Source organism: Myotis lucifugus, unplaced genomic scaffold (assembly GCF_000147115.1).
Source record: "Myotis lucifugus unplaced genomic scaffold, Myoluc2.0 scaffold_184, whole genome shotgun sequence".
In the NCBI taxonomy this organism is placed as follows: domain Eukaryota; kingdom Metazoa; phylum Chordata; class Mammalia; order Chiroptera; family Vespertilionidae; genus Myotis; species Myotis lucifugus.
The window spans coordinates 21,757-93,692 of NW_005871232.1; the positions used below are offsets into that span (position 1 = coordinate 21,757).

The window sequence follows — 71,936 nt, forward strand, 5'->3', positions numbered from 1 at the left end:
CACATATCCGAATTATTAACCAGTCAATAATTCGCATTACGGGAGCTGGTTAATAATTAATCCGCATTATTCACCGGTTAATAATTAAACCGGTGAATAATACAGATTAATTATTAATGGGTTAATAATGCGGATTTATCATTAACCGGTTAGTAATGTGGATTAGTCATTAACCAGTTAATAATGCAGATTAATTATTGACTGGTTAATAATGCGGATTTTGTAATCAAAGAAAACACGATAATTTCAAGAGAAACATCAAAAGTGCTTTATTCTCTCTGATGCAGCTTATACGAAATAATTGTTGTTCTGTTAACTGAATACCACTCTGTAATTGCAAAAAAAAGTTGCAGCTGTTTTGTTGACATTCTGAATGCTTCTAAGTAAATACAATTTTTTTTATTTAAAAAAGTGCTTTATTCAAAGTAATGTCCATCGCTAGCACTTTTCTTCAAAATAAAGTAATGAATTAAAACTTCCCGCAAATGCTCTTTTTATTTTGGCATGGAATTCGACATTTTTAATGGTAAAAATATCTATGATGTTAACACCTTCAGAAAATTTGACATATGAAGTCTTGAAGCTTGTTGTCAATACAACAAAATAGCATACATACCAAAGCGCATACGTATCAACATATGTGGAACCCCATCTATTGAAAAAAAATCTGCATCATTAACCGGTACACCTAGTATACCTGGTATGAGATTAGACTTACACCAGATACTGTCAAGAAATTTGAGGGAAATAGGAGTTGAGTCAAGGGAGAATTCCAGAGGTGTCAGTGCCAGGAAGAAACCAAGCTAGCATCTCAGCAGTGATTAGTGGGGCTGTCAGGGATCCTGATCTGCTGCAGAGGGGTGCAGAGGCTCAGCAAGGCGGAAGGTATTTCTCTGGAGCAGTGGTTCTCAACCTTGGCTGCACATTAGAATCACCCGGGAATCTTTAAAATCCTGATTTCTGGGCCTCATTCCGGAGCATTAGCTCGCAACCCGGGGCTCCTATGAGAATAACCTGAGGATCTCTTAAAAAGTACCTACTGTTTACTTGGCTGCAGTCCAGGTCAATTAAATCAGAATATCTGCAGCTAGAGTTTTAAAAGCCTCCAGGTGATTCTAATGACATCTACATTTGAGAACCCAATATTGCTTTGGGCAGGATTGTACCCAGTCCTGAAGGAGCTACATAAAATGAAGATACTGTGTTAGATTTTGCAAACATGCCTCTGGTGCTGCTTGAGGAAAAGTGGTGAGAAGCAGCAATGTCAGCTCCCATTTTTGAGCACTCTTTAAAGCTTGTGACCTTATTCAATCCCTCATTTGTTGTCCCAGGTAGACTGCATTGCCTTTTTACACCTGAGAAAACTGAGGTTCAGAATGATTACAGTTGTAGGGGAGAAAGAAAGTTTTCCTCAACCCTTCTGTGTTCTTCAGGGTGGTCCAATAATTAAGTCTACATGAGACAGAGTAACAAGGAGATAACATTTAATGACATGTATGAATGGGAAACCCACAGACATTAGCAGGTCAGAGACCCCACATACATGAGATGTTCAGACAGGAAGTTAAAAATGAAGTCTATGTGGTGTTATGAGCTAAAGATGAGGTAAGAAGACCTGGGGGCTTCAGAGGGCAAGAAGGTCATTTGCAGGATGATTAGAGCAGATATGTAGTAATTGGAAGATTGCCCTGCCCTATAGATAGGTCATAAAAAGTTATTTCTGGTAGTAACTCTTATTATGGGCAAGACCCCAAATTTAAATTCTTTAAGATAGAGGTAAAAGTTTCTCCTGATCCCACAGGGTCTTGATTGCTTTCAGTTCAAAATCATTCTCATGCCTAAGTGGCATGTCTTGGGGAGACATGTTCAGAACCCTTTCAGTCCTTCCTATCTTCTTGGGAAGTTTCACATGCTAGAAGTTGGATTGATAGACTAAATCAATTTCAGTCTTTAAAAAAAAATTTTTATTGATCTTTAGAGAGAGAGGAAGTGAGAGGGATAGTGAGATAGAAACATCGATGAGAGAGAAACATCATCGATAGGCTGCCTCCTGCACGCTCCCCACTGGGGATTGAACCCACAACCTGGCATGTGCCCTGACCGGGAATCGAACCAGTGACCTCTTCAGTCTTGAGCATGTCTCAGTTCAGTTGAACAACTGTGTCATATTTCAGGAGGTGGTGACATGAATGGGCTTCTAAAGTTAGTCCTATGATGCAAGCATGCAGGCATTTAAGAAGAGGCTTCTCTTAAAAAAAAAAAAAAAAGAGGCCTCTCTGTAGAAAAATCATACTTAGACCACTCTTGAAAAATTTCTTAGACATTAAAGCAGTTAGCCATCACCTTACATTATTTTCTCTTGATAAGATGAACCAGTAAAGCCAGACAGAATTTCTGATAACTGGAGACATGTTTATTTAACCAAATCCATCTCAAACTGGCTTTAATGTATAATATTGCCCAGATCACATGATCCTGCAAAGCATTCGGGTTAGTTTCTGTTATATTTTTGAGAATTTTCATATAAGCACATGCTTGTTTAAGCCCAATAAGTAGGGCTCTTAAAAATTAGCAGTACCGTGCAGAAGTAGAAAATACCACACAACACGCATTAACACACAGAGAACTCCTAGCCTTTGTTTTATTTTAATATTATTATTATTTATTTTCAGTTTCAACTTTCTAAGTAGTTTTCTTCCTTTTTTAAAAAATATTTTTTAAAACCCCTCCCCCCAGGCCCTCACCACCCCATTGTCTGTGTCCACAGGTTATGCATATATGCATACAAGTTCATTGGTTGATCTCTTTCCACCCACCCTCCCCTGCCTTCCCTCTGAGGATTTAAAATTACTGCTGTGAGATGGGTTATAAGTTAAGTTCATACATTCAAATACTTAAGGCTTCTCCTTATCAATATTTGTGAAGGAATCACTTAATCTTAAGGAAGCAAGGGTGTTTTTAAAAATATATATATTTTATTGATTTTTTACAGAGAGGAAGGGAGAGGGATAGAGAGAGTCAGAAACATGCATGAGAGAGAAACATTGATCAGCTGCCTCCTGCACACTCCCTACTGGGTATGTGCCCATAACCAAGGTACATGCCCTTGACCGGAGTCGAACCTGGGACCCTTGAGTCCGCAGGCCGACGCTCTATCCACTGAGCCAAACCGGTTAGGGCCAAGGGTGTTTTTTGTTTTTAAAATATATTTATTGATTTTTTTACAGAGAGGAAGGAAGAGGGATAGAGAGTCAGAAACATCGATGAGAGAGAATCATCGATCAGCTGCCTCCTGCACACTCCCTACTGGGTTTGTGCCCGTAACCAAGGTACATACCCTTGACCGGAATCGAACCTGGGACCCTTCAGTCCCCAGGCCGACACTCTATTCAGTGAGCCAAACCGGCCAGGGCCCAAGGGTGTTTTTATTACCATTTTTATTTTGTAAAAACCTTTTCTTTTGTTTTCAGTCCTAGGAATTGGAGATGGTAAAGATAGGTGGGCTTTAAACTGTTCTGGTTTCATTCACAAAGATTGGTAAGATAAGGACACTTCTCCTTAATTACTAAAGAATTACGTTATAATTTAAATGACATCATAGGTTGATTTACCCATCCAACTACATTATCTCTAATTTGTTTCTTTCCCTCTGGGCACATAATTTTAGTTTAGGGGAGGAGGCTTTAAAAAATTCCCATCAGGCTCGTTTGGTGTGGCTCAATGGCTGAGCGTCAGCCCATAACCAGGTCACAGTTTGATTCCCAGTCAGGGCACATGCCTGGGATATGGGCTCCATCCCCAGTAGGGGGCATGGAGGAGGCAGCTGATCTATGTTTCTCTCCCATCAATGTTTCTATCTCTCTATCCCTCTCTTTTCCTCTTTCTCAAATCAATAAAATATATACCAGGCTCTGAATCTCAGGTTCCAGTTTGTCCAAATTTCTGATCATAGTTATTAAATCCTTTCTATTGTCTTTTCAAGTTTCAGCCAGGACAAATAGTGACTATTTCTGGCAGTATTCAAGAAGTCCATGGACTCAAGAGGGTGCAAAAGTTAACTTCCAGTCATTGCCTCTCAAAACCAAGAGAAAGCCAGGCCAACCCCTTAAGATAGGCAATAGCTATCGTCGGGAGAAAAAGAATCAGTAACCCATTGGTCTGGATTTGGAAAGGAAGGGATTCCCTCTCCACTGGGCCCAGGAGTTGATCCATTTACATAAACTTAGATCCTGTCTGGATTTAAGAACTTCTTATGGCTCTTAGATTGGCTTTAGACCAAGCAGTGGAAAGATATCTGAAGAGGATTGCCTGTAAGGGGTAATGCCAGTCTTAATGTCTCTTATTTTAGGTACCTTTTATCTCTTTAATCTTTCATTAGTCTTTTGCAACAAGTCTTTTCAATGACACTATTTTAGAATTTTTGAAACCTAGTGGAGGCTCTTGCATACTAATTAAAAATAGGTATCTCATTCTGTTAATTTGATTCAGAAGCCATTGCTTTTAAGTACATTTTAAAATGACCTGATTAATGAAATGTTCCTCGTAATAGACATTGTAGTTTCAGGATAATTTCATTAAGGGCTGGCAGCAGTTTGGTAGGACCCTAGCCATGGATGGAGCTTAGCCCCATTTCTGTCTGTTCGTAAGTTGGAGCTTCCAACCTGACAATTACCAAGCCCAGGTCTAGGACTTAAATTTTTAGGTTGTCTTTTAGTTAGATTTTGCCATGCTCCCCCTCACATCACCCCTTTTCGTTTTTCTTCTTAAGTGAAGGGCAGTTCTACTTCCAATGTCCTGATTTTTTTTTTTTTACATTTTCTGCAACTGAAGACAAATAGGAAGGAGTCTAATTGGACTTTAATTTTTATTATAATTTCTGTCCTCCTGTTTTATTAAGGGACTCCTAATGGCTAGCCATCAAAGCAATGTGAGCTCTCTCTGAAAGTCTTTTTTCTTTCCTTTCAATTTAGAAGTTTTTCCAATTCAAAGGATCCATCATCTGGCCTTGATGAGTAGGATCTTAATAGCAACTCAAACCAATAAGGCTTCTTATGGCTTAACTGTGGATTCAGGAGGCAGCCCCAAAAGGGAGTGCAAAAAGATGCAACCCTCGCAAGATAAAGTTAAAAGCTCCTCTGACAGCTGGGCACAGTCGGACAAAAAGACCAAGATGCCAGTCGCAAGGTCCAGGTAAAATCCTGTAGTTCTAACCTACTGGCAGCAGCTGAAGCTGACCCAGTTTCAAGCCCCAAGTGAATTTCCATGTTTCTGTCCTGGATACCGTGGCCCAGAATTCCCAGTCTATTTTACTGGCTACCAAGGTGCACCTGGTAAGTGCACCTTCCGGGATGGTGGAAGCCAGAGAGAAAATAGTCTCATGGTCACAAAGCCAAGCTCTCAGGACATATAACAACTGAAAGGAGGTAGAGAAAAACAGAATTATCAAAACCCTTGAGTACTTATATATACACCAAATAACCAAGAGTCACTAAACCCAGGAAGGTCCTTCCACAAATATTTTCTCCTGCTAATCTAAATTTAGAAAGGGGGGAAAAAGGACTTTTACCATTCTGCTTCCACTGACCTCTGCAGGTAGAGATCCAGGAGTCTGACTTGGCAAGAATTTTTACCTTTGTTGGCTCATGTTGGAGGTCCCAGGATCTTTCTACTGCAGCAGCTTAAGGGTGAGCAGTGACCAAATGGTGAGGTGTGTTGCTCACAGCACCAACTGTGTGGTGGAGCAAATTTCCTCTACCCTTCTCGGTTCTTTCTGTTGGTCTAATAGTCAAATCAACATTCAACAGATTAATAAGAGAAAACAACCAAATTTGATTGCATACATACATATGGGAACCCAATATAACACGAATCAAAGAATTCACGTACAGTGGGGCCTTGACTTACGAGTGTCCCGACTAACGAGTTTTTCGAGATACAGCTGTCTCTCAGCCGATTTTTTGCTTTGAGTTGCGAGCTAAAATTCGGGTTACGAGCCAGCTTCAGATACCCCACCGCTAGTTGGCACAGCGAACGTCACAGTGAACGCCACAACATCAGCCCAGCATCACGTGTCTCACTTGTTCACTTTTTAATTTGACATACGAGTAATTTGAGTTACGAGCTCCGTCACGGAATGAATTAAACTTGTAAGTCAAGGCCCCACTGTACATGAGAGTTTCAGAGACAGAAAGTTAAAATGTATGTGACATTCTGAGCTAAGGATGAGGCTTCAGAGCTAAGGATGAAGATGCTGTGGGGCTTCAGAGAATAGGAAGGTCATTTGCAGGATGACAAGAGTAGATGTTCAGTATTTAGAAATTTGCTCTGTCCTATAGATGGGTCTTGAAAAGTCATTTCTGGTGATAATACTTATTATGGGCAAGGCCCCTAATGTAAATTCTTTAAGGGAGAAGTAAAAGTTTCCCATGAGCCTGCAGGGTCTCCATTGCCTTCAGCTCAAAATAATTTACAAGCCAAAGTTGCACATCTTGGGCAGCTTGTTCTGAACCCCTTCACAGTTTACACAGGATCACACAGTTCATAGGGGAAGAGTTCCTCCTTCTGAGAGGATTAATGTTCTTTATATGGACAGTCCTGGGAACCTTTAGGATTATATTGTAAACACGTTCCCCAAACCTGCAGAATGGAAAAGAGACCCCCAAGTTACCACAATCTATGGCCCCAGGGAACCACATTAAAATTCGTACGTTGTGTTCTCAGAATAGTTTTTCATTTAGATTATGGTTATTTTTGGTATAATTCTAATGAGGTTGCTTATCTGGTTTCCCAGTTGTCAGATTAGAAGCAGAAAATTAGCACCGGGAGAAGAGTTGCTCACGGTAGGGGCATTAACATGGCAAAATGTTGGAGCCAGAGCCTCACAGTAGAGGAAAATAGTTTCCTTCTCTGTGAGATGAGTGGGCTGAACTGGTTAATCTCTGAAGGCCCTGCCAAATCTAAAATGTGATGTGTTTAAGATAAAAGCTATAAAAAGCTCCAGAAAAACATAAGAACGAAAACCCTAGAAATCTGGACCCAGTGGTAGGGAAGTAATCCTAGAGAATTTGTAGCTCATAGACAGTGCAATACTTGAAGCTTTTGAAAATGACATTGAGTCATCAAGAAAACATTAAATTTTGTTGCAGAATACAAAAAGCACATACATTACTTTTGAAAGATTTCATTCAAAAATGCTTGCTGCTTAAACATGCACTGTTTGGAAAATTTGGTTAGTGGGACATCTTCCCTGATATATTTATTGTTTTATGGGGTTTTTGTTTCTTGACAGAATAATTCTGGTAGTTGTGACAGTATCTTTTTAAAAAATATATATTTTTATGGATTCTAGAGAGGAAAGGAGAGAGAGAGAGAGAGAGAGAGAGAGAGAGAGAGAGAGAGAGAGAGAGAGAAACATCAGTGATAAGAGAGAATCATTGATTGACTGCCTCCTGTATGCTTCCTATTGGGGATCAAGCTTGCAACCTGGGCATGTGTCTTGACCGGGAATCAAACCTTGACGTCCTGGTTCATAGGTCCACGCTCAACCACTGAGCCAAACCAGCCAGGCTGTGACAGTATCTTGCATCTATCTTTTGCTTTATACTAATTCAAAACATTTTTTTCCATCTCAGTTTCCAGTGAGTACTTTGACAAGATTTCTAGTTCTTCTTATAATGTATCTTTAGTATGCAGCCTTCTTGTGCTTCTCACAGGGTCTCATGGTGAGCTGTTAATGAGGCTGTTAGACTGATGGCTTCGTGAGGGCAAGGACTGGGTCTTCTTCATTTGGTTCCTTTAAGTCTCTATACATGTGTGTTACATCAGTGAGTCAGCGAATGAGTGAACTGCAAAAGAATAAAGTCCCTCACTCGTCCTGCTTCTAAATCCTGTAGATTCGTCTTTGACAAGGCAGTGCCTCTTCGTTACCTTCCTTTTCATTCCCATCACCACTACTCTGTTCACTGCTCTCCACAACCACCACTGACAAATAAATTGTCACGTGCTGGTAGAAAATTTAGAAAATACGTAAGTGAATACACATAAAAAGGGGGGAAAAGATCACCACTATCTAGAAATAACCAACATAGACATTTTAGAGTATATCCTTCCAGTCTTTTTTTCTGAGACATTTCTTATATAACCCAGATCTCAGCTGCCACCCACCCTCCTCTCTGAGCTTTCCCAGAAGAATCTATTTACATATAAGTATTTACAAGCAACTTATAAAATATTGAAAATTTTGTTTGGCAATGGAGTTTGGGGTTTCTTTTTTAATCTTCCTCTCCCTTTGGTGGACTCTCATCTTGCTAGCTCCCGTCGTCTTCCTCCTAGGTCTTCTCTAGGCTTCCTCCTAGTTCTTCCCTAGACTTCTAATATCTGATGGCTTTTATTACTTAAACCTTTGTGCTCATATCATTGTTCTCCTTAGAAGATAGAGGTAGTGGAGATGGTAGAGGGAGGTGATCATTTTTTTCTTACATATAAATGTCTTTCAAAAGTGGTTTATACTTAGTGTTTTTTTCCGATTTAAAAATTTGGTGAAATACACATAATATATTTACAATCATAACTATTTGCAAGTACAGTTCAGTAGTGTTAAATATATTTACATTGTTGTGTAACCAATCTCTAGAACTTTTTTTATCTTGCAGAACTGATAATCTATACCCATGAAACAACTACTCCCCAGTCTACTCTCCCCACAGCCTTTGGTGACCATCATTCTATTTTCTTTCTCTATAATTAGACTACTCTAGGTACCTTGTATAAGTGGAGATTATACATCAGTTTTGCCTTTTCCCACTTAGCATAATGTCCTCAAGGTTCATCCGTGTGTCAGAAAGTCCTTTCCTTTTAAGGCTGAATAGTTTTCCATTGTATAGTCCACCACATCTTACTTATCCACTCATCTTTCGATGGATACTTGGTCACTTCCACCTTTTGGCTATTGTGAATAATGCTGCAGTGAGCATGGGTGTATACATTTCTCTTTGAGACTTTGCTTTCTGTCTTTTGGTGTATATATCCAGAAATGGAATTGCTGGGCCATATGCTAATTCTGTTTTTAATTTTTTGAGCAACCACCATTTTCTTTTCTACAGCAGCCGTATCATTTTATATCCCCAATGTAGACAGAATTTATATCTTTCTGTTTTTCAACTTAAAATTATGTTGGGAGCAATTGCCACACCATTAAGTCATTTTTCAAAATTATGACTTTGTGACTTCCGGCTTAATTGTCTGCCATAATTTATTTAGTAATTTCTCTAGATTTTGATATTCAGGTTGTTTTTGACTGTTATTAAGAATATGATGAAAATACTTATTTGCTACTCTGATTATTTTCTCAGAATAATTTTTTATATGTGGAAATTATAAGCTTGTATATATTTAATATTTATGGCACATATTGCCACTTTTTTCAGGAAGATTATACAGATTTATGTTCCTATACCAAGTGTATGTGAGAGTATCTGTTTCATTGCATTCTTGCCAACATTGGATAGTAGCATTAAAATTTTTTTTTGAAACTTTGACAGTTTCAGAAACAAAATTAGCATCCCATTTTGGTTTGTATTTTTGATTAGAGATGTCCAACTTCATATTGACTGGTCTTGTATTTCTCCTTTTATGAATTGTCTTTTGTATTCATCTTTATTTACTTCAATTTAGAAATAAATTGTATTTGATTATAAGAATACTACGCTTGCTGTAGCCGGTTTGGCTCAGTGGATAGAGCGTCGGCCTGCGGACTGAAGGGTCCCAGGTTCGATTCCAGTCAGGGGCATGTACCTGGGTTGCGGGCACATCCCCAGTAGGGGGCGTGCAGGAGGTAGCTGATCTATGTTTCTCTCTCATTGATGATTCTAACTCTCTATCCCTCTCCCTTCCTCTCTGTAAAAAATCATAAAATATATTTTAAAAAAGAATACTACGCTTAATTTGAGATGTATTAAAAAGTATTAAAAATTAAAATTCTTAATTTTATCATGTAGAGATAAGTACCATTAAAATGGTGGATATTCAAAGAATCTTTTTGACTATATTAGAACATCTGGTTCTGGAATGCATTTTTACCCCTAATCTTTCAGTTTCCTTCTTTATTATTGGTCTGTTTACATTGTCTACTTGTTTTGGGGTCAGTTTGGGAAATTTTGATTTTCCCATAGACATTTCAAGGCAGCTGACTTATACACACTACCTGAAATTAATCGCACACACTCACACTCATACATTTTTGAGTCCCTTTCCTCATATTGTCTTATTCTAAATATGCAAATGTCTGTCTTCTCTAGACTTCTGTACTTCTCTATACTTTAATAAAAAGCCAGGGGATTGTCAAGGGCTTGGAAAAAAAAAAGGAGACATATGTAATACTCTTTGTAATAATTTAAGCAATAAAAAAATTAAAAAAAAAATAAATAAAAAATAAAAAAAGCTAATCATAGAAACAGTGTACAGTGGTGGTTGCCAGAGGGTAAGCGGGGTGGAGAGATGGTGTTTAAAGGGCACAAACTTCCAGTTATAAGTATGTGTGGGGATCTAATGTGCACCAAGGTGACCATAGTTAATAATACTGTATAATATACTTGAAAGTTGCTAAGAGAGTAGACCTTAAAAGTTCTCACCACAAAAAAATAAATGGTAATTATGTGAGGCGATGTAGGCATGAACTATCACTATGGTGGCAATCATTCTGTAATATATAAGAGTGTCAAATAAACATGTTGCACACCTTAAAAAAAAAAAAAAAAAAAAAAAATTAGTGTTTGCCCAGTGAATCTGTTTATCCTTCAACTCTCTGATTTTAACAGACTATTTATTTTAAGCTATATCTTGTTGAATATTTTTAAAGATAATCTGAGGGTCCTCGTAAATAGTTACTCACTTAGGTGACTTTATAAGATGTTGTCTTTGTTATTCATGAGGGGTGGGTGTTTTTGTGGAAAGCAGGGAGTGGCTGCTACTGGAATTTTGGCCACACGTCATTTTCAGTGACATTTTCTTATACTGCTCTGAACTGAACTTTCTGATTCTGGTTTCCTTCCCGTTGATCTATTTTGCCTATTTCTATCCTGCTGGTTTCCCCCATTTGATTTCCCCCATTTCCCTGTTGAAAGTCTCCTTATTGTTTTGAGAATAAGCTTAAGACACATTTGGTGGCATTTAGAGTTTTCTACCCAGAGTTGTGTCTTCTGTTTTCTCTCATGAAGCCCTTACACAAATTATTATTCCAGCTGAATTGATCTTTTTATTCCCTCTACTCCCTCCCCAAACCTGCCTTGAGGTTATTTTTTGTTGTTGTTTTTATTTTTCGATTATCATTTACATGCCCTGTTATTTTATGTTAGTTTCAGGTATAGAGCATAGTGGTTAGACAATCGTATACTTTACAAAGTGGTCCCCTGATATTTCAAGTGCCTTATAGTTTATGTTCGAACTTTGTTCAACTTTTATTCCCACTTGGATATTCTTTTCCATCTACTCAAATGCTACTGGTCATCCTTGCTCAACTCGGATCAACTCCAGTGAGCCTTCCTTATATCATAGACGTGGGTTTTTCTTCCTGTGTGAGGGAAGGCAGAGACAGGGATGAGGAAGGCACCATGGCTAGATATGGTGGTCAGCATTCCGGTTACTGGCATGTTCATAGTGTTCACTGTATTATTTTTAAAGATAAATAAAGTAAATAGAGGGCCATGCATGGAACAATGTTGATAATGTGCTATAAACCAATAATTATCATTATTTCCATCTGGTACAGCAATAGCCAAAGAAGAAAAAGAAAAAGAAATCTCCTGTTTACAGACTTGATCTCTTTATCTCCTCCATTAGACATTGAAGTCCTAGGACCAGGAGCTTGGTGCTGTCTCATTATTAATCCCCATTGTACCCAGCCTGACACTTAAGAACAAAATTTGTTGTGGTTTTTGATTTAAAGAATGGTTTCGCATTCTGTTTCATTTCTTCCTTTCAACAGAGTCATCCATGACTTGATGGGTCATAGATGCCTCAGAAAATGAGGAGTTTGAGTTTAATCCCATGGTATCTGTAGCCTATGCTGAAAATGGATTTGGAGGTTCCCCAGGTAGATACTAAAGAAGCAGAGAAAGGAGCTCTGACCAGATATTTCACATTTGAAGAAAGAACTATCCTGGCCGGGGAGCTCAGTTGGTTAAAGTGTCATCCTGATACACAAGGTTGCTGGTTCGATCTCTGGTCAGGCCACATATAAGAAGCATCAATAAGTGAAGCAACGAGTTGATGTCTCTCTCTCTCAAATCAATAAAAAAAATTTGAAGAACCAAAACTCCTGTCAAATACTGGAATAATTTTTACCTTTGTGAGAAATTGTTAGGAAAGTTCAAGAACCAGGAGGACTATCAAGCTTCCACTTATGGAAATTGTAATGGTATCTGGAATGAAAGAAGAAACTGGAAGGGAATATAAGCAGTTAACTTTAAACATTTTTCTCTTTGGGCTCCTTAGACATAGAATAAATACAAAATGTACATCTTTGTTCTTTGTATAATTTTAGGGATTATGACATACTCTAATTTAGGCCGGCCTTATCTCACATTGTACTTCTTTTTCCTCTTCCCCCTTCAGTGCATGTGAACAAAAACGTATGCACATACTCTCGGACAACTCACCTTTCTTGAGCATTTGCTGAATCCCCTACCCCTGAATCTCTCCTTGGCATTTTAAATTTAATCCTATTGAATTCTATTGAGTATTCAGTATGTGACTTAAATACCTATTATTTATATAGCCTGCTTTTAACTTCCTAGTTGAAATTCATTATCCTCCAGTCTAACTCTACTCTTTTACTAGTAGGTATTATGTATAAAGTGCTCACATGCGCGCACGCACGCACACATTCACACTCATACATTTTGAGTCCCTTTCTTCATATTGCCTTATTCTAAATATGCAAATGTCTGTCTTCTCTAGACTTAAACCTTCTTGTGGACAGGTTCTTGGTGATATTTTTCTTTGTGTTACACCTGGGAACCATAATAGTTTCTGGCCTGTGGTAATTGCTCACTAAAGAGAATGGCTTTGAAGAAAGTTCTCTGCCACCCCTCCTTGCAAGTGAAATATCATTAGGATTCAAATATGTAGACTAGATTAAAGGAGCTATTTTATTAGTATAAATTTATTAGCTCAAATTTGACATTTGATTATTATAAGGTCATCCAAATGGACAATGAGCTGATTTAATAAACTTCTAGTGAAATTTTTGTTTATGGAAAATAGTTCCAGTTTCATCAACCTAAGCATCTAATTTAATTTTCTGTCTCTTTCACTCCGTGTCTCTCCCTCCCTCCCTCCCTCTCCCTCTCTCTCTCTTTCTCACATATACTCACACACACTGTCTTTTCATGGTATCAAGAAAATCTCGATTCACATGGATCAGTAGTTGCAAATGCCAGTGTTTTTAAATAGCTTTTTCTCCAATTTAGCTGATACAGGTGCTGAAACGAGTAGGAAATACCTGTTTCAAATGAACATTGCAGCAAGTAACAAGTGCGTGCAGTTATTACTTGTTAAGTGTTCATTTTAAAGAGTCAATTAATAGGTTCTTGAGCCATTTTAATTTGTCACCATTTGGCAGGATATACCACATGAGTGTATCTTGTCATTTAATTGAGCGGAAAACACACGTATGTTGTAGCATTGTATTTGCTTGTACGGTTTTATGTGAGTAGACTTATGTAGGTCTGAATTGAAAGTGAACAAAAGAAACCTGCAATCTTAATCAGTGTTACATTCCCAAGAAGTTCACATATGTTCTCAAAGAAGCTTTACTATGAAGGCTTCAGAAAGAAACAGAGTCAACCAGGCAGCACAAATAATTTTTATTTTTCTGGGGGGTGTCTCCTTTGTGTTAAATTTGATAGAGAATACAAATGAGTGTGGGCGATGCTTTATATTACGGTTTTAAAAACGATTCATATATTTTAACAGTGACATTTGAGTCAAATGTTTGCAGAGCCCTGGAAGCACAGTTGACTACCCTATGACCAGGATAAAAGGACTCTTGACATCAGAAATGTTCACTGTGGCCCTGGCTGGTGTGGCTCAGTTGGTTGGGTGTCGTCCTGTGTACTGAGAAGTTGCCAGTTCGATTCCTGGTCAGGGCACATGCCTGGGTTACTGCTCCATTCCTTGTGGGGAGGACAGCTGATTGATGTTGCACTCTCACATCAGTGCTTCTCTCTTTCTGTCCCTCTCCCTTCTTCTCTCTCTAAAAAATCAATTAAAAATATTTTAAAAAAAGAAATGTTCATTGTGTCTGACTCTTTCGTTTTCTGGATGGGAATTGTGATGATGTGTGTGAAAGTCTCCAGCACAATATCTAGTGTGTGTACTAAATATTTTCTTGACATAATGACTCAATAAATGAGAAAGAATAGTAACTGTTAATAGTTATTAAATATTTACTATATGCCAGATGCTCTGTTAAGTGCTCATAATAAACCCAAGCTTGTACTGTTATTATTCCCATTTTAAAGACAAGAAAATGGAGGCATACAGAGATTAAGTTACATGTTTAAGGTTGTCCAGTTTTTACGTGGCATAAATTTGAATTTTGGCTCTGTGACCATGACACTATGACAACAGTTGCATTTAGCAAGTACTGTGCTTTCTCTAGTGATTTATTTTTTGTTGTGAAGTGTAGCCGATCTTAGGCAGCCATGCAAGGCTGATCTTTCTGTCTGATTTATCATTTTCATGGAACTACAGTGATTCTTAATTATCTATTAACCTTCAGCAGTACATTCAGTACATTTGCCAACAGCATTTAAAGAAACAGATCCTGTCTGGGCACTTGGATTTATAAAGTGGGTTTGATGTTCCCAGTGAGCCTTTCCACATGTTTTTTCAGTTCAGGCAGATGTACTGATGTTCGGTATGTGGGGCATCCCTCCTGACAGTTTTATCGTGGGCAGAACAGATGGAAATAGCATCGAAAACCAAAGCCCTTGGTTATTTTTTTCGACTTTACATTTCAATGATTGTTGATTTTATAGCCTGGGAGGACTAGTTTTGGAAGACCAAATAGAAAAAATAAATCACAAAAGGAAGAGGCAAAGCAATGGCTGTAAGAATTGCTGGGTCTTTATGCTGCTTGTTAAGAGCTTTTTGTTGTTTAGCAATACCAAGTACAGCTTCGGAAGAAGGAAATGGTATTTGTTCCGAATGATCATTATTTACTTCTGTTTCAGTAGCCATTTCGCTGGCAGCTATGCTGAGAAGCTTCATAAGAAAGACCCGCGTCTCTGGAGGAGCAGGATAAGTTAGTGCCTAATTGTAACATGACAGTATATCATGGAGTTACTTAACCAGTGCTACAGGCTCTCAGTGATGGGAGTAAGTAGCTGGGGCACAGGGATGAAGAATTTTACAGTCGAGGCAACACCTGAGCAAGGTCTTGAAGAATGAATAGGAGTTTGCCAGGTTAGGATGTTAAGGACTACAAGTGTAGACTCTTTTTGGCCTATTACTGGGTTTCCTTGCATTTTTCATCTACCTCTTCTCTCTTTATGTTGATGTCAAAGGAGAAAAGCAACTGACAATGCCAAGCTGGAATAAACTATTTTATTTTCTATTAGTTTTTGATAAGGTCTTTTAAAAAAAGGTTAACTCAGTTTGTTTTGCTTTAAACAAGTATAGATAGAGCCTTTAGTTCTATCTCATACTAGTACACTGATATCACAGTTAGCTAATACGTAGTAATAGAATGTGGACGTGGAGATCAGGAGCAATCATTTTCTTTCAGGCTTTATGTCTGCACCCAATCCAATTCCTGATGCCCAGGTGATCTGCTTTCACAAGACGGGTGCAGTTATTTGTAGATACTCATGTGTAGTCTTCCCTGCAAGAATGTGAGATCTTCCCTGTTGTCTTGTGGCCATGATCGTGGATTTCCCAGAAGAGTTCCGCTTAAAACATTTTGCTTTGTTGATCCCTTAAGAATATCTAGGAGCTTGATCTGTTTGAGGTTTGTAATACTGCAAACTTATATACAAGGTGACTAGCTTCGGTTATGAGATCAAGTGTCAGAGGTCTGTAGAACGATGACAAAGCATGTACGTGGAGACATGCACCTGAATTACCCAGGTAATTGCTGTAATCTCAGGCTGCCTGTGTGCTGTCAACCACAGGCTGATGGCAGTCTTTCCTGTGCCAGGCCTCTATCCACTAGATGGTGCTAATATTTGCTGTTGCAGATCCAGCCCAGGGTAATTTTGCAATAAAAGGTGAATTACTTGCCCTAGCCGGTTTGGCTCAGTGGATAGAGCATCGGCCTGTGGACTGAAGGGTTCCAGGTTTGATTCCGGTCAAGGGCACATGCCTGGGTTACGGGCTAGGTCCCTGGTAGGGCGCATGCAGGAGGCAGCCGATCAATGACTCTCATCATTGATGTTTCTATCTCTCTCACTCCCTCTCCCTTCCTCTCTGAAAGCAATAAAAAAATATATTTTTTGAAAAAGGTGAATTATTTATTCAATAAATATTATGAAGTACCCATGAACCAAACTCCCCAGGGGTTGTAAGTGGTGGGTTCCGAAGAGAACCAGGGTGTGGTCCCTGCCCTTGGGAGGGTACCCTCATTGCTGTACACAAATAGTGAGGCATCAAGTGGAAGAGGCCTTAAGAGAGAGGCAATCTAATGCAGTTGTGAACATGTTAATGCTGGAGCCAGAGTACTGGGTTGGAATCCCAGCTTGTCCACTGCCAGTGTACCAGCTACATTGCTTAACCTCTCTGTGCTGGAAAATGTGAGGAATAATAGTACCTCCCTCAGAGGGGATTACGTGAGCTAAATATGCAAAGCACTTAGCTCTGCAGCTGGTATATATATTGGCTTTGTATCCCCCTCCCCAACTGCTGGCACAGATGCCCAGTAAAGGCAGTGAAGGTGGGGTGCTTCACCTGCATTACTTACTGGTGGATCCTAGGTGTGCCAGGTGCATAGTAGGCACTCCTCCTGAATAAACATGTTGAATCCTAAGTGTAGGTTTGAGGATGGACTTTGTGAATCTAGCCGAGTGGTTAAAGTGTGGAGCTACTAACAGGGACTCATAAGCTTTCTAATTTAATCAGTTTCTTTTAGATTTCTGTCCTGCTCATTCTAAAGACGCAGATTTTGCATTAAAGAATGCCATTTTTAGGGGAGGTGGGTAGGTGGGTGGAGGTGGAAGAGGATATAGGGGGGATAAGTGGTGATGGAAAATAATTAAATTAAATTAATAAGAAATAATGCCATTTTTATAAGAAGGTCTTCCTGAGAAAACGCAATAGTGCAGAAGGTGGTTTTCCCCAGGTGTTCTGCTAAAGAGAAGGAGAGCTCCTACGGTGACCTCTCACCCCCTGCGGGCACCTGATGGGGGGCCTCCTGGGGACTGTTATAGCCACTCCTCTTGCCTGCTTCTCCCTTGCTCTTTCTGTCTACATTGAACAACATCTTGAAGGCAAATGTCAAGACTAGGAATAAGAAGAGCTTAATTTGTCACATCTGAGTACAGCTGTGTGTGGAACTGCAATTTGCATTTTAATGTCCTGCTTATTCCAGAAAAGTGGCATTTTACAGATTTCCTGTATTATTCATGAATTTCAAGGCTTTGTAGTTTAAAAATAAAGTTCAGGTAATGACCAAGAATAAGAGAAGTTAAACTCTGTCAGGGTTTCTCCCTCTTGCCTTGTCTCATCACTTTTCCATCTGCCTAAGCACTTCTTAGCCTATTTCTGTGTTATGTGCCCCAATGTCAGGAACAGACAGATGCCTCATTAGCTTCAAAGTTCCCAAGAGAACATGTGACCTGCAGAGACAAACAGGACAGGTATCTGGGAGCAGGGAGGTATCACAAGCGCTTTCCTGCTGCTGGAGTGGATGAGCCATCCTTAGCCGAGGCTTGCCCCTGGGCAGGTGGCATTTCCTTAATGTCCCCATGCTGGTTATCCACCTGTGGAATGTGTGCGCAAATGCTGGGCAAAGGTCAGGTGTTAACCCATCTGCTCTTCTAAATTATGTATTTTTTTAAAATGAAAACACAGATTATTCAGCTCAGAGACAAACCTGGGCATAATGTGCTGGGGAAGTTTGCTCCCCAGAAAGGCCTGGAATGTGCAGTAGTTAAGATGGAATCCAGGTGGTGTGAAAGCACCTTGCAGAATAGCTCCATCCGTGTGGTCATGTGAATTTAGGTGAGAAGGGACACTCCAGGGGCAGGTACATTCCTGGGCTGCTTAGACTGCTCTTGGGCAATCCTGGGAGGTGGTGCCATGGGGCTGGAGGGCTTGATGGGCCGCTGCATTCTGTGCTCGATCTTTGACACCAGCCATAATGGTGCAGTTTGAGGAGCAGTCAGAAATGTTGGGGGGAAATCAACCCAATTTTAAGGACTCCGTAAAGAATAAGAATAAGATTCATGGTGTTATTTAAAATATGTCTGTCACACAATGGAGATTGGAAGTGGATGGCTGGAATCAATGCGGGTTCTTGGCTGAAGTGGCTGTTGCCACAGATGGGAAGTAGGGGAGTAGGGAGGGAATTCGGTTGTTCAGATATTTATTTAGTGCCTATGTATCAGGTACTAAGTCACGTACTATATAGAGGGGAGTGTGTGTGTGTGTGTGTGTGTGTGTGTGTGTGTGTGTGAGAGAGAGAGAGAGAGAGAGAGAGAGAGAGAGAGAGAGAGACAGACACTGTACCAAGGTTTTTACAAACTTTCTGATTTAAACACTGACAAGGTCCTGTATTGGTGGACTTGTTATCTTGTGATGCAAATGAGGACCAGAGGCTCCAAGAGATCCTGAGACCTTGAGCATCAGAGAAAAAACAACATATTTAGTATGTAATACAGGGGCTATTAATAGATCTTTTCAAAGTCCTTTGTGATGAATTTTAAGATAATGAATTTCAGGGGGTAGATGGTTATATTTCCTGAGATGGTTGGCAACATAATGAGATAGTTTCATATGACAGATAATGTATAAAATTCTATACTGTTTTACATCATCTATTTAACAGGACTTGTCTTGGCGAGAATGTAATTAATCTCTTTCTTTGTGGAATTGGATTGTACCTGTCAGGAACTACATTTTCTAAAATCTTGCTTGAAGTTACAGAATAAAAACAATTATTATACAATGACCTTTCTTCTAAGGGCAGACCTGGTTGGAAAAATTCACGATGAAGCATCATGGCATAATGGAAAGCGAGAGGGGAAATAAGAGAAAACTCAGGATGAGGTGAGTTAGTGGATGCTCCAAAGTCATGATTATTGCAGCAGATGACAAGGAGAGGCAAACATGTACCACTCAAATGATGGGGTCAAGAAAATACTGATTAAATGTTAACGTCCAGTGAAAATCCAGGCTATTTCCCATAGTATTATGGGGGGGGGGGAGGATACATAGTCTAAAAACCCATCTAATGCAAAATAATAGAGATGCTGTCTAAAATTTAAACACTATAAATCATTTTAATTGCATGACTGATCTGGCAAGAAAGTAAGAGGAACCTGCTAACTTAAACTGGAGAGAAAGCAAGCAGTCAGAGAGGCAAACCAGTGTGGAAGCTGGTGGCCTGCCTAGAGGATGGCTGCTGATATCTGGTGACGTAGCATCCTGGCTATAAAGGCTGTATTCGGGAGGCGGGGAGCAAGCAATTCAAGGGTTTTATATTTGGGGCAGAAAGTTGAAACTGTCACCCAAATCTAGGACCCTAGAAAGGGGTGGGGGGACTTGCAGATGAGTTAGCAGGGAAATCTGCCTTCTTAACCCTGACACTGGGGCGTGCAAAGAATCCCTTGAAAATATTTAACCATAAGCAGGCATTCAGGGGGTTTTGAGGTTGGGTTCATATTACTCCTGAGACCCAGGGAAAGCAAACCAAACCAACCAAACCACAATTCGGTTTAAAATGAGCCTAGATGCACAGTGCTGCCTCGCCTTGGAAGCTGATGCAAATGGTCTGTGGAGAAACACACCCTTGATACAGGCCCAAGAGAATATCCACAGTTAAAGTTCTGGTAAGCCTGGGTTCGCAGTCACCAAATCATAAAACTGTTCAGGAAACCAGGCACGGCTAGCAAAAACTACACACAGCCCCATGGATCTACAGGCTTTAGATAGAATTCTAAAATACTGAACACAAGATACCATGTTGACTGTGTTCAAAGAAATAAAAGATGGAATCAAAAGTAGGAGCAAGGAACAAAAGTGTTCAAAAATAACCAGGCAGATTTGTGGGAAGGATCTAAAAGGGTTCTGGGATGGGCGTTAGATGATAGTAGAAGCCTCATATGAAGTCTTGGGGAGCCTTAGGGACATGGCATGGGGCAAGGGGATCTTGTTTTGGAGGATCCTGGTTGAGTCTAATTGGCCCTTTAAGGGCATTGTCATCGCTTTTTCAGAGTGCCTTTTCTTTGGAAGGATACAGGCCATCTCATTTTCTGAGACACAGGAAAGGTGATGGGGCATGGCTCTAGGGGACTCATTGTGCAAGGAAGTCGGGAATTCCAAAGACTTTTTTTTTAAATTAAAAATATTTTTATTGATTTCAGAGAGGAAGGGAGAGGGAGAGAGAGAAACATCAATGATGGGAGAGAATCATCAATCAACTGCCTCTTGCATGCCTCCCACTGGGGATCAAGGCCACAAACCTGGGCATGTGCCCTGACCGGGAATTGAACCATGACCTCCCTGGTTCATAGGTTGATGCTCAACCACTGAGCCACACCTGCTTGGCTCCAAAGACTTTTTGAGAGATATAGCTTTATCGTTGCCACCATACCACCACCACCATCATCATCATCATCATCATCATTTTCATCATCATCATCATCATCATCTCCATTAACACATACTGTGCTCCATGCATTGTTGTGAGCACATAGTATGGATTATTTAACCTTATTAAACAAGATTTTACTTTGTTTAACCTTCTCATTATATATATGCTATCATTCACCCTATGTTACAAATGAGGTAATGAGTTCCTAGGGAGGTTAAATGGCTTACTCAAGCTCCAAGTAGCAATTGGGTGTGAACCCAGTCAGCCTGACTTACCAGCTCACATTCTGGAACTTTGGTGGCTCTGGAAGTTGCTCAGTGCCCTCTTGGAGAAGCATCCCAGCCAGTGTGGTTTCCTGAGGAGTCTGGGCATCGGGTGCATTGTTTCTTGTCTGTGGCCATGGAATTGGAGGTGCTGTGGACGCAGCTAGGGCAGGAGCCCCTCCCCCGCCCCTCCGCCCCAGGATGAGGGATGGAACATGCTTGCCTGTATTTGTGAAGTCCCATTAATGACAGGAATCATCTTCCCAATGGGGCCCGAGGTCTATGCCTGGCCTGGAGTACAGCCTGATGCAACCCAAGAAGAGGAAGGAGTGAGAAAGCCAAAGTCTGAAGCCAAAGGAGAAAGTACTCAGAGCGAGGAGCAGGGCTGGGAGAGTAGTGTTTGAGTGAGGTCCAGATAAAACTACAACCTTAAATTACGCCTTGACTGCTGCCTGTACTCACCGAAGCCACAGACACAGTTATGCCGGGAACAACATAGTGGTCAAAGAACAGCAGAGAGGGCTTTCCCACCTAAAACCTGTTTTTTGGTGCAGAAGATCTTACACGGACGATGTTGATCCCTCTTCCTCTGTCTGCCCTGACTCTTCTCTCTTCTGGCACTCTCTGCTCCAAAGGGTTGGAAGGAGGGAGAGAGCTGACCTGTGCTGAAATTCTTTCTTAAAATCTGCCAGAGGCACACACATTTCCTCAGTGAGTACACGTGGAGGCTATGCAAGAAAACAGCAGCATGAGGTGGTGAATTTAAATCCTCCCTCCCACTGGCCCTTCACCAGTGTCCACAGCCAGAATCAGGGCAGCTACTCTCTCTCTTTCGAGTGGCTGATCCCCCAGGGCAGCACGCTGTGTAGAAAGTTAGGGGTACCTGATCTTCTCTCTGATAGGCGGGATGACGCCTGCTGAGAGGACACCAGGAACAAGGCACAAGGCCGAGGTCAGGGTGTCTGAGGCTTGAGGGAGAATGTTTCAAAGACTGGACGGATATTGGAATCAAAACTTGAGTTTGAAAATCAAGTTCAGAATTGAGTCAGGAGAGGCAGGTAGAAGATGACCACATGGACAATGGATGTCCAGGTGTGGAGCCGTGTTTGGATCGTGGAGGAAACAGGAAAGCCCAATGCCAGGGGCAGTGGGTGTGGACAGGTGGGAAGTGGCCTGGGTTAAGTGCAGAGGCAGAGAGCGGGAATCCAGGGTATGTTGCTGTGTGAGACCCCAGTTCAGTTAAAGGAGCCATGTTTGAGCAGCGCAACAGTGAGACTTTCTTCCAATTTATTACAGTCTCTGTTTTAGGGTTATCAAGAGCCTCAGCACGTCCAGTGGTCTACCCTGTCAGCTGAAATGGCTGGCATGGGGAGAGTCATTGTCCTTATCCTTTGAGATCTGTGCTTCAGCTAGTTAGAGTCAAGCTCAGGGGAAATGGAGGAGGAAAAGACAGTAGGGAATTGTACCCTTGGAAATGTCCGTAAAGGAATTTTCAACCTTGACTGAAGAGCAAGAGATGAAGAGGCATGTGTGATTTGAGGTGGTGTGTGGGGAGGTGACATTGTTACTTGTTGACACCAATTGCATTCTCTTGTACTGATTCTATCAGCATCTCACTTCCCATAAGATATAGGGATTCAGGAGCCAACTCCTGTTTCTCACAATTGTGGTATAACTCCCTGTGCACAACCACTGGTTGCCTCACCAAATCCATTCTTTCATTTTTCTTTCTTAACGAGGCTTTAGGATGGCAAAGCTTCCGGTTGAAATGCTTGCCTCCCAGCCTCTCTTGGTCCTGTGGTGGTCAGATTACATTGTCCTGGTGAATGAGACTAAGGTGAAAGTTCTTTCCGGCAAGTTCCTGGAAAAGTCCTTAAAATGGACAGATTTGGTTGGCTTTATCTTTCGCCTTTTGGCCTTTTCTCCTGTCTCCTTGCCTGGAACATGGATGGCCCGCTTCCTTTTGTAGGAACCATCATAAGACCACTGAAGGTCTGTTAAGAATGGTGATTTAGAAGGGGAGGGCTCCCTAATGGGGTTGTAGAGGCACTGTACCTGTTTGGGAATTCTGACCTCCAGAGGAAAACAAATTCATGTTTGGTTAAGTCACTTTGGTAAGGCCATTTATATTCTGCCAGAAGCATTCGTATCGGGTACACCCTCACTTACTCTATAAAATAATAATTGTCCTTATTTGGCAGGCCATAGGGAATTCTGGCCAGACCTCAGCTAAACTACACCCTTAAATAATTGGATTTTCTTTCCTTTATGTCTCTTACATGGATGGCTATTATTCAGATTAATAACACTGAGGCTGTGCAACTTCTGAAATCATCAAAGAAGATTCTATTATAGTCAGTAGACTTTTCTTATGTAAATTAAAATCTACCTAGTATATTTTAGAAAGTTTTTTTCACAATAAGAAACAAGCAATCACTTTAGAATTCAATTTTTAAAAAAATCTTATTCCCTAAATATTCTGGTTAATCAGCATTTTTTTACCATAAAATTTAATTTAATTCTGCTTATGTGTTGATTTTAAAATTAAAAAACAAAGTTATTTTCTTTGAACCAATGTAAAGTGTAAGGTGTGAAGTTTATAAAATTACTTATATGACTAAATCAAATTTAGGTCATCAGTTTAAGAGAAAGAAAAAGTAGTTAAGCTTCACACCTTTTCTAAGGTTAATAGAATTTATCCAGTTAATTAAAGGATATAAAGATTTCCAACTTTCTGCTTTTTCAGGTAAACATCCTGAACCAGAGCTGACCAGCTTACACATGTGTGAGTGTGTATTTGAATTAAAGCATTTCAAAATAAATGTTAATGTAAAGAGAAAGTAGAATGAGCAATGTCCATCCAACAGATCTGAGTAATGCTAAGTAATAAGTTAGCCAGACCTTTATAATTAAAATACTCATCAATTTAAGATTTTAAAGGCATGAAATAACCAAAGGAACACATTAGAAGGAATTAAGAACAGGTAGAAGCTGTTGTCCCAAATTCTCAGGTCCAGTGTGGTAGCCAGTGGCCTCAGGTGACTGCTGTGTACTTGAAATGTGGTTAGTGAGAATTGTGCTGTCTGTGTAAAATATACATTAGATTTCAAGGACGTTATACAGGGAAAAGACTATAAAATATCTTGTTAAAATTCTTATATTGGTTATATATGGAAATTATAATATTTAGGATGTATGAGTTAATATATTATTAAAATTAAGTTCAACTGTTTCTTTTTACCTTTTTTAAAATTATAAACTTTAAATTACATATGTCCTCACATTATATTCCTTTTGCATAGTGCTGGTCTAAAACAAGTAATTGAAACAGACTCAGAAAGAAAGGGGAAAGCTAGTGAATAGAGACCATTGTTCTTGTAAATGAGGAAAAAGGATTCTTGAAAAATCTGCTTCCTAGAATGCTGCCGCCCCAGGGAGCATTACCAAATGTAAGTCAGGCCCGGACTCTTCCCTGCTCTGCCCGCCAAGGCGTCTCATCTCACCTAGAGTAAAACCCAGGGCTGCACAAGGGCCTGCCAGGCGCCCCAAGGTTTGGTTCCTGACCGCTTTGCAAATCTGTCCCTTACATTTCTCCTCACTCATCCGTGTGCTAGCCACTCTGGCCCTTTGGCTGGTTTGAACGTGCCCATGTGCCGCTTTCAGGGCCTTGCATGTAGGACTTGCTTTCTCTGGACCCTCATGTGGCTCGCTCTCTCACTTCTCTCTGGACTCTGCTCAGATCGGCCTCATCTTGCCCTCCTTACTTTCTGTCCCTGTACCCGTTTTAATTCATCTGCACAGCACCTTACACTGCTGCCTGCAAAATCACGTATAATTTGTCTCCTTGCTTTCATCACCATTATATCTTCATTGTTTAGAAAAGTAGTAGAACATAGTAGGCCCTCAATAAATATTTATAAAACATAAGAATGAATGAAAATGTTTAAGTGAAGCAACCAAAATAGGAAAAGAAAAAGAATTTGGGAGGAAAAACACCAAAATATTAATAAGCTATATCCCTGAGCGATGAGAGTATGAGTGATTTTAATTTATTTCTGCTACCTACTCAAGTGCATCCCCTCTTCTTCCTTGTTAACAGAACCTTACTTCATTCAGACACTCCCTCTACTACACACGGTCATGTTTCACTAACTCACTCATGGATGCCTCATATTTCTGTGATTGGTTTAGGAGTAGGTATGTGATGTATTTCTTGCTGGTGAGCTGTGAACAGAGGCTGCCAAGAGGGCCAGCTGGGAAAGGCTTTATTGCTTAAAAAGATATGCTGATAAAGAAACAGTTTGTCAGAGCTCTACGGGTTGTAGTTTATGTGAGATACTTGAAATGTCCATGGAGCTGCTAAGTCTGAACATTGAGGATGGCAGAGTGAAATAAAAATGGAAGGAGACCAGTCCCCGATGATGTTGTTGGGCTGACAAATGAACTCTCTCAGAGCTGTCCTACTTTGTAACTTCCTGTTTGGGGAGATGATAAATCATTCTCATTGCCAAGGCCATTTTGAGCTGGGCTTTCTGAATTTTTCCCCCAGATAATGTAACTGATACTATGTTATAACAAAATTCAGGTGAAACAGCCTCCAAATTATAAACCCGTTGGACAAAAGTACAGAAGCCATAATAAGCGATACTATTATAGAATCGTATTTCCCAAAGGAATAGGCTAGGGACACAATTAGCACAAAATGAATGCTTGGTGCTTAAGGGAAGAACAACTCCAAAAAAGAAGAAATACCTTGATTTATCAATGTAATTATATGAACTTGAATTATAAGTGTAACACAGAAAAGTAGAAAAACTACTTCCCTTTTCGTGTAGTCTGTGCTGATTCAGACGTATTTGTAGTCCTGAATTCAATTCCATCGTCACATTATAAGATTACCCATAGATTCTATTGGAAACAGGGAAGATTCCTGGAACAATTATTATTTTTGCTGCCCATAATTGTCTGGTGACCCGATTTTCATCCGGGAAACTGTCTCTACCCTATTCTTACTCCATGTGTTTTGGATGGAGAGGATGTCACCCTAGTCTGGGGTATCGGGTAGAAAGGTCATTTTTTCCCTGGCCTGTATGATTGGTTCAGGATGGATGTGTGAACCAATCAGAGCCAATAAAATGCAATAAGACTTTTTTCTGGGTCTGTTGAAAGAGAGAAAACACGTTTGAATCAGATTGAACTTTGCAAAATATCTCTGGAGCTGTAGGCAGCTTTATTACCATACACCGAACTTGATAATGAAGCCATGTTGATGAATATAGAGTTGAGAGTTGGAGGGAACCTAGATTCTGATGACATTCTGAGCCCCCGGATCAAAGCATTCCTGAAGTGTAACCTCAATTTTTTTATTCACATGATATTACATCTGCCTTTATGCTTACTCTTGTTTGAGCTCAGGCGTGTGTCATCTCCAAAGGAAACGACCTGATTGAATAGAAGATGTGAAATGATCATAAATGTCAATGTAAATAGTTGTCATATGTTAGTGGAAAGGAATCTATAAAAAAGCACATTTGTATTTGCTATAATGTAGAACTTTTAAATATTTGGTGTTGGAGGAGTTCACTGAGATGTGACCACCACTTGACCCGAGGGCTAGACCCCAGTAATCAGAGACTCCCACCCCCACCCTTGTCTTTAAAATGTGTGCTCTGTTTGTCTTCCCCACTCCCAGAAACTGCTCCAAGGACATAGTCTTGAGATAATAATATGGTGATGAGACTGTCTGTGTGATTAAACCCAGCTAGGGCCCCCTGTGTGGGTAACTGAACCCAGTTAAGGCCTCTGTATAAACTTTTTAAGATTCTGGCAGGTGGGTGTGGAAATCAACTCATCTTGCAGGCACCCAAGACCAGCCTTGTGAGTAAGTTCCCTTGCTTATTAAACTCATCGCCTACCTATTGTTAGTGGGCTGCCTTTTTCTTCCCTCTCTCCCTGCTTCCTGAGTATGGGACGATTTCAGATTACACCCAGGAAGCTCCCGAGGAGGTCGCGAATACTTGGGACTCTCAGCAGTGTTGCTGGTTGCTTCAAGCAGCTCTGACTTCTCTGTCAATGTATGAGTTTAACCAAAAGCAGGGGATGCTCTAAATGGGAATTTCTATATTGAATTAGAATCAGGGCTTCTAAGTTTTTTCAACTACTCTTTCTTTAAAAAAATTAATAATTAATTAGTTTACTTTTTACAGTACAGTGGTTAGACATTTATGTAACTTACAAAGTAGTTCCCCCCAGTGAGTCTAGTACCCACCTGGTACCATACAGAACCATTACAATATTATTGACTATATTCCCTATGCTGTTTTTTGCATCCCTCATGACTATTTTGTAATTGCCAATTTGTACTTTTTAGTACCTTCGCCTTTTCACCCAATCTGGCAACCATCAGTTTGTTCTTTGTATCTATGGGTTTGTTTCCGTTTTGTTTGTTCTTTTATTTTGTTTTTTAGATTCCACATATAAGTAAAATCATATGGTATTTGTCTTTCTCTGTCTGACTTATTTCACTTAGCATAATACTGTCTAAGTCCATCCATGTTGCAAATATGCATCCCTATGTTCATTGCAGCATTATTTACAAAGGCCAAGGTATTATCAATGAATAAAATAAAAAAAATCCTTTATAGACTGAAATGAAAAAGAGATCAAAAGAGAAAAGAAATGAAAAGAAAATATCATGCAAGAAGATGACTTTCAGAGTAAATTAAAATATAAAACAAATTTTTAAAAAAGCTTTTCAGTGGGTATTAGAAATCATTATATGTATTAAAAATCAATATTTTGGAAGACATTGCAATTGAACGCTGATGACAAAATCACCATATTCTAATTAAATAACCTCCTAAATTCAGACAGCACTAAAACAAATTCATAAAAACAAAACCCCTTATCATAGCACCATAATTTTTATTCTTATCTACTTAATACTTTAAAAAAGCAATTTGGCATCAGGTATTTGGCTGGTTATTTATTCTCTTCTTTCATTCTAATCCTTTATTCTCATATCTTTTCATTATTTTCCTTAAAAAATGGCACTATTCTACTAGTTTGAAATAACATGCAGTAGTAGTAGCATATATAGGCCATTAGTTATAGAGTCCATTGACTTAGATGTCTTCCTTTTCTTCTAGGAAACCCAACATGTAACTAGGAGAGTTGGAAATTATTCTTCTCTTCCTTTCCCTTTAGCCATTAAAAAGCCATTACAACCTGGTCAGTGTGGCTCAGTGGTTGAGTGTCGACCCATGAACCAGGAGGGCACATGCCCAGGTTGTGGGCTAGATCCCTAGTAGGAGGCATGCATGAGGCAGCTGATTGATGATTCTTTTTCATCATTGCTATTTCTCCCTCTCCCTTCTTCTCTCTGAAATCAATAAAAACATAAAATAAAGAAAAACACCACCACTTGAGTCTAGAGGCTACTTCTATTCTTTTCTTCCCCTAGTCCCTTTTTATATATCTTTATACTAAAGCAAAACTCTTCCAGAATTAAAAATTATAGCTGATAAAACTTACTTTCTACCTGTATGGGAAAAAATTATATTCCTTTTATACATGTGTCTACCCAGAAACTCAATCTGCTCTCTGTAAGTTTAATGAAATATGGCATATATTTTTTCCTTTTATCCCACAATGACTATGCTAAAAGAACAAGAAGAACAAAAATAATTCTGCCTCATGTTTTCATAGCATTTGAATAATACTAGCCAACATTTACTGAGCACACAGCATGCCAGGCTTATATGCAGCATTGGATTCAGTCTTTACAACCCTATATGGTAGGTATTATCACTGTTTTACAAATGAGAAAATTAAGGATCCGAGAGGTTAACTTACTCTCTCAATATCAAAACTGGGTTTCAAACATGGGTTTTCCTGACTCCAGGGCCTCCTCTTAACCAGTACACACTTTTCTACTTAATCATTTACAAAACACGTCCACAGACATGCTCTAGTATAATCCTATTTTTTCCATGTATTTTGAGGATATATTGTTAAGTGAAAAACACAATGTGCAAAATAGTGTATATAGTATGTTGTATTATGTTTAAGAAGTGGGAGATAAGAACATTTATTCCCATTTGCTTGCATTTGTATGAAGAAAAGCTGGAAGAGTACCCACAATTCTAATTAAAGTGATACATTTAAGTAGTGGGGGTAAGGAGGATGAAAACAGAATTTGAAGTAAGACTTGTCAATATATATCTTCTTATATTTTAAAATTTGAAGTATGTGAAAATATTGCTTATTCAATGAATTAAATTCACATTACAAAATTTAAAAAGATAAATGATCAACCTGGATGCATGAAGAGAATGGAATAGGAAGGAGAAGAGTAGATGTGGAGGGCCAATTTAGAGGCTATTGTGGAAATCCATGGAGGGATGATGATTCTAGAGTGGTGGCAATGGAGACAAGTGGATAGGTTTTAGACCATTGAGGAGGTGAAATGGAGAGGGCTGGGTTAATACTGGGAGGGGACTGATGAATGAGAAGGAAGAGTCAAAAGATGACTCCAGGTTTCTGGCCCACACCTGTAGAGGAATTTACTGAGTTGGGGGAAGAGGAGGAGGCTCAGTTTGTGGAAATGATGATATGTTTGGACTTGTTGAGATGGTGCCAGACCCATAGAGAGTGTTTAATGAAAGTCTGTTGAATGAACGAGTGAATAAAATGCTTTAGCGATATCAGAGTGGAGATGTGAAGAAGGCAGGTGGATTTTTGGGTCTGGAGTTTCATGGGAAAGTATCGGCTGGGAATTCAAATTTTGGGATTATCAGCCAACAGAGGTTTCTGAAGCACTGGTAATGGGTGAAAACAACTAGGGAATATAGAGTTAGGAGAAAAGTGGGGTTGGGACCCAGCCTTGAGGAATTCCAAAACATGAAGGCCACATAGTGAAGGATAAGGTAGCAAAGAAGACTGGGCAACAGACAGAGGGTTGAAAACCTGGGAGAGTGCGGCGATACTGAACCAAGGAAAACGTTTAAAAAAGGAGGCGGTGAGTGCAGAGCTATCGAGTGTGAAGATGGAGAAATGTCTGCCGAAGCTAGAGCAGTTGTCAGTGATCCCAACAAAATCTGTCTAGGCCTCTGGGGGTGGACAGTGGCTTGCAGTGGATTGAGGACCACTTATTTCAGAGAATGCCCCACCGTCTTCTCAGTCATCTGGTTTGAAAACCTATGAGCTTCTTCATCTCCTCCGTTGTCTTTGTCCTTTTCCCTCATCCTTGCTAAACCATTTCCAAGTTATGTCCATTCTGTTTCAACAGTATCTTTTGCTCCTGTCATCTTTTCTCCACTCATACTGTCACTTCATTAATTCAGGTCCAGACAGCTCTCATGCCAGTAAATTCCACAAACACCTGCTCTGTGCTGTGCTGCTCTGCTCTGCCGTGTGTAGGGCATTGCCCCCTCTTTTCTCACTGCCTTTCTCAGATGCTTTGTATCACAGCCCTGTTCCTCTCTTATTGGATCAACTCAAGTTGCAGCCTTATTTGCCATTTCCTTTCTGTAAAATGGGGTTCTGAAGGCAGGAAGTCAGCTCTGTGTTTTGAGTATCTGTCAGGTAGTGGGTTGAGTGCAAGCCTACATACATGTTCTCATGAGATAGGCATTCTTTCCCCCTTTCTTACATGCAAGGCAGCGAAAACTCGGAGAGGCTGTGTTTTTCAGAGTACTTTAGCTGGTAAAAAGGATGGAGCTGGAATTCAGACCTAACCTGCCTGATGCAGACTTGAAGTTGTTTTCATTTTATCTTGGTGTTGAATATCGTCTAGCCACAGTGTGGAGGTGGTACTTCTCTGTGCAGCCTGAGATAAAGAAACGTGGGAAACCATGCCACAGATGTTTAGAGTGAAGAGTGATTCAAAAAAGGCTGGGTAGTCTTTTTCAGAGAGAAGATAAATCAAGAATTAACAGAAACGAGAGAAAAACAACACAAGATTTGAATTAGCTAAAATAGAGGTGGCCTTGCCCTGACTGGTTTGACTCAGTGAATAGAGCGTTGGCCTGTGGACTGAGGGGTCCCGGGTTCGATTCTGGTCAAGGGCATGTACCTTGGTTGTGGGCACATCCCTGGTGGGAGGTGTGTGGGAGGCGGCTGACCGATGTTTCTCTCTAATCGATGTTTCTAGCTCTCTATCTGTCTCCCTTCCTCTCTGTAAAAAAAATCAATAAAACATATTAAAAAAATAAATAAGATAGAGGTGGCCTTTTAGAGTTAGTTGCTTGGAATGATGGGGTGGAAGCCAGATTATTGGGAGGAGAAGGAGAAGGAAGTAGGTGGGTAGTAAATCAAAGCAGCTGAGGTAGACGATGTGTTTAATAAATTTGGGGTGAAAAGGGATGAGCACTATGGAGGACTGAATGGACCATAGTCATCCCTTGATATCCAAGGGGGATTAGTTCCAGGACCCAAGGGATACCAAAATCCACGGATGCTCAAGTCCCTTATGTAAAATGGCATATTATTTGTGTATAACCGATGCAGTCCTCCTATACTTTGTCACCTTTAGATTACTTATAATACCTAATACAATGTAAATGCTATGTAAATAGTTGTTATACTGTATTTTTAGGGAATAATGATGGGAAAAAAGTCTGTACATGTTCAGTACAGACACAGCCATCACAGGCCTCACTAATAGTACACATAAGCAACAACTACCTTTTTTTAGAATATTATTTTTGATCCTCAGTTGGTTGAGGGCTGACAGTACAATATGTACACACAGTATACACATATGCATCCATCCATACATTTATATCTATAGGTGGAACAGAATAAAAGTTAGAAAGAGAGAGACAGAGAGGAAGAGAAAAAATTGAGAAGTCAGTGCCTAGAGGTAGGAAGAAGCATAGGCCCAAAGCCAGTGCTCTTTAACTATACCATTGTAGAGGGAAAGTTGGGGTTCTATTGAATAAAGGAAACTTCTGCTTGAAATAGTGGGGATCTTCAACCTGAAGACACACGCCAATCTCAAGTTCTAATAGAAGCTCAGGCCCAAACACTTGTTCTGGAAGGTAGAGATGAAAGGGCTTTGAGGTCATAATCACAATGCAGATCTGTACTGCAACTTGCTCCCAACCCCAGCCTCTGCTCGCTGCTCCTCTCCCCTGCTTTCTTTTTCTTCATTGCACTTATAATTATCTGGCTTGTTTTCAAACTTTGGGTTATAATCCATTATTGGGTCATGAAATCAATGTAGTGTATTAAGACCAGCATTTAAAAAATCTGAAGTAGGCCCTGGCTGGTATGGCTCAGCTGATTGGGCATCGGTCAGTGCACCAAGAGCTTGCTGGTTCAATTCCAGATCAGGGCACATGCCCGGGGTGCCAGGTTGCCAGATTGCCAGCTCAATCCCTGATAAGGGGCATGCAGGAGGCAGTGTAGAGATGCTTCACTCTCATATTAATGTTTCCTTCTCCCTTCCTCTCTCCAAAAAAATAAAATAAATATTTTTAAAAATCTGAAGTATAATAGCATACAGTAGAAGAGAGTGAATTGCAAGTTACAATGGTAAGTATGGTATTGTGAAACTTTTGTTTCAATCTCATATATAAATATATGCATATCTATATTCTTATACCTACATATATGTATACACATATATGTATGCTTTCATTTCTTATTTATGTACATACATAGAAGTATTTGTACTGAGTGACTATGAAAATATATTTTTTATTATGAGAAATATTTATTCTTATTGTCAGAAAGTTTTGCAAAACCCTGTTGTATATTATGCATTTAAAAAAAATCTTCAACTTAAGACATGAAAACCATGCTCATTTCGTTTGCATTTAGCACAGTCCTAGGAAACAGAACTGGTATCTGAGATAATGTAGACATGAATCATGATGATTTTGTTAGGCCAAACTGGAAGCACATTATTAAGATGAAATATATCAAGTATAAGTCAAGTCCTTGTACAAACAGTGTAAAATCTTTGTAACTGAATGAGGAGGGCTGCTCTGATGGCAGTATGTGGGATAAAGAACTACAGCAATCAATCCTAAATACAAAGCCGTAGGTCTCCATACCTCTCAAAAGAAAATCATGGATGGTAGCCCAGGACTCTGTATGTTCCCAAAGCTTCTTGGTGATTCCTATAATCTGACAGCTTTGGGAGCCACCGAATGAGGCTGGAGATTCACCTACTGTGAGGGAGGAGGTCTCATGGGGGAGGTATTTTAATGTGCAAACATTTTTGAAGCCTAACACTCCAAACACCACTGTATTTCAGAACAATTCTACCCAATTTCTTTTACCCCCTAAATTATTATTATATAGCAACAAAATTCAAGAGAAGTCATTTAATTAAGAACCATTTCCTATCATTTCTATGCAGTCAGAATAGAAGATAGGCAGTAGAGGTAATTTGCTCTCTAATCCCTCTCTCTATAGATTATAACTCCCTAATACTCTTTTTTTTCTCCAAACCCCTACTTTAATGGAACTCCTAATGTGAGTTACATACATTCCTCAATTATATAATACTTTGGTATATAATACCTTTGTCTGTGAGATTTACTGTATTTTAGCATTTGTATGCATTTTAAAGTTAAATTCTTAAGGCTTGATAGACACCTCACTTTCTAATTAACAGTGAGCATAAAATGTTAGTGTGACAAATATTAACCATGCATAATAAGGAATATTCATAATCAATGTAGGTTGCCTCCCCCACCTCTCCCTCAAAGGTAAGATTTATGCTATACAAGACTTGGGAGAATGAATGTATAATTTGTACATCACTTCCCTGAATACCAGTATTACTTTATACTAGTATAGTAATTATGGGATTTTAAATGCCAGTGAGTTCTGTTCCCTTTGTGTGAATTTATGAATGTAATAAAACACTTTCAGAAAGCTAATCAAATAAAACAATCTACTATTTAATTATCAGCTTTTTACAGATTTTGTGAACCAGATAATCTTTGTTGCCAAAATCACTTAAGTGACTTAGGAATCACAGAATCCTCTTAAATCTTTTATTTTGTTTTTAGAATTAAAGTGGCGTTACTATGATTATTTTGACACTTTATATGCTCATTGTAAAGAAAATATGCTGTTATTATAAAGTACAAAGAAAAAATTTTAAAGTATTCAAATCTCTACAACTCAGATAAAATTGCTATTAATATTTTGGTAGATATTCTTCTAGACATCTCATGATACTGCCCCCCTGTCAGACAAACACCTAGTTTTGCATAAAAAGATTAATATATGAAACTATTATATGTATTTTTTGTGCTAAACATTGTTTCCTATCCACTTTTTTTTTGTTTTCATATCAATAAATAGATATGTAGACCATAGATTACATGCCATACATATATATGAAGTCTCACAACTGGGTAGCAACTGAGGTAAAAATAAAACTGGCTTATTTTTCTCCTTTTTCAAAAATAAATCCCAAACTATTAGAGAAATTAAGAAAACAATCCCATTTGAAATTTCATCAAAAAGAATAAAATACCTAGGACTAAATTTAACCAAGGAAATAAAATACTCTGAAAACTATAAGACATTGATTAAAGAAATTGAAGAAGAGAGAAATAAATGGACTTGAAGAATTAAGATTGTTAAAATGTCTATACTACCCAAAGCAATCTACAGATTTAATGCAATTCCTATTAAAATATTAATGGCATTTTTCACAGAACTAGAGCAAATAATTCTAAAATTGAATGAAACTACAAAGACCCCAAATAGTCACAGCAATTTTAAAAAGAAGAATCAAGTTGGAGGAATCATCCTCCCTGATTTCAAACTATGCTACAAAGTGACAGTAATCAAAACAATATGGTACTGGCACCAAAACAGACACACAGATAGAAACAGAATGGAGAGCCCAGAAATAAACCCACACTTATATGGTCAATTAATCTACAACAAAGAAGACAAGACTATACAATGGGGAAAAGACAGTCTCTTCAGTAAATGGTGTTGGGAAAACTGGACAGATACATGCAAAAAATAAAATAAAATAAATAAACCTAGACTACTTTCTTTCTTTCTTCTTTTTAAAAAAAATATTTTATTGATTTTTTACAGAGAAGAAGGGAGAGGGATAGAGCGTTAGAAACATCGATGAGAGAGAAACATTGATCAGCTGCCTCCTGCACACCTCCTACTGGGGATGTGCTCACAACCAAGGTACATGCCCTTGACCGGAATCAAACCTGGGACCTTTCAGTCCACAGGCTGATGCTCTAGCCACTGAGCAAAACCGGTTAGGGCTACTTTCTTTCAACAGATAGAAAAATAAACTCAAAATGGATTAAAGACTTAAATATAAGGCCTGAAACCATAAAACCTCTAAACGAAAACATAGGCAGTAAACTCTTTGACATCAGTCTTAGCAGTATTTTTTGGCTATATCTCCTTAGGCAAAGGCAACAAAAGAAAAATAAACAAATGGGACTACATCAAACTAAAAAGTTTTTGCACAGTGAAGGAAACCATCAACAGGACAAAAAGGCAACAACTGAAGGCAGAAGATATTTGCAAATGATATCTAATCAGAGGTTAATATCCATAATATATAAAGAACTCATATAAAAATAATAATAAAGAACTCATACAACTCAACATCAAAAAATAATCCCATTGCCCTAGCTGGTTTGGCTCAGTGGATAGAGCTCAGCTTGTGGATTGAAGAGTCCTGGGTTTGATTCCCGGTCAGGCCACATGCCAGGTTGCGGGCTCAATCCCCAGTGTGGAATGTGCAGGAGGCAGCCGTAGTCAATGATTCCCTCTCATTATTGATGTTTCTATCTCTCTCTCCCTCTCCCATTCTGAAATCAATAAAAAATAATAACCCCATTAATAAATGGGCAAAAGAGGAGCTCCAGTCGCGCAATCGGTTAGCGCGCGGTACTTATAAATGGGCAAAAGAACTGAATAGACATTTCTCCAAAGAAGACATACAGATGGCCAACAGACAAATGAAAAGATGCTCAACATCACTAATCATCAGGAAAATGCAAATCCAAACCACAATGAGATATCATTTCACAATAGTCAAAATGGCTATTATCAAAAAGACAATAAATAATAAGCATTGGCAAGGAAGTAAAGAAAAGTGAACCCTCATGCACTTTTGGTGGGATTATAAACTAGCGTAGCCACTAGTGACAGGAAACAGTGTGGTGATTCCTCAAAAAATTAAAAATAGAACTACCATATGAAACAAGAATTGCACTTTTGGGTATTTATCTGAAAAACAAAACAAAACAATAATTTGAAAAGACATATGCTCTCCTATGTTCACCTCAGAATTGCTTGCAACAGCCAAGTTACGTATATATAAATATACATATATGTGTGTGTGTGTGTGTATACATACAGTTGTGAGAGTTCATGAATATACAGTCTTTTACTACTAATTCAATGACTCATCCTATATAAATAAAAGGCTAATATGCAAATCGACCAAACAGTGGAACAACTGGTTGCTATGACACGCACTGACCACCAGGGGGGCAGATGCTCAATGCAGGAGCTGCCCCCTGGTGGCCAGTGTGCTTCCACAGGGGGAGCGCCGCTCAGCCAGAAGCTGGGCTCAAAGCTGGTGAGCACAGCGGCAGTGGCGGCAGCACTAAGGACCCCTCAGGGGATGTCTGCTTGCTGGCTTAGGCCCACTCCCCTGTGAGAGGGCACAGGCCGGGCTGAGGGACCCCCCTCCCCCCCCCCCAACTCCAGTGCACAAATGTCAGGCTTCTAGTCTTCTTACAATAAACTAGATGCCTGGTGCACGAAATTCATGCACTGGGGGAGGGGGGTTTTTCCTCAGCCCAGCCTGCACCCTCTCCAATCTAGGACCCCTCAGGGGATGTCTGACTGCCAGTTTAGGCCCGATCCCACAGGAGATCTCACAATCCAGGACTGCTGGCTCCCAACCGTTTGCCTGCCTGCCTGCCTGATTGCCCCTAACCACTTCTGCCTGCCAGCCTGATCACTCCCTAACCACTCCCTGCCTGATCGCCCCCAACTGCCCTCCCTGCCGGCCTGGTCACCCCTAACTGCCCTCCCCTGCTGGTCTGGTTCCCCCCAACTGCCCTCCCCTGCCAGCTCGGTCACCCCTAACTGCCCTTCCCTGCTGGCCCGGTTGCCCCTAACTACCCTCCCCTGCCGGCCTGATTGTCCCTAACTACCCTCCCCTGCTGGCCTGGTCACCTCTAACTACCCTCCCCTGCCGGCCTGATCGCCCACAACTGCCCTCCCCTGCCGGCCGTCTTGTGGCTGTGGGCGCTGCCATCTTTGAGGGCATGGCAGCCAATTAGCATATTCCCTCCTTATTGGCTGTGGGTGCCGCCATCTTTGAGGGTGTGGCAGTCAATTAGCATATTCTCTCCTTATTGGCTGTGGGCGCCACCATCTTTGCAGCCTGCTGCTCAGTCGTTTGGTTGTCCCTCACTAACCCCCTGCCGGCCTGGTCGCCTCATGCAGCCTGCTGTTCAGTCATTTGGTCGTCCCTCACTAACCCCCCTGCCGGCCTGGTCACCCCATGCAGCCTGTTCGGTCGTTCGTTTGATTATGATGGTCGCTTAGGCTTTTATATATATAGATTTCCTTATATATTCGAATCTATTTCTGGGATCTATCCTGTTCTATTGATCTATCTGTCTGTTTTTGAATGATTTTTATTGAGATTTTATTTCTGTGGTTTTACACTATTTATAGAATAAATATTTTTTCATTTTAATTCATTTTCAGGTTTTCTATTTTTTCATATTTACTTGATCAACTTAAAAATCATTTGGTCAAGTTAACAAAAGTCCTGCTTTTCAACCAAGTTGTATAATTTTAGATTCATTGAGAGGAAATTGGCACTTTTATAATACTGGGTTTTCTTATTTTAAAAAAGTCGTGCCTCCGCCCCCCCCCATTCAAGCATTCTCTCAGGTTTTTTGGTAGCATTTTATGTTTGCTTATTTAGGCCATGGCCATTTTGATAGATTTTGCTGTGAATGGAATGATTTCCTTCTATAATATTTGTAAATTGTTAATTAAAAAACTACTGACTTTTGTTTATTTATTTCCAGACAATTTAATGAACACTTTTTTTTTTCTAATCATCTTTTGGTTGATTTTAGCTAACAAAAGTCTCACCAAGTGGTACCCAGGAAGCAAATGAAGTAAATATAACTTCCTTACTGAAGGGCATGACTTGAGACGATTAGAGAGTGGGGCATAAAATAGGAGAGTTAATGGAATTTAATTTGTACATTTAGGAAAGACCAAATATGGGCCAATCTTACATCATTGAAATGTAATATGTCAGACTAAGTAATATGTCAGACTAAGTATATTAGAATGAATAAGCATGCTGTCCTTGTTAGATTATTTAATATTCTTAGATGTCTTTGGTACTCAAAGAATCTCTCAGGGTTAATTAACTTTGTGAATTCTGTATCATTTATGTGAACTGCAGAAAGGCTGGATTTAATTAAGTCTGTAGATACTGGTTCCTGTTTGAGTAAGTGAAGGATGGAAAGGAAAACTGGAGTTACCAGGTTGTGATTTCTAGGCTTGCTCATTTTTTTTGATATAACCTCACAAATGAAATATAACTTAATTTCTTGTTGTGCTTAATCCTACTTCCTCTTTCCAAAATGCGCCTAACTTCCCACCATCCCTAGGTAAGTAGGTGAAAGATGGTCTGGTCGGATAATGCCATCTTGTGGCTACCTGGGGAACTGTATAAATTAATCTCTTCCTGGTGAACCTCCAGTCTGGATTGGTATCCTGGAAGCCAGATTCAGGCTTGGGAACAAGCAGTTTTTGCCTGAAGCAACAGGCAAAGAGAGAAGATAAGATAAGTCTACATCCTGACAAAGGCTGCCTTGTGGAAGCTGGGAAATAAGGAAGGAGCCAGAAAGGCTATATCCCCAGGAGTTGATAGACAGCAAGGACCAGGTCCAAAGAGAGACGTCTGCAAAGGAGTTCCAACTGGAGAGAGAGAGCTTCAGAACCAAAGCAAAGAAAGGGAACCTTTTCTTTTTCTTCTCCCTTACTGGACTGTCTGCATTCAGTCTTTGGGCAGAGATCAGCTTAATCGTGGATTTCCAGTCATTTCTAACACCTTTCTTCAGGGGTTTCCTCATTTACTCTTTTAAAAAATATATTTTCTTAAAATTTTCCCCATTGTTTAAAACTCAGGTAATATCAGATAGTTCCACAGAAGGCACAGTCTACTTCACATTTTCCTTCTCTTGCTCTCTCTTTCCTCTTTCCCCTCTCACTGCTACCTCCTTTCCCTTTCCCCCTTCCTTTTCAGCTCTTATTCTCACACTCCAGGAAAACCTCTCTCTTTCCCATCATCCTATTTGAGAGCCAAGACATAATCTTAATTACCGCTGATAAACCTAGGGATAATGCCTGTGGGTCAGCTTTACCAAGGAAAAGGGGAGGCAGAGGTTGTGAAATGAAGAACGGATGCTACTAACACCTGGATCCTTGGAAGGGATGAGGCGTTCCTTCAACATCACCACCAGGCTCAGGCCTCCCGTTCAACCCTCCATGGTTTCCCCACGTGCTATGGGCCTGCTTCCAAGATTTTATTCACTGCTGTATCCCCGACCTTTAAAATAGCACCTGGCATATAGAAGGAGCTCTATGAATATTTATTGAAGGAATGGATAAGCCAGTCTGTTTCATTTCTTTTTACTATATATTTCAATTTTGCCCTGTAAGTGTTGCAATGATGCTCATTTTCATTCTGAGAGGATGAGTTTTGACTTTTGTAGGAGAGTTTAAACTTATGTAACATGTGAGGATATTTCTAGCACAAATATAATTATTTTTAAAATTTCAACCTACCAACTGACAGACATTCCGAAAATAACCTGTTGGGAAGTTGGGGGACTCTATCTTTTATATACATAAATGAAGTGAAAAAGCAAACCAGCAAAATGACCAGCTTTCACCTGTCTTGACTTCTTAAGTGCTCTTTGCATCTTTCCCAAAATAGAAGCCAAGACTGTTAAATACAGCGGAGAAAACAAATCCAGAAAGATGAACATGATTAAGCATTTGGCAAATGTCTCACTCTATATGTTTTCTGTTTGCTGATAAATCCTTGATAATAGAGACAGATAAATATATTTATTCTCTGTGTAGAATTAAGCCCAGAAAAAAATGTTGGGTTTACCTAATATTTTTCAGAATTGTGCTCTTTCTCATGAGCCTTCTCAAGAGAGGAGAGATGGGGCAGGCTGTTTTTGTTTTATAGATTGTTCCTCTGACATTACTCTTATGTGAGAATTTTCTGGGGGTAGAAGAGTGATCACTTGCTACTTTGCATCCCCAAACCTTAGGATTGTATAAAGATCTCACACATCTCTGTAATCTTAAAGAATTTCTTTCGCTACAGTGCAAAGGAGCAGTTAAAATGAGTTAAAAGCTAGCCTGAAATAAGACAGCCGAGCAGTGGGTGTAAAACATCAGAGTGTGGTAGACCTTGCTTAATTCGTGAGGATGTGTCACAACATCCTACATCAGGCTTGACATTTTGTTCCTGGCAGATTTTGTGGGAGTGGTCATGGCGGGGAGGGTGGATGTTTAATCTTTAGTTCATTGACTACATGGAGGACAAGAAGCTACAAAGTATGAAAAGGAGCATGGAGTAGCAATTACAGGCAGAGGGCTCATAGACGGAATCTTGGCAGTGCCTGTTGCTTATCTGTGGCCTGGAATAAAATAGGCAACATCTCTAACATCTCAGAGCCTTAGTTTACCTTTCTGCAAAATGCCTATCTAGAAAGGCTGTGGTGAGGAATGGAGCTGCTAGGTCTAAGGCGTAGCATCTAGCTTATGGTAGTTCCTAGTCCAGGACATGTGGTCACTGTGGTCACAGGATCTCTCTCCACTTCTTTCCTAGGTACCTCGGGATCACAAGGCCGCTCACGTACCCTGTGCGGCAGAATGGGAAATGCATGGCCAAGATGATCCTCTCCGTCTGGCTTCTCTCCGCCTCCATCACTTTACCCCCGCTCTTTGGATGGGCACAGAACGTCAACGACGACAAGGTATGCCTGATCAGCCAGGATTTCGGCTACACGATTTACTCTACCGCAGTGGCATTTTACATCCCCATGTCGGTCATGCTCTTCATGTACTACCAGATTTACAAGGCCGCCCGCAAGAGCGCCGCCAAACACAAGTTCCCCGGCTTCCCGCGCCACCCGGAGCCCGACAGCATCATCTCCCTGAACGGCATGGTGAAGCTGCAGAAGGAGGTGGAGGAGTGCGCCAACCTTTCGAGACTCCTCAAACACGAGAGGAAAAACATCTCCATCTTTAAGAGGGAGCAGAAAGCAGCCACCACCCTGGGGATCATCGTCGGGGCCTTCACCGTGTGCTGGCTGCCCTTCTTCCTCCTCTCGACCGCCAGGCCCTTCATCTGCGGCACCTCCTGCAGCTGCATCCCGCTGTGGGTGGAGAGGACATTTCTGTGGCTGGGCTATGCAAACTCTCTCATTAACCCTTTTATATATGCCTTCTTCAACCGGGACCTGCGGACCACCTATCGCAGCCTGCTCCAGTGCCAGTACCGGAATATCAACCGCAAGCTCTCGGCTGCGGGCATGCACGAGGCCCTGAAGCTGGCGGAGAGGCCCGACAGAGCCGAGTTTGTGCTGTAAGGTCATTTATCACTATTTTCCTTTGTCTCCCCAGCCCTTTTATGGAGCTTCTTTATATATATACTAGTGGCCTGGCGCATGAAATTCGTGCACATTAAAAGGGAATTAATTAGGGGAAATATTTTAATATTGCTATTTGCCCTTTCTCTATAATAGAAGTGTCAGAGATGAAAGAAAATTAGTAAAATGTATATGAAAATCTTCCTCCTGTCAGAGTCTGGGTTATGCCGCGGGACCCAGAATCAAGTCCCTGCCCATCCACATGCACCTCGAAATCGTGCGAGACCCAGACCTGGCCAACCCTACCCCCATTGGGCAAGATCCAGACCCAGCCGGCCCCACCCCCATCAAGCCCCGACGGGCAGGGGGCGCAGCTTCAGGTCCCCCGTCAAGCCCTGCAGGGCTGGGCGCACAGCCTCGGGTCCCCTGGCCAGGTGCAGGGGCGGGGCGCATGGCCTGAGGTCCTCCATCACCCCTGCAGGGCGGGGGGGCACGGCCTGAGATTCCCCGTCAAAACCCATAGGGCTGGGGGCATGGCCACAGGTCCCCCAACCTGGCGCAGGGTGGCGGGTGCGGCCTGAGGTCACCTGGCCTGGCGCAGGGGCGGGGGCATGGCCTGAGGTCCCCGGACCCGGAGCCAGGGTGGCGGGTGCAGCCTGAGGTCCTGGCCCAGAGCCAGGGCAGGGGACGCAGCCTGAGGTCCCCCATCAAGCCCCATCGGGTGAGGGGCATGGCCTGAGGTCCCCCGTCAAGCCCCACTTGGTGGGGGGTACAGCCTCAGGTCCCCCTCCCCAGCCCAGTGCCACGCAGCCACAGGTCCCTGCTGATCGCTCATTACGGCTTGTTACAGGAACCCCGCCTCTGCTGTGGACGCAGCCATCTTGTGATGGCATGATGGAGTGAGGGTTAATGTGCATATTACCTCTTTATTACATAGGATATTTGATAGTAGTACAGATATCTACCATTTCCCCCCACCCCCACCCCTATTTACCCCACCCAGATCTTTACTACCCTATTGCCCGTGTCCATGAGCTAAGCATGTAAATATATAAATTCTTCGGTTTATCTCTTCTCGTCTCCTCAACCCCACATCGAGGTATGTCAGTCTGTTCCATGCCTCCATGCTCCGGGTCTTATTTTGTTGGTCAATTCATTTTGTTCATTAGATTACACAAATAAGTGAGGTAATGTGATACTTGTCTTTCTCAGTTTGGCTTATTTCACTTAGCATAATATTTTCCAGATCCATCCATGCTGGGGCTTCTTGAAGTGTATCTCAGAAAGCTTCCTGAATCAGTAGCTAGCTTATTTTCTAAGCTAAGCAGATCAGATACGAATTCAGAATTCTATAAATTCCAGTCCTCTACCAACAGAATTCTGAAAATCGAAGATAGGAACTTAGTTGGTTTGGAAGACGAGACTGATTTGCTGATGAACTGCAATTGATATGCTTGATGACAAGGACGGTGCTGTTTCTCTTCCTGTCTCCATTAATACCATCCAAATCATGTCCTTACATCTTCAGAAATTATAACATTATCATTTTCATTGCTCTTACTCTTACATCCAGTACAATTTTTTTGATGACCTCATCCTTTACTGATGAATAAAGGAAGCAGGTTCACACAGGCTAAAAGCTAGTTTTAGGAAGTGTGGCCGGTCATAAGAATTGAGAACTGATAGCGGGTGGTTGAGTTTGTCTAGAGCAGCGGTTGCCAACCTTTCGGACCTCATGGACCACCCGTTGGCGACCGCTGGTCTAGGGGGGGCGTTAGTGACTTTGCAGGAAGCAATTGCATAGGGAGCTGGGATCTGAAAAGGATTGCAAAGGGCCAATGGTGCTAAGCAAATGGACCTTTCCCGTGTAACCCACATGTTAATGAATTTGTCACTGTAAAGAAGGTAAGAGACACTATTGTAATTAGAGTTGTCAGCAGGTCAAATGAAGATTTTGCTTTAAAGTAGAGGTAGAGGAGACATCTTCATGTTTGAGAGTTGAGGGGAAAGACACTGGAATGAGGAGATGGAAGGTGTTGGTGACAGAGATCCTGCGAGAGGAGGACGTGTTGTTCCTCACTAAACTTGGCAAGAAGGAACAGACCAGAGAACTGTGGGCCACTGGAGCTAAGAGGGACCTTCCCAGTCATCTTGTCCGTGCTCTTCATGTGACGGATGTCTCACAGTGAGCCTGTGGCACCACTAGGTGTAACCCACATCGCCTGAATCTTACTTCTATCTGCTTTTCATGTATTAGACTCTTTTGTGTGTAATGAAGGTGGCTATCTCGGGGGAGCAGCCCTGCTCAAGGTGCCCTCATGGTTTACAATAGGAACCAGAGACTCCAAACCTGGGATGCTTCCCCAGACGACTGAAAACTTCTATCTAGGAAATCATCCTGTTATCTTTCTTCACTAGAATGCAGCAGACAGAAAATCCCCTAGTCGAGATGAGGGAAACCAGACATCATAATTTCTTGTCCTGGGCACTCAAAGTTATAAGCCTATAAACATGCTAATTTCTTGAACCTGGATGTAGCTTCACAGGTATTTATTTTCCCATCTATTACATATCATCCTTTGTACATGTGAAATTATTCACAATAAAAAAGTTAAACACATTTTTTTTAAAGAATACAATTTTGAGTTCTAGAATATGACCAACCTATATCCCCAGGGATCTCTCCAGGACTCTAAGATTCTTATTGAATTGACCACTAGTGTCTGCTCACCAGATTCTAAATTCCTTCAGGGAAGGAGCTATGTCATAGTCAGATCTAGTATAGTACCTGATACATAATACATAATCAATAAAAGTAATGGTGGCTAACAATTATTGAACACCTGTCACATGCTATCCACCATTCTACCTGTAAAGTAGGTTCTTCTAGCATCCCCAGTTTTCAGAAGAATAACTGAGGCTCAGGGACACAAAGGAACTTACCAAAGGCCACATATCCTCTAACTGGTAGATATGGGATGAATCACCCCATTGCACAGGCTATTAGCTGTTATGCAACACTTTTTGTCAAATGATTTCAGTCTGCAGTCAGTGAAGAGCTGTTGAGTATTTTTGAGCTGGGGATTGTAGCCATCAGCTCTCTAAGAAGACCATTGGGAAAACCTGTTCATAAAAGTAAGCTAAATTGGGAAGATACTTTCTTAACAGAGTCTTTGTAGTTTTTCAGATGGAGAAAGTAAGGATATAATGGAGTCTTAGGGCTTGGGCTAGGACTCCGTGGTTGGCAAACTGCAGCTCGAGAGCCACATGCGGCTCTTTGGCCCCTTGAGTGTGGCTCTTCCTAAGCCTTAGGAGTACCCTAATTAAGTTAATAACAATATACCTACCTATATAGTTTAAGTTTAAAAAATTTGGCTCTCAAAAGAAATTTCAATCGTTGTACTGTTGATATTTGGCTCTGTTGACTAATGAGTTTGCCGACCACTGGGCTAGGTGATGTTAAGGTGGGAAACTGGTGAGGACTGGGCAGAGTTTATGACATAATAGCTTTGGATTGGTGGGTGTAGCTAAGCGAGGGCCTTGAAGCCAGTATTAATGAGCAAACTATTAGTCTTGATAAGTAAGCTGTATAGATTAATCAGAAGCCTTATCTTTTGGAAGCAGCTCCTTTCTGGGACAAGTAGCTGGATATTTTGCCTCCCCCCAGGATTGTTTAGTGCAGGAACAGGAAAGCCAGTTCTCAGGAGTAACATGCAGAGACCTGTGTTTGAGGAAAGTCTCTGGCAGCAGTGCGAAAGGCTGGTGGCAGAGGGTCCAGTTAAGTAGCCAGTGTAGAAACTAGGAAAAAGCAAAGGCGGTCCTAAACTAGAAAACACCATTGTGTTTGTATGCCTCCCACACAGCCAAAGAACCTGGGAATAGCAATGATTTTAGCTAATGATTCCCACATAACTCAGCCCACAAAATGCTACTTTTTCAAATGTCACACAATAGGTTTTCCAGTTTAAAATAACAGTTTCCCACATTTATTGAAGACTCACTCTCAGGCATGATGCTGAGACTCTGTGAATTATATCACTTAATCCTTAAAACGATATAAGAGATTGGTTTTCTTCATCTCTGTTCTGCAGATGACGAAACAATGTCGATTTCTCTTATCGATGTTTCTGTGTCTCTCTTCCTCTTCCTTCTTCTTTATTTAAAATAAAGAAAAGCATTTTTTAAAGAAGTATATTAAAAATTCCATAGCAGGCAGCTTTTTAATCTGTGCCAATGTGAGCATGCTCTTTTTTAAATTCTTGTTTATAATTGTGCCATGCACTGAGGAGGACATGGGAAATCCATGCTTTCTTTCCTGTCTTAGTACATATGTTTCTATTGGACAGACTGTATATAAACACACACACACACGTTTTTGTAATAAGAACAAAGGAAAGATGGAGACAGGAAAAGCTACAGGATTCAAAGGAGGGGATAATAACTCAGAGTTGACCCAACCCTTATCAGGGAAGACTTCCTGAAGGCTATGGGCTGGAGTATGTCTGTGAAGGTTGTCAAAGCATTTATAACTCAAGGAGAGTAGAAATGGCTTTCCAGGTGAAGGGGACATTTCGTGTAGAGTGGGACCTTATGCAAAGGACGGTCTGGCTGAAGGTAAGTATTAGTGTGGGGAAAGATTTGGAGATCACAGTGGAAAGCTAGAATAAAATTAAATTCTGAGGTGTCTTCCATTCCAGGCCCAAGAACTTTGGATTTTATTGTAGACAAGTGGTTCTCAACCAGGGGTAATTTTGCTCCCAGGGGACATTTGAAAATTTCTGGAGACATTTTTGGTTGTTATACCTAGATAAGGGGAATACCTACTGATATCTCTCTGGTGGGAAGATGCCAAGGATGCTGCTAACCATCCTGTAATACGCAGGCAGGCCCCCTACAAACACTTTCTCAGCCCCAAATGTCTGCAGTGCTGAAGTTGAGAAACCCTAGTGTGGACAGTAGTCATCCATTGATGGGATCTCTGCAAGCAGGAGACCGGAATCATCAAAGCAGTGAAGACTGACTCAGTGACACCATATGGGATGAATCGGAAGGTAGAGACTGACAGTAAAGCGTCTTTTCAATGGCTTGTTTTCTCTAGAAATATCCAAGGGCCTACCATGTACAAGGCCCGGTGCCAGGCATGGCAGGCAATGGAAAGATGAATATGTGACAGTTCTTGCCTCTAGAATCTCATGGTTCAGTGAGTGGATGTGGTGTGGTGGTAGATTAAAAGACTGGTGACCAGAATACCCCACCCAATCCATGCTCTGCACTGTTGGATTCACGTAAACACCGGGCAGATAACCCCAAACAACTAGTAACTAACTCTACTTGAGTCTCTGGAAGGATGAAGTGGTGTCCAATCCATAGCTCACAGCAAACGTTGTTAGAACCCTTCCTTTCCCTACCCATCTCATTAGCGCTCACACTTCTTGGGCCAGCCTAGAGACTCAGGGCTCCTCCTGCTGGTCTCTGCAGCCTTTCCTCCCTCTCTGGCTGATTGGGTTCTAAGTCTCTTTTACTTTCCCCCCTAATTCCTCCTCCTTGGCTCTATTTTTCCTCCTACATAATAGTTTTCTTTTCCTGTGTAAACAATCTATTAGCCTATGTGTTGTTACTTTAAAATATTTGCCCATTCTTCCACATTTTCTCTGTCAGCATAAGAAGAGGCTCAGGAGTCCAGCAGGCATTTGCGAATCTTCCTTGGGGTAGGGAGGGAAGAGAGGGAAAGGCATGAACACTTCACTGGTAACTTTAATTCGCTATTCTATCATCTTTGTGCCCTTTTCACAAGTATTCAAATACTGGTACTATAGAACGAAATGTGATATAAGGAGATATTTTTTCTCTCGCTTTAATTTGTTGACTTTATGGATTTTTTCGAATCACTATAAATAACACCTTTTGATGGCTTTCGTTCTTTGACACTGTTATTGTGAGTGATATTGAAAAGCAGTTTCTAAAGTCATTCCATAGAAAAGAATTTCATGAGATTGTTTTGAAGTAGCTCTTCCTTTCCGTCTCCCTTCTTCTGCTTGGTGACGTATTGTCTTTCCAAAGAGACTCTCTCATCCGGGTCAGTGGCCGTGGCTGGTCATAGTGGAGTGACCCTGGGATCCTGCAGTGAGTTCACGGCGCTGCTCCAGGGTTTGTGCTCAAGCTTTGGAGCTCAGGGTGATCCCACCAGTGATTAGAAATGGAAAACGCAGTGGGGCCCAGTGGAAACTGGGAAGAAGCACCAAGGCCCCTGACACCCTGGATAACTGTCGTGGGGCGTTGCTTTAAAGACAAAACAAACCAAAAAGTTTGCTATTTCCTGGGTATTTCCCGCCCCCCAGCCCCCACCCCCACCCCCGCCATAGTAGTGTTTTCCTCACCATTACCTAGCTGGAATTCAGCACTTTATTTTTATGAAATCCTCAGTTAGTAGTAATAATAGCTTGTTTGCGTCATGCCTTGCAGTTGCCTACATTTTAACTCGGCAAAACTCTTTAAAGTAGGAAAGGTAGGCAATTGGCCTCTCTTGCTTTCTCTAAAACGACTTTCTAATAGCTAGTAAATACCCATAGCACAAAGTAAAATCAGGCTGTGGGTACAGAAGAAAAATAAGCCTTGGGCGGGGGTGGGGGGGCGGGGGCGCGTATCTTAGACGAAAATACCCATGGTGGGAATTATGAAGGAGGTGACCATCCGGGTGGGTTTTGAATGAGAGTAAGATTTTAACAAGAAGGGATGGCAGGGGTGGAGGTGGGTTGGGGCTGTTGGAAGCAGAGGGGAGAGTATGGACTGAGGTGCACAGATGTGGATGGGGCGTGTCTTCAGTGGTGCCTGGAAGCTGGGTGGATTGGGGTCAGCATGGAGGGCCAGGTGGGCAGGATGGGAGGGTAGATGAAGGTTTTTGGTAGGAGTGAGACCAGGACTGTAGTGTAAACGGGTTCACTGTGGGAGAAGGAGGTCTTTGTCAGGAGGGCCCACACAGGAGGGTGGTGTTGAGACTAGGAAAGAGGCCAAGGATGTGTGGACATTTGGAAGTTGACTAGCAGGTGGATGGGAGGGACAGGAGATTCCGAGGTGGTCCTGTGGCTTGGGGCCTGGAGGGACAGTCCTGAGCTGCTGAGAGCTGCAGAGGAAGCGCAGTCTCCCCTCCTGAGAAGAGGCAGCGCCCCGGCTGGGCTGGGAGTACCTGTGGAGGACCAGCAGGGACACGGCCTGTGCCCAGTGCCTGCTCCAAGGTACTCCGGAGCCCGGAGCCAGGGTCTGAGCTGAAGTGTGGCCCCAGTCTTCTCCTCAGGTGCCGTTGTGTGAAGTGAGGGGCAAAGCGAGGGACGGTGTCTTGTGGAGAAACTGATCCTGTCCCTGGGAAAACCCATTTGGAGTCCTGGAAGCCAAGTGAGGGGGGCACTTTCAGTGGGACGGGGAGGCAGAGTCTGGGAGCACACTGCCGGCCCTGGAACCTCATAGACCTGGCTCTCAAGTACAAGGATATAGCTTGGTAAAGTGAGTCCTGTGAAGGTGCAGACGGAGAGGGGTGTGGATCTAGAGGGAAGGTGGCACTACACCAAGGAGGAGGCATTTCCTTGGCCATGGACTTTTCCTTGTCCACGACTCACGCCACTTCTGTGAATCTGGGAGGAAGGCAATGAGGGAGGCGAGGTGGGGTTCCTTGGTCTCTGCACGCATGGCTTACTATACCGCACCCTGCTATAGTGAGGACTTCTCATCAGTAGTCATCATTATTCCTTTCAAGATGGGCAAGCGCAGTCATATTTTGCAAGGATTTTTGCGAGTAGAGCCATTTTTGGCTACGGCTGTATTATAAAAGTGAATTTCTAAATGGGTTATCTGGGGCTGATTTGCAGCTATATTAAGGCCCTGGCAACTTAGAATAGTTAGGAAATTTATTAAAAGAGCTGCAGCACGTTTTCCCTTTAGAGATGCTCATCACCCCTTAGAAGCCACAAATGCTTCCAATTACTGAATGCTGTAAAAATTAAATCCACCCACCGCAAAAGGAAAACATTTATGGTTCTGCTAAGTCATTTTCTTGTCTTCTCTCTCTCTCTTCCCTTATAGACAAAAGTCTGACTGCTGTAGAAAAAAAAGCCATGATTCATGATCAAAAGCAAAATCATGGAGACGAACAAAACAAGGCAAGACAGAGGTGGAAACAGAACGAAAGCATGTGCTGAGACTCTGAAACGCTGCTTCCGGGTTTTCTTGGGCTGGTTCAAACGTGACAAGCAGGGCGATCTGGTGTACACGCGTATCATGAGGGAGCTGGTGACCTCTCCTTGTTTGTTCCCTGTGGATCAGTGCTACTGTGTGCAAATGAAAATAGTTCTCAGTTTAAGACAGGCAGACCAGCTCGGCAGTAAGCTCCCGAACTGAGCTGAGCTCCAGAAAGGAAACAGTTTCTGGTGCTTTACGAATGTCCAAGTCCATGCAAGTCCGAGCCTAGGCATTGCGGTGGATATTCAGGAATCCGTTCACGAGAGAGAGAGTTAATTTTGTTGTAGGACAGATGGGTGTTTTTCCAAGCTAACTGCAGTAAGCATAGTGTTGACTATGTTGCATGTCCCGTGTTAGAAAACAGAATCCCGTCATCAGCTCATACAAATGATTTCCCAGAGCAGTGTCTGTTTTAAGCTTCTGTCAAACCGTTTGGCTTTTCCGCAGGGTCCCTGTGACTTGCCCACGGCGCACTTTCTTTGTTAACTGGCTTACTGTTACGGTATAACTCAGGAACAGATCTCAGGATGGAGAGCGTCAGAAAACCCGAATAAAGCTTTTTCTTGTGCTCACACTTCCTCCGAGGGGTTCTGAGAGGTGAGGGGACTCCTTCCATGAGGACTTGTTACCTATCTGCACTGGATGTTAACCTGGGTGTTGGCACTGAACCTGAACTTTGGACTCTCATTACACGCTGGTGCCATGGGCCCAAGGCTGGCCCATAGCTGTGCTTTTTGGGCAGAAGTGACGAAATAATGGGGTTTCCGTGAAAGGTTGTGATGCATCTGGAAATGGAGCATCGATATGTTAATTCTCGTTGAGCTGCCTTGTGTTAAAACTGGATTGTGTGAGTCGGGGGTCACCTGGGACACTCACTATTGGTAAAGGCTCCAATTTGTTTTGTGTTCTCTGTATCTTAAATCGAATGTGTGCCTGGCCGATTCTGTTTTCCTCCCTACAGTGGTAAGCATTATGGGCAGACAGCAGAACAGAAAAGGTCCCTTTGTGGGGAGTCTGTTTTTGTAATGGAACTGTAATATTAGGTGCGAAGGAGATAGGAAGACAGTAGATCAGAAGAGTCCCTCGAAGGAGAAGAAATAAATATAGACCTTCATTTGGTAAAAGAGAACTGCAAGAGAATATTATTTTCCTACCATAAATGTAGCTGTTTCCTCCCAGAATAATGTGGAATTCCAGCGTGGATTATGGATTTCTTCCAACTCTCATTGACATTGCTTCTTGCCAGACACAGGGAAGGGCCTGCCTTTCCTGAAAGGGGAGGTGGGGCCTGTCCTTTCAGACCAAGCTGTACAAATTCCTGAGCCGCACATTTGCTCAAGTGACTGTATATACTTATATTCATAATTTAAATGATTAATTCCGGTCAGGTAAATGTTAAATTTGAAAATGTTTTATTACGTTACATCAAATAAAGTTTATTTGTAGCTGTAATAAAGCCACTTAAGTAATGATTTTTAATTGAAGGTCTGATGTCATAAATGTTGCTCTGTGTCAAACAGCAGACGGGCAAGCTTCCTATATTTGCTAAATCCTCACAGGTAATTAAGTCAGTTCTGTGGTTAATTGCATTTCACTGTGAGGATTCATCCATTTGGTAAGTTTTTTTTTTTAAGTGATTGTTCATTTCTAGATTTGATTAATGAACGTTTATTGGGCTTTTGCTACCTTCAGCACTGTGGACGGGGAGGGCACAGAGATGCGTGAAGCAGATAGGAGTCAGGCATTTCTCAGGTTGTCACATGTTGTATAGTAAGTTCCATAGCAGGTTGCAGAGAGTGACATGTTTTTCCTGCCCATGAGACAGCATTCTGGTTAATTGGATTGATTTAGGTCTTCAAGTGTGTTTGCTTCATGTGTTTAATTAGTTATTAAGCAGGGCTCTTTATCCTGCCTGACTTGAACACCTGATGATGGAACTCTCTGCTTCATTCTGGTGACAGGGGCTGGCACTGTCCACTCTGCTTTCTGTGGGTGGCAGCCAAATGAAAGGTGGAAACAGAGAATGAGAAAAATGTCAAACAGTTTATACTATTTCACCCATGGCCTAGGTTTTGCCAAAGGCGCTGCTTTCGTTTTCACTAAGCATTGGGAAGAATCACTGAAATAAACATGTTACATATATGTTATGACTGTTCAGCAAGCATGATTGTTATGACTAATGTCTGTCTCACTCTCGGGTGTCAGCTGTCATCTTCTGGAAAGACCGAGTATTGGGAAACCACGCTTGGGAAGTAGAAGACCTGTAAGAGAGAACTTCAGGACGGTTGCCTTACTCTCTAGTTTTATTTTGTAAATATTAAACAGGAAGCACTCACAGAGTTCCTAGGTTTCCTGAAACTCTCGTAATTCTTAAAGCATTTACCATGGTGTCATGTGCTTGAGATGCTTGTATATGGTTTTGATGATTATATTTTCATGCAATTTTATTAGCTTCATTGTTTGCAGGGATGAGATCAACAATAAGAATAGAAAATGCAGGCAGCTTTTCAAATCGTTTATGCTAATATAATAATTGTCTGAATTGCCATCTGTAGATAGTGGGACTTTCCTGTCAGCATTTTGATTGTCAAGTGAGTTCACAATTTAATGGATATAAATGTTTACAAGTCCTGCATTTTAAACAGGCCACGCCCCTTCCCATCTCAGGACCTTCATACATGCTTTCCCTTCCTATTCTCAGTTATTTCTTTAATGTTTGTCTTCATCACTGTTTTGTAATTCTTCAGGGGCAGGGACCATGTCTGTGCTCCTCACCAGTATGCCCAGCACCTAGCACCATGCTTGGAACATATACACTGAGTGGCCAGATTATTATGACCAACTGACGTTTGTAGGCAAATTAGCTATAATTTTGTGCTGAAGTTGCTCGAGGGCCAGACCATTATAAATAGGGAAGCAGGTTGTTTACCACGACAGTAGAAGTGATTTTTTTCTGAAGATATGGGTAAACAATGCGATTTAACAGCCTTTGAACTTGGGATATATATATATATATATATATATATATATACACACACACACACACACACACAGTATAGTAGGCATATAATAACTATTTTTAATAGGAAGGGAGGAAGGAAAAAAAGGAGGGAAGGAAGGAAGGACAGGAAAGGAGGAATGAGTTGACCTGACACCCTTTTTACAATTTCCAGGGAGGAACTTGAGACTGGAGTGATCAGGTGACATGCGCAGTGAGTGGGAGAGAGGAGCTGGGATTAAGCGCTCCTGTGTGCACCTAGGGCAGGCCTTCCCCTCCACGGTGCTGCTGCTTTTGCACGAGTTTCTCATATCAAGAGAGCAACCCTTTCGTAATTTTCTGCACCAGTGGAGCCGAGCCATGTATGTGTTATGGCCCATATGTTGAAACTTGTTTATCTACAGCTAGCCAGATGGTCCCTAGCAGCACACACAGAAGCCACTTGGGAACGTTCAGAGGGTCAGCGCGTTTTGAAAGCCCTGGGAGTGATGCGGATTGTGATGTCATCCCTTACTTACAGCAAGCGCTGTGAGTCAAGAAAGGGAGACCTTGTTAGAGAATATGTGTGAAACATGCAGACCTTGGGCGCCAACTCGGGATCTAGTTCCTGAGACAGAGGCTTCTTTAATTGGATCTTTCTTGAAACTTGCTTGTCTGCACTTTCTCTGGAGAAGGAAAGTAATTTCTTAAAGTACTTTGCTTCTCAAGTTCCTGCTGGCTAAATGAAAATCAAAAAAGAACCCTGCTTAGGCAGAGCAAGCAGCAGAGATACGATGTGACCATCAGTAAAAATGTAAAAGCGATATTTACTGTCTCATTGAGGCAGAAAATGAGAGAGGCTGACCACTATCAGAAACAGACTTGCAGGTAAAAGTTACGTTGGGTATTGGGCATTTTTAGTAAAAGCTGAGTTTCAGGAATTAAGACATCTTGTGACAAGTATCACATGATCTCACTCATATGTAGAATCTAATGAACAAAATAAACTGTTGAAGAAAATAGATCCAGAGATACAGAAACATGGAACAGACTGTTGAATCTCAGAGGGAAGGCAGGGGTGGGTGGGTGAGTGAGAAGAGATCAACCAAGGAACTTCTGTGCATATATGCATAACCCATGGACACGGATAATAGGGTGGTGAAGGCCTGGGGTGGGAGGTGGGGGCGGCTAGAAGGGGTCATTGGGTGGAAAAAGGGGACATATGCAATATTTTCAACAATAAAGATTAACAGAAAAAGGTATCTTGTAACTATGGCTCCCTGAACAGAGACACATGAAATCTTTTATTCTGTTCAAACTATAGAATTTATGCTCAGACATTATGGAGCAAGAGGAAGATAATGGAACGAGAAATATGTAAGATAATTATAAAGAAATGAAAGCCTACTTCATGATTCTTCCTCCAAGAATTTTATTGATTCTCCATTCACTCATTCATTCAAACAGATATCTATTAATATACCAGAGACTGTAAAACACTAGAATCCAGTGTTAAGACAGGAATGCTCTCCATTCTCATGAAGCTAAAAGTCTAGCAAGGAATCTGAATATTGCACAAATGATTATAATAAAATACCATGTGTATTATGCTAAGGCAAGCACAAGGAGGTTAATAAAGAAATGCATACTTCAGTATACTGACAGGAACATAAATATTTAAATCTCAGTGGAAGAGAGAGTGATAATCCAAAATAGCACACGGCAAGAAATATCTAGAGTTTAATCTTTGATGTGTGTTATGTAATATTTTGGTGCCAAATTACTTTTCTTAATTACATCTTGATTAGGCTATTATTAAAATGCTCTTTATTCTTCAAGCTCACACAGTCTCACAGTGGGAGAGATGATACAGAGCAACAGTGAGAGGCAGCAGAAAGTCAGCTATAAATATAAAATGTTGTCCTGGATAATTTACAAAGCAAACAATCCACCTGTAAAAAAGTGAGTTAGAACTGTATCCATGGAGAATTACAGAGCTAGAGCATCTCATAGGTGACCTAGTAATACAACCCCCTTTATTTAGCAGGTGAAAGATGCTAAATTAGAACCACATTGTGTTTGAATTTGTTTATAGGAGAGTGGTAGCGAGCAGCACTTTGCAAACTATCTTTGGCGAAGAATTTTTAAAAATCTGTCCCATAGCTATGTATTTGAAAACTACAATACAAATGAATTACAGGAAAAGTGGAAGATATACAAAGTAGAAGCCCAGTTTTTTTCTTATTAGGTTCAAAATTACATTTCAGTAAATGTGGTCAGAATGTGTAGAGAAAGAAGAGAAGCCTGATCATTGTCCAGGGAAAGTGCGCTGTTACTTAATTAGGGATAACCTTGCAGTTTCCCACTGAGAAAGGACTTTGGCATAATCATTACATATGCAGGGCACTGAGTGTGCAAGGCTCGTGCTGTGATGAGCAGGATATGGGGGCGGGTAGTAATAGGGAGGATGAGGACTGTAAGGCACAGCTTGTCTCTGAGAACTACCGGTACACATGGAACAGTAATGGTGCTGCGTAATGGTAATGGTTCAGAACAGTAATGGTTCTGAACCCGAAGTCATGGATCAGAGCTTTTAAGCCATTGGGCTTTACGCCATGTTTCTGCTCTTCAATGATCTATAATTAAATGGAGTCCAGACTGCTGACCCGAAGGCACTGAAAGGTACTTAACTTTTAGAATGACTATATTAACTAAATTGTCCTAAGGCAGTGAGACTAAGTTTTGACAAAATGTCAGAGTTTGAAGATGAAAGGTTGCGATATTCTATCAAGTAACCACACCACCTTAATCTTAAGCCCTGTTCTCTTTGAATCTCACTCTGACTAGGAATTATCTCAGGAACTTGTTAAATGTGACAATTTCCAGAGATTCTGATTCATTCTGTCCTGGGTGAAGGGCAGTGGAGGGTGAAAAGGGCTTTCCATGAACCTACCTGATGATTCTGGTGCAGATGACCTGGCTCCCAAACGTTGAGAATGTCTGTTCCCAAACATGCTGACAAAATGAACTATCCAGCTGATTCTGTGCTATTAGTGTGGAAAGCATAATTCATGTGAAATAATATCTAAAGCATTTGTAGATGGCGTAGACTCTTGTCAGAGAAACACACAATGTGCTACTCGGCGCTTAATATTGCTACCGAAAATCCAACCAGTGTGTGGAAGAAAAGAATCTGCAAATCATCTTCTGTAGTTTTCAACTATATTTAAAGACACGTGGATGGTTAGCTTTTAAGTGCAGAGCTGGCTAATTCCTACATTATTGAGTAGCTACTGGCATTAACTAATTAATATTGGTGCTAATACAGGGTTAGCTGAGGATGAATGCACCATTTTTCTGTCCCCATGGTCAAGCAGCTGATCAAATGTTTGTCAACAAAACAAAGAGTAGATCTTCGTGAAATACATGTCGAGTATTAGCCAGATGTTGACCTTGGCCGAGGTTCATGCTTTCACCATTGTATGTGTGAGTATGTATGTTTATGGCAGTGGTTAATACAGCTCACATTAATCGAGTGTTTATTACTCATTAGCCATTCTGGTAATCCTCAACAACAACCCTAAAATGTGGTGGTTATCGCCCTTTTGTGGGTGAGGGTACGGAGGCTTACAGAGCTCAAGGGCATTCACTTGGAAGAAGTAAAACAGAGCTCTCCAGCTGGTGTGTACTTGGCCTTACATGCTCCCTTTCCACTGGTTTCATGGGCCTGGAAATATGCACCTGAACTCTGAGGGGAATCACTCTTGGTTCTCCAAATACTTCCTCTTACACTGAATACTCCAAAGCAGCTGCTTAAGTTAAATCCTAGATAACGTTGAAGAGAGTGAAGGTTCCTGCTTCCTACCCCTATTCTTGGAAAATCCCTTTATTTCCAGGTACCTGGGATCTCATTGCTTTCTCCTGTTCATGCATTACTGTTGCGGCCTGCCTGTGATGGTTAATTTTGTCAGTGTGACTGGATCAGGGGATATTTGATTCAACATTTTTCTGGGTGTGTCTGTGAGGGTGTTCTAGATGAGATTCATATTTGAACCCATAGACTGAGTAAAGCAGATTGCCCTCCCCAATGTGGGTGGGCCTCATCCAACTATTGAGGGTCTGAACAGAACAAAAGGGTGGAGGGAGAATTCACTCTCTGCCTGACAGCGCAGATGGGACGTCGATCAATCTTCTCCTGCCTGTGGACTGGGACCATCAGACCTCTGGTTCTCAGGCCTTTGCACTGGGACTGAGCTACACCCCTGGATATTATGGGTCTCAAGCTTGCAGATGGAAGATTGTGGGACTTTTCAGCCTCTGATATCACGTAAGTAATTCTTTATAATATATATACATATATATATTCCTTATAAAACATAAACCAATAGAACATTGATTTATGTGTATATAGATCCTACATATAATATATATGATAACCTATGGGTTCTGTTTCTCTGGAGAACGCTGGCTGATAGATTGTCCTAAATGCTATTGCCCTGTAATGTGTACCTTTCTATATTCTCCTCATTAAAACTTACTTGTTCTATGTTCCGTTCTTCCATCTTTTGCTGTCTCTTGACTGTCATCCAGTTAATCAGATACACTAATCTGTTATTCAGGGGCAATGTCCTCTTCTTGCAAGGTACGTAGTTTTATCAGGGCAACAACTTCTTGGATTGATGTCTGAAGCTGAGGGATTGTTGACAGAAATCTCAGACAAGATGACACGTTTGTGGTGGTGACAGAAGCTCAAATCAGACCTTGTGTGACTCCTTCATTAACTAGGATTCCTTGAACCCTACAGCTGTTTAGTTACTTAAAGGTCCCCGAGGGGCCTCTGCAGCTGAAAACATGCTGTTGGCCAAATCCATCTACAGATCTCTCTCCTGGCCACATTGGAGCCCATAACTGAGGGAATCCTTAGCTTTTAAAAGCAAACACGAATGAGGGTAATTCAGGAACAGTTGATATTTGTCAGGGAGACTTGGCTGTTGGTCCTGACCCTGATGTTTGTGGAGATCTTCCATGAGGCAGCTGTGGCTGCTCTTCCGGCCTGAGAGAGCAGTTCCGGTGGAGAATGTTGGCTGTGATCCTCATTATTCCATCAACTTCCTCGCCAATGGCTCTGTATGGAATGTTAGAAGTGAACATAAAATGAACACCTGGAACTACTTCTGGGTTCATGAATCAAAGATTACTCTTTATACTGCTTATTCTCTTGGCTCTTAGAAATTTAATTTAGCAAGCTTTTAAGTTACCTGCAAAAAATGAAAGATATAGTTAATTAAATCAATTAAGGGAAAATTTGGCTCAATTCCCATTTATCCATTTGGATCATGCAAAGCACAGATTTTTTTTTTAAAAAAAGTGAAAACCATCTCTTAAATATAACATGAATTGTAGGGGGGCATGTAGTTCTATGACAATACTATCTAATGTATACTTACATAAAATGTTCCATTTCCATTCCACCACAGCAAATATCAAAAAGGACACTATTTAATTTATGGTGAGGACAGTTGAGAAAAAGACCTATTTTCTTGAGAAGAAAACATAATCAGAGTTTTCAATAATCTTATTAGACAAGTTTGAACTTCTGAAGGAATAAAGCAGAGCTTTTTACATTTGATATTTCAAAGAAGATGAAAAGAAGGATGTGTAATAAACACCCATTCATCTATTATGTTGTCATATTTATTTTAAGTCTTTATTAAGAAAAGACAATAGTTAATATACAAGTAAGGACCCCCTTTGTACCCTTTATTACAGCTGTGTGACCTTGGGCAAGTTCCCTAATCTCTGTTTCTGTGCATCAGTTACTTCATCTACAAAACTGGGATAATATTATCCAGTATTATGGGGTTGTCGAAAGGATTAAACGAATAACAACGTAAAGAACTGAGAACCGAGCCTGGTGCACTGATGTTCAGTTGATGTTTCCTGTGATTGCTCCTTCTCAATCCCATTCTTCCTCCACAGGCAGGCCCTTCCCTGATATTATAGTACATCCTTCTAATCAATGTGTGCCTCTAATATACCATAGTTGTGTCTTTCAAAATCGACCTAACTATACATTTTACAGGTATTGTCATTCTGTGAGTACCATCCTGCTACAACCTGCTTTTTTTTCTTCTTCTTAGTGCTAGGTTTTTGAGCTCTTCATATTGAGAGATATAGATCAAGATCATCCATTTTAATTCCACTGTAATATTTGGTTAGCTGAATATACTGTGGCTTATTCATTCGTTTTCCCTCTCATGGATATTTAGTTGATGGCTAGTCTTTCGTAACCCTGTGTATATTAGTGAGAGTTTCTTCTGGACGGGGCTTCCCAACACTTTTCACTTGGGTCACCCTACCCGTTGTCATTGTGTCTCTAAACCAAGGTTGCCCTGAGGGCTGAAGAGGCCAGTATCTTGTGATACAACCACAATCCATTTACCCATGTCATGCAGGCCCATTGGGAAGCTCTGTCCCAGAGTACTGGTCTTCAAATTAGGGTATGCACCTTGCACCAATCCCACCCCTCCACCATACACAGAGATAATCAAGCACACAGACCCCACTTACACATGAACATCTATACCCATACATTCGTGTTTGTGTATGTACACACATGCGGGCACACATGGACGTTCCCTGTATGGATGGTTGTTAAAGCAATCGATTCCCAGATCCTAAACTTGACCTGCTTGAAGGCCACATGCACGTTCCCGCCTCCTCATTCACCATTTCCTTATCCCAGTTTACAAAAGAAAGGTCTCTTACCTACCATCCAGGATCTTCATATAGTATTGAGCTCCCAAGGGACAATTCAAAATATTCGGGTCCACATAGTATTCTTTCATTGAAGGTCTATACATTTGCAATAGAGCTTCATGCCTTTCCTTGCACACATTTCTGTTAAAGGCAAAAACTTAGGTGTAATTTAAAATCCAGTTAAAATACAGATGTCCAGTTAAATTTCAGATAATAACAAGTAATTTTCTATTATTTATAATATAAGTATGTCCTCAAGTAATATGTCTCAATATGTGCCAGGGGAACATATATTTAAAAATTATTTGTTGTTTACTAAAATCCCAATTTAACTGGGCGTCCTCTCTGTGTGGGAGTGAGTGAGTGTTTGCTAACTTTGGCAAACCCGGTGGAGTTAGAGACAGTTTTGTGATCCATGAAGGCATGTTCTGAATTTAGAGATATTGTAGAGTGGGTGGAAGGACACATTTTGTTTAATGATTTCTCATCTTCCTTCTCCTTATTGGCAGAGGGAGACTCCCGTGAGAGTAAATTAAGTCAGAAATATAAAGGGCACTGTATCCTATTTTATTGGCACAGTGAACTCACGGCAACTCCTTGGTCTTTATCCATCTGTGTCAGACTAAGAATATTCGGGAATTGTAGACAGCATGCTGGGAAACACCTGTCTGTGAGAAAGCACAGCCTGCATTTCTCACTCTGAGCAGGAGAAAGTTTGGAGAGTAGGCTTATTCCCCAAGGCTCAGTCTTGGCTCACCAGCATTATTGGCACGATGTAAGGGGGAAAGAGGTAAACAATTCCATGTTTATTTCCTAGAGATCAACAATATACCTCTGAGTAAAAGAAACTTACGTTGGAAATATTAGTGTTTTATATCTTATTGAACATTTATTCAGATTTGTAGAAGAAACATTTCATTACCATTGTAAAAAGATGACTGGATATTATAAATTCATATATACTCCTCATTTGGACTCAGAGTTCCTGCTCGTGTCATCCATTAATCAATTTTTAGCTTGTTTGTTTCCATCATGTATTTATTAGATTTATACAACTTAGGTGTATTTAGTGGTATTTATTATTAAAAAATGCACTTACTCCTTAATATACTGTTGGTAAGCTTCACACTATTTCTGGCCTCATTCTTTTTATTTTGTTGTTAATTTACAAGGCCTGTTTCATTTTAGCAATTAGCAATATTCATATTTGGATACATGAACTAAATGAAAAAACATTTCCCATTCATTTTATTAAAAGATGCATTTCCAATAAAATTTTACATTTTTATATTTAATAATTATCAAAATTTGGAACATATTTAGTTTTTGATCAATAGTAATATAGTGGTAATTAATATAATACTAATTAAATATAATAAGACAGTAATATTTAAATTACTATTTAAAATAGTAATTTAATGATAATTTTTAAAATAAAAAATTTCTATAACCCTCAGAATCTTAAAAGCACAAGAAAAATATATTGCAATTTGTTATTACATATACATTTCTATAACAGAATATGATAGGGTGATTAATAAAGGACATTCAAGCATAAAAATATATTAAGATAAACTATAGAAGTGACATGGGATGGAAATACAAGTTTAGAAAAAGGTAAAATTTTCAATGTTATAAAAGAGCTGTTTGTGTATTTTTAAAAATAGGTATTATTGCTTATCTTATGCGACTTTTTAATAGATTTAAAATAATGGCATACGGTTATTGTTTAAATGTCAGTATTTATAACTATTGCAAAATTACATCTTTTGCAGCTAGAGGTCTGGGACCTCATTTATAATTTAAAACTTTACATGTCTATTTAAAAATTTGCAAGTGGCTGCATAATTTTTAAAAAGTATTTGGTAGAGCAGATGTGCAAAAAATGTAGATGTCCAACAGCTCTATGGTGTGCCTAAAGAGGGATTGCTGTGGAGGAAGTGTGTATATACTTAACTAGATTCTGCCAGATTCTAAGTGGTTGCCCTATATTACACTCCCACTAATAGTGTATGAGAATTCCCGTATTTTGACATTTTCTCAAACACTTAGTATTGTCAACTTTTAAGGTTTGCCAGTTGGAGGTATAAAATGCTCTCACTTTATGGTATTAAATTTGCACTTCTCTGGTGATTGGTGAGGTTGAACTTTACATGTGTTGTTTAGATTTTTGTATTTCCTTCTCTGCTGATTGCCTTCTCATATCTTTGCTCATTTTTCATTCTTTTTGTTGTTGTTAATCCTTACCCCAGATATTTTTTTTCTGTAGAGAGAGTGGAAGGAAGGGCGGGGAGACACCGAGGGAGAGGGAGGAAGGGAGAGGGATAGATAGATAGATAGATAGACAGACAGCTAGATAAACATCCATGTGAGAGAGACACATTGATTGCCTCCTGCACATGTCCCAACCAGGGCTGGGATTGAACCTGCAACCCAGGTATATGCCCTTGACCAGGAATCGAACCCACAGCCCTTTGGTGCATTGGTGGATGCTCTAACCACCAATTGAGCAGCACTGGCCAGGTCTCTTTGCCCATTTTTCAGTTGTTAATGTACATATTTGTAAAGCAGGGAACTAATTTTTGCAGCATGTTGACTCTTGTCGCTTATTTTGCAGAAAACACCTTTAAACTTCCTTTACTCTTCCTATTTCTCCACCTACTCCTTCATTAGCCAAAAATGCTTCTGTCAACAAAGTATTCATTTTCTTGATCTGTTACTAGAGGGTGTCCTCTACAGAAGTTAACTGCTGATTTTCCTTCCCATATAGAGCATCAAACCACATGGACATGTCTGACTACATGAGGAGAATTACTTATTTTACATGGGTAAATGTACAGGTAACTTGATACAAATGAAAAAAAAAAAGAAAATAAATAAAAGCAACTTGTCACCTTACTAAAAACCTAGGGTTATGCTGATTGGCTTAATAAGATTTGATTCCTTTAAATATGAAATGGTTTATGAAAAGGGTTCCCTCTTGAGGTCTTTAGTGATTATGTGAAATAAGGCCATTCCTGACTTACGAGCTAATTGGCCAGGGCAGTGAGCATACATTGAGGCATTGAATGTAACTGGTTTATGGAATGGGCTGAACCTAATGGGAGATACAGAAGATGGCCTTAATTTTCCTCCCACCACTCTTTTCAATTCTGATGATCAGATCTCTCTTCCTGGTCCCTGGATACCAGCCGAGCCCCCAACTTTCCAGTCACTTTCAGTGATAAGAAAATTTCCTTTCAGTAATTAGGATTCACCGTCAGAAAGTCCAGTCTGATCCAGCTAAAAACTTTAATACTAAAGCCAGTTTAAATTTTCTCTCCCCGCCTAGCTCAGTCCTAACCTGAGATCTTCTGTAGGAAAGAGAGTGTGGTCTCTGGTTTCCCTCTTCTCATCCTTTCTCTTTTCTCTCAGATTGGAGAAAGAGGGAGGATCAGAGGGTAAGAACAGAAGACACAAAGCAAAAGAACAAAAGTCTTTGTACTTAGCTGGTGTCCTTTGTGGTTCTCTGATATGGGGGTGTCTGGGTACTGGTTGTTTTGCAGGCCATGTTTTGTTTTTGAGGGGACATATATTCATTCTGATATAGTTCTGTGCTCTTCAGAGAACTTCTTAAAACCGGCAGTTCCTGCCTCCAGGACCTCTTACCGCCGAGATTCCTCTGGTGCTGGCAGGCAATCCTTTGAGAGACTAACCCCTCTCAAGCACAGCTGCTTCTGCGAGGTCTACTTCACCTAAGATCAACTCACACATCTCAGCCATATCAAATTCTAGGACTCCCGGCTCCTCCCCCAACACTAAAGCTCTTTCTCTTTGCCTTGCAAGAGAGTTGCTCCAGCCAGGCGCCCCACTTCAAATCCCCTACGCTGTGACTTTTCCAGGTGTGGTCCAAGGACAGGCAGCCTCATCATCACGTGGAACCCTGTTACAAATGTGGTACTTCAGGCTCCATCCTCGGAGGACCGAATCAGCTCTATGCAGCGATTCCCCAGGGGGTTCTTGTGCACAGTGCGGTTTGAGAAGCCTGACCTGGGTCAGAAGCCGTCTCTGGTCTCGGTGTTCAGGTTGACCCCTAACCTCCAGGGGATGTATGTAAGGCTCTCTCAAGTTCTCTCAAAACACCCTGTTTACATCTACCCTGAGCTCCTGTAGCTCTGTCATCCAGCTGGGGAACCATATTACAGGAACCCCTAGCTTCTAGGAGACTTTTTCTAGCAGATTTTATCACTTAGTCTGGAACGGGAGCACTTTCTTTTCTTTCTCCCTGATAGAGAGGAGAAAATCCAGAACTTTCCTCCTAAAGCCTAGAAATCACTGCCTCCCTGACCCTCTGAACAAACTCCAGTCTTTGCCTAGAATGGCTAGATGAAGGGCGGGAGAGGAGGACCCTCTCATTAAACAAGGCTTGAAGGAAGGTGTCAGACACACCCACAGTTCCTCTCATCAGAATGTGCAGCCAACAAGCACCTCTTGTCCTCAGTTCGGGGCTTTACTCTGAAATTCCACAACAATTGAAAAGTTATATTCTTCTGTTACAGTAAAAAGTATTCTTATATAAGTATAACGTGAAATGTGATCTAATTTTGGAAATTCTTTTCACATCATAAAAATGCCAAAGTTGGCTAGCATAAAGGAAAGAAGTGTAATTTATAGGCTATGTTATTTAGACCAGCATGATAAGAACTAAAATAGTTGAATAAAATTGAAATAGAAAAATGTCTGGAGAGCATTTGACAAGAATGGGATAGCAGAGAGGTAAGCAGAGCCCATAGCTGCTTTTGCTCGGAGGAAATTGCCTGTAGGGTTTCCTGAAAGGATGCCCTGGCTGGTTTGGCTCAGCGGTTAGAGCGTCAGCCTGTAGACTGAAGGATCACTGGTTTGATTCCAGTCAAGGGCATGTACTTTGGTTGCAGGCTCGATCCCCAGCTCTGGTCTGGAGGGAGTGTGGGAGGCAACCAGTCAATGTGTCTCTCTTGCATTGATGTTTCTCTATCTCCTCCTCCTTCCTTCCATTCTCTCTAAAAAACTCAATGGGGAAAAAACATCCTTGGGTGAGGATTAACAACAGCAAAGAGAAATGAAATGAAAGGATTTCCAAGAAGGGGAGTCTAAAAAGAGACCCCCCTACACACATTAAGCTCAGACATTAAAGGACTAAGGTATCTCCAGGGTGAAGGTCCATAACTAAACCTACCTCACTCTCAATCTCACCCATACTTCAATTCCCGTTTCAACCCCTAGGTCTCTCCAGAGGAGGTTGCCTTGAATTGGTGGGAAGAAAGAAAAGGGGAGGTGGACTTTCTTGTGGTCTAGGGAACCCCAGACTTCTTAATTTTATTTGAGGTGGTTCAGAGTGACTTACAATACTTCCAGCACCTGGAAGAATGAAATGCAAGTCGTCTTTGGAGGAAGACGTAGTAAGCCTAGTCTTCAAATAACTCCTGTTAATATTTTTCAAAGACAATGCTCTGTATACAGTAAACAAACAAACACAAGCGAACATAAACACCCATTTCTTTGGGTCTTTATTCCTTATAAGGGCTCCTGTGTCATGTAAAATTCAATATAAATGTATGTGTTTTTTTCCTGTTAATCTGTTTAACTCTCAGGCCCTTAGGAGAGCAGAGGTAACAATTTGCTTCCCCTACACTAATGTTTGGTTTTTGTTATTCATCGGATGCCAGTCTTATGGTTTAAAATATTTATTTGTTGTTGTTGTTATTTTAGAAAATCACAAAACTGGCCAGGTCTTCATATTTTTGGTCTATTTTAATTTCTTCTTTTATGATTTGGCACATTTAGCCATTTTCTTTTTTATGATTAGTTTGTAAGAGCTCTTTCTATAGCAGTAGTAATTCTTTCCATCATGTGTGTTACTAAATAGTTTTCCTAAGTCTTTCAAGCTTCTATAAATGTGGTACTTTGTTTTTGGTGCCAGGAAACATTCAATTTCTATGAACATTCATTTTCTTCTATGGTTTCTGGCTTGGTGTCAAATTCATAAAGACTTATTCCAGCCCTGGCCGATGTAGCTCTGTTGGTTGGAACATCATCCCGTACACCAGGAGGAGGTGGGTTCAATTCCCTGTCAGGGCACATACCTAGTTTGTGGGTTTGATAGAGGGTCAGGGAGGGGGAGGGAGGCAACCAATTGATGTTTCTCTCTCTGTCTCTTCCTCTCCCTAATAATTAATAAAAAAAATTTAAAAAGAAGGTTATTCCAGTTTTATTACTAAAAGTGTTTACTCATATTTTGTTACTGTTTACATTTATTAAAAGTTTAACGAATTTAATGAAATTTAATTTTTCTCTTAAAGTGGCTAGCCAGTTGCCACAAATTATTTAGTGACTAATATTGAAATGCCACATTTATTATACACAAAATTCTCATAATACTTGAGTTTATCTCTGGGATTTTCTACACTGCCCCTTGGTAGTCTGTTCGTTTTTTCCTATGCCAACACTATCCATGTTGTTACTGTTATTGTTCAATGCAAGATGCTACTATTTAATAGGGGAAGTGTGTGTCCCCTCCCTTCCATCCCTCCAGAATTTTTGTTATGGTCTTTGCAGTTAGAAACATTGATGAGAGAGAAACATCGATCAGCTGCCTCCTGCACATCTCCCACTGGGGATATGCCCGCAACCCAGGTACATGCCCTTGACCGGAATCGAACCTGGGACCCTTCAGTCCGCAGGCCGAGGCTCTATCCACTGAGCCAAACCGGTTTCGGCGATGCTACTATTTAATAGGGGAAGTGTGTGTCCCCTCTCTTCCATCCCTCCAGAATTTTTGTTATGGTCTTTGCAGATCAATTTTAAGATAATTGTTGTTAAATTCTAAAATAATCCTGTTGGAATTGGGATTGGGATTACATGCAGTTTATAGTCTATTTTAAAGAGAGTTGACATCTGTATAGTACCAAATCTTTCTGTCCAGAAACAAGGTATGCCTTTTTATTTATTCAATAGTTCTTTTATATTTCTTGGTAGAGTTTTGTAATTTTTATCACAATATTTCTTTTTAGTTTTCCCCACTATTTGTTTTGTGGTTAGTTGCTATTGTAAATGGGGCAGTTTTCTCACTACTTATCTTTGGTGTGTGAAAAGACCAATTGCGTTTCTGTGTACTTATTTTGAAATGAACTACCTGATTCTGTTAATAATTTCAAATGTTTTGCCATTTGTTTTCCTGGGGTTCACAGGTATAAAATTCTATCAGTTGGAAATGATGATAATTTTGCATCCTCCCTTCTTATTTCATTTTCTTGATTAACTGCATTGTTTTGAATGTTCAGAAAAATAGTAAATTGTGATCTAAGATATCCTTATCTTATTTCTCACTTTGATGGAAATACTTCCGTTATTTATCCCCTAAACATAATCCTGGCCTTAGATTTACAATATGTATTGTTTTTGTGCTTCTTAATACTTTTTTCACCTAGTCCCGCAACCCCCTCTCTTGTCCTACTGTTTATTTGGGGGGTTTTTTATAGGTGGCTTTTTAAAAGCTTTTTTCATTTTCTTCCGGCTTTGGTTTCAAGCTAAGAAAGACTTTTCAATCTAATTTTGTTAAAAATGCTTACTCATGTTTTTGTATTACTTTGTTAAAATTCTTATTTTTAGTTAATTTTGTGCTTATTCTTTAAATATATATTTTGGGTTAAATACTAATTAAACATTTTATGCTAATATTTTGATAAAGAATATATTTTCCAAGCAGCACATCAAGTTGGACAAGAACAGCAAAATGCTTGGTTGAGTTGGCCGCACCTGAGGTAAATTTTATCTACTGATGGCAGCTACTCCAATTTTACAGTTGGATATTATTGTATAAGAACTGGGTATGAAGGGCTCAAATATATTTTCTTCTTTTAGGAAATTAAAAATTTTTTTTCTATTTCCTTTTTGAGATACACGAATATCTATATTCCCAAATTCCCCATTTCCTTTCTTAGGCCAAGAATACAGACCAGTCCTCTGAAAGAAATCATCTTCATGCAACAGCAAGATCTCATGGGCTGACTTTTGTGGGCAGAGCTCTAGGGGACTGGTGCTTCATGGAAACCAGGAAACATCAGTGTGGAGGAAAGAGACAAGAATAAGAGAGATTGGGACAAGGAAAGGCTGCCTCTGAAACCAAGATCTGGTCAGACCACAACCCAAATCAAATCAGCAGCAGAAGCCTGCCCTCATGACACAGCCACACTTTCCCCACCTTCCTGCAGCCCCGGACACAGCATTCTAGGAGAGCGCAAACTGGATCTAGAATTTCCGTAAGGATTTCCTTGTCAATCTAAATTTAACACTAGACTGTGGCCCATGAAAACTCCTGCAGTTACCTGTGCTCTCTGTTTCTCATCTTTAGGCAGGATGTGGAAGGACCAGTGCAGGACTCAGAGACCTGGCAGGTGTCAGATCCACTGCCTGGAGGGAGCTGAGTTGTTACATCACCACATGAAGGCCACCCACTGAACACCCCATGGGACATGACATGAGTGAGAAATGAATGTTAATGATGTTAATCAAACCACCAAGATTTGGGAGATGGTCTGTGTCAGCAGTTAGATTGCCCTAATACTCAAGGATGAATGTTGGGCAGACAACAAAACCTGGTTCCACTTCCATTTCTATACTTGCATTTAAAAGATACAGTAAGGTCCTAGCCAGTTTGGCTCAGGGGATAGAGTGTTGACTTGCGGACCAAAGGGTTCTGGATTCGTTCAATTCCAGTCACATACAGCCTTGGTCAGGGCTGTGTGGGAGGCAACCAATTGATGTGTCTCTCTCATATAGATGTTTTTTCTCTCTCTGTCTCTCCCCCTCCCTTTCACTCTCTCTAAAAAAATCAATGGGAAAATATCCTCAGGTGAAGATTAACATAAAAAAATAAAAGACACATAGACCACTGCAATATTTTTTATCTCTAATATAATTCCCTCACATAACTATGCCCACATTTTGTTCTCCAAAATTCTCAGACAATCCCTCTCCAGTCCCAGCTCACACGCCTCTTGTTCTTCAGCTTCAGCTTCACCTCTTCCAAATCTGCATCACAAAAGCTCAAAGAATCATCGGGCAAAGTAGAACTACCTTGGGAAGGTGGGAGAGAGATGAAAAAAGGGGCAAAAGGGCAAGTGTTGGAAAGTTTATGCATTAATAATATCATAACATTTATAGCAGTGAAAATTTGAAAACCGCCTAAACATCAAACAATAGGAAAATGGTTAAATTATGGTCTACTTGTTACTGGTTATACGAATAAGATAGACTTAGTTCCTATGCTCATGGAGCATATGGTCTAATGGGAATATTTTATAGCCATTTCCAATAAATGTGCTTTAGAAATACAGTTAATAATGTGAAAAGAAACGAATGGCACAATTTCAAGTGAAAAATTCAGATAACAAGCTGCATGTATAGAAGTAAAATTCCAATTTAAAAATGTCTGTATGTAAGTCCTTACATATGTATGTATATGTACATATATCTGTATGCATGCATATCAAACTGTTAAAAGTGGATATTGACATTACAGGTAATTTTTACTTTTAAAGTAATTTTCTATGTTTTCAAAATGTTAATGGTAAGTACATTTTTAATATTAAGTGGAGTTTAAAGATTATTCTGATCCCTTTCCTTATAATTTTCTGCATTTTTCAAATGTCAATAGAATGTATAATTAGGAAAAGCATGAACCAATCCACAGTATTTGATATCATTGCCTACAGAGAGACTGCCACAGTGGCTTCCCGAGTTCATAGATGTTTACCTCCACTAGCTCTGAAGACCTGAATGTATATGTGTGTGTGTGTGTGTGTGTGTGTGTGAATAAAGAATATACATATTCTAATCGGGTCTTTACAACAGAGTGGATTATTACCAAAGCATAATTTGCATATGCTTACCTTGACTATGCCACCGTGGACTCTAATGAAATTGAGTTTACCTGCCCTTCAAAACACAAGCACTATAATTTTAACAGATGGCTTTTAAGCAAGCAAATTCATATCTTTAAAATATGAGGGTGAAAGAATAACCCTGGACAATTCTGTTCGAGTTTATACAGTAAATTTACTGTGTCTTCCTTTTGTCGATACGGAAATCTACAGTGATATTAAAATATAATTTGTTATACTTAAAGAAAATGAATTTTGCTTAATACAGTACAAAACCATTGAGTGCCAACCCCATGACATGAGTCTCTCCTTGAACTGAGAGGAGTGAGCGAATTATCGGAGGTGATTTTAATTTAGATTACTAAAACATTTCCATAGACATAGAAGTCTGAGTTGATTAAACCTCAAACTTATCTGATTAAAGCACTTATTATATTATGGTTGAGGTTACAGGAAAGTACTTCAATTGATGGGATAATTATGAATTAATAGGGGAGGATATGACTTAGAAAATTTGTTTCAATTATTTAAATGATTGCTGTACAAAGGATATTAAGACACTAAAATTGTCTTGACACCATATCAAATTGCCAGGCAGAGCTCTGAAGATGAATAACTTCATGGTGCCTATGATGCCTAATTATTTTCTGACACATTGTTCACTTAGCTGAAGAGATAAAAAGAAAAATATGAAAATTCAACTAAAGGAAATATTTGCCCAATTGAGTATTATTGGCAATGTGTCTCAAGCTCACTTCCTCAGCTGTTTTTAGAGACGTCCCCAGCAAAGGTGTCATTAGGTATACTAAATGGATCTTTTCCCCTGGAAATCCTTATTTTGCTTGTAGCTCTTAAGACATGTATAGTTAGCCTTCCTGATTAATGAGAATGATGAGTCGACAGTGACGCAGGTAATGCGTTGACCTCCATGGGGGATGTTGTTTTCAGCTCAAACTCAATCTGGGAGTTATGCTTTTACCCAAAAGCTAAAGAAATGAAACCTTCCTTTATGCTGTAAAATGAATCAAAACAGGAACATGATCCAAGAGCTAGAGATCATCTCTTTTGGGGGGGAAACCCACTTAAGTATCTTCTGCATGTTCATGTGCTTAAGTTAACTATATTACAAACTGTACATGGATCCTGTTACAAGTTGGGACCAGTCATTCTGATAAAATAGTTGGCATCTCTATAAAGGCCTGTATTAAAGAACCGTTCCATTAGTTGTGACAGACAGGTATCCATTGGTTCTGGGTGGCACCCATTGACTATAGATGTAGAGATTTTGGGGGTCCTCAGTAGAGAGGCCAGTGATAAAGCTCTTTCTTTAGTTCATGAGCAGTGCTGCCCTAGTCAGCCTTGGCTGCTACCCATGAGCGAAACAGTCCTCAATTCCTAGTGATAGCGTGACATTGAACAATGTGTAGGCTTACATTTCTAATTTCTCTTGCTATCATCTTTTTTTCAGATACCAGGGGGAAGTCTTGTTTTAAATCAATTGATAATGCCATGCATGTCTAAATAAGTTGCTTCCACAGAGATTATAGAAAATAAAATTCTTAAATTATATTATTCAGATCTATGAGAACATACAATTGGCTGTCAGGTGTTTTAGGGCAGAGGTAGGTTCCTTCCTTCCTTCCTTCCTTCCTTCCTTCCTTCCTTCCTTCCTTCCTTCCTTCCTTCCTTCCTTCCTTCCTTCCCTCCTTCCTTCCTTCCTTCCTTCCTCCCTGCTTCCTTCCTTCCTTCCTTCCTTCCTTCCTTCTTTCCTCCCTCTCTCCCTCTCTCCTTCCTTCTTTCTTTCCCCGTCCACTCCCCCCATCTCTCTAGGTGCTCCCCTGATTTCTTTTAGAATTTGAGAGGCAAAGTTACACTGAAACAAACGCCAAGACCCAAATCGCTCCTTCTAAGACTGAATACTTGACATGCTACGCCACAAGGAGAAAAGTGACCAATGGTGAGTGCCAGAAAACATTACAATTCCCCCCCTTTCCCTGACCCTCGGAGGCTCTTTCCAAGCACGTGGATGTCAAAACCCAAGGAGAGAGGAACTCTTCCAGCCTCTCTTTTTCTGTCCATACTAGGTACACATTTCTCCCTGAAAAGGTACAGAGGAAAGAATGTGGGGTTTACAGGGATTAGCAAGGTAAGGAGAACAAACAGTATCCCAACTCTTCCAGTTTAGGTCAAGTATAAAAAAGAATAGAGAAATTCACTAGCAGAACTGGATACCTCAGGAACAGAATATCGGGACAAGTAGTTTGGTACCTTCCGGCTAAAGGGTGAAATGGAGCCAATGGCTACGGTGGTTCAGGGTGCACAGGAAAA

General features: G+C 40.6%; 1 protein-coding gene across 1 annotated transcript; it reads left to right on the plus strand.

Moving 5' to 3' along the window:
• The first annotated feature begins 19,204 nt into the window (after positions 1 to 19,204).
• Positions 19,205 to 50,707, plus strand: LOC102422303 (5-hydroxytryptamine receptor 7-like). Its single transcript, XM_023760513.1, has 3 exons — positions 19,205 to 19,263; positions 40,982 to 41,740; positions 49,818 to 50,707. Exons 1-3 carry the CDS (start codon positions 19,205 to 19,207, stop codon positions 49,858 to 49,860), a joined length of 861 nt encoding a protein of 286 aa, XP_023616281.1. The 3' UTR covers positions 49,861 to 50,707.
• Positions 50,708 to 71,936: the final 21,229 nt, after the last annotated feature.

Bases quoted from the DNA above. Each gene is read 5' to 3' on its own strand.
- LOC102422303 (XM_023760513.1), top strand. From the start codon at position 19,205: ATGAAGCATCATGGCATAATGGAAAGCGAGAGGGGAAATAAGAGAAAA. The intron at 19,264-40,981 runs GTGAGTTAGTGG...CTTCTTTCCTAG, and splicing joins AAGAGAAAACTCAGGATGAG to GTACCTCGGGATCACAAGGC. The intron at 41,741-49,817 runs GTAAGGTCATTT...CTTCCCTTATAG, and splicing joins GACAGAGCCGAGTTTGTGCT to ACAAAAGTCTGACTGCTGTA.